Source organism: Mustela lutreola, chromosome 4 (genome assembly GCF_030435805.1).
Source record: "Mustela lutreola isolate mMusLut2 chromosome 4, mMusLut2.pri, whole genome shotgun sequence".
NCBI classification, from domain to species: domain Eukaryota; kingdom Metazoa; phylum Chordata; class Mammalia; order Carnivora; family Mustelidae; genus Mustela; species Mustela lutreola.
In genome coordinates, this window is record NC_081293.1 from 59,986,852 (window position 1) to 60,058,940 (window position 72,089).

Here is a 72,089-nt window from a genome sequence, read left to right on the forward strand (position 1 = left end):
GTATATATGTATCACATCTTTATCAACATCTGTTGAAGTGTATCTTGGTTCCTCCCACAGTTTGGCTATTGTAGACACTATTGCTATGAACCTTGGGGTGCATATGGCCCTTCTTTTCGCTCTGTCTGTATCTTTAGAGTAAATACCAAGTAGTGCAATTGCTGGGTCATAGGGTAGCACTATTTTAAACTTCTTGAGGAAATTCATACTGTTTTCCAGAGTGTCTGTACAAGCTTGCATTCCCACCAACAATGTAAGAGGGTTCCCATTTCTCCACATCCTCACCAACATTTATTGTTTCCTGCTTTGTTAATTTTTGCCATTCTAACAAGTATAAGGTGTTATTTTTAAGAATTACTTATTCACAGGGGCACCTGGGTGGCTCAGTGGGTTAAGCTTCTGCCTTCACCTCAAGTCATGATCTCAGGGTCCTGGGATAGAGCCCCGTATCAGGCTCTCTGCTCAGCGGGGAGCCTGCTTCCCCCCCCACCTCTTTGCCTACCTCTCTGACTACTTGTGATCTTTCTCTCTGTGTCAAATAAACAAATAAAATCTTTAAAAATAATAATTACTTATTCATAGATAAATGCTTTGTGTCCTTTATGAGCATTTGGTAACATTGAACTGAAATGAGCCCCAGAGGTAAACAAAAAGATAGCAAAAAGTCTTGCAGTGATATTATTACTATGACCATGGGTCAAAAAAATCTGCTACCATCTGTCATCTACTTGGTGTGTTCCACAGAATTTTTTTTTAAACTTATATTACTGTTGGAGGCCCCAGGACACTTGGGAATAGTAATATATTAACTTCATGATGTAACATTTTCCAAATTTACCCCATCTCTTTATTTTTCAATGACCAAGATTTATAGCAAGTAGGAAACATCAAAATGCCATCTTTATAAAGCTTTTTAAAATGCTTGCATTTGAGTAGTACACAATAGGTTGCAAATTATTTTCATATATATAGCTTAATTCATTAACCAAGGGATTAACCAGTGGGGGCAGCTAGGTGGCCCAGTTGGCTAAGCCACTGACTCTTGGTTTTGATTCAGATCATGGTCTGAGGGTCATGAGATCTAGTCCTGCCTCAGGCTTTGAGCTCAGTGGGGAGTCTACTTCTTTCCCTCTGCCTCTCTCTCTGCAGGCACACTCCCTCTCAAAAATAAATAAATAAATCTTTTAAAAAAGAAACTATCCAGTAATGTTACCCATAGTATAATTTAAGCTTTACAGTAAAAAGAAGTTAAATGGGACCCTTGCCCTTATGTTCTGCTGGAAAGTGAAATAATTCTTACCTAGCTTCTACAGAGTGATAAAAATTGTCTTTAAGGAACCCTGAAGCAACTGACATGAGTGAGTTAGTTATCAACTTACCAGAGAGCAAACAGTGTTTAAGATGATGTTGATGTATTTTATTTTCCCTTAAGTCTTTAAAAATGGGCACTCAATACATGATGAAAATCCAATATTTGAATAAGTATAAAAGTCTAACTCCCCTGTCCCCACCTCTCCCTCGCCAAATAAAACATTTAAGGGAGTGCTTATCACATTATTGAAAATATCCTTTGACAAAATCTTTAAGAACTGCTGTTAATGAACAATACTTGGATGAAGTATCCATGAAAATTGCACTAAGGAGGTTATTTAGTATATTTCTCAGCCTGGTAAATTTGTTTTAGGGGTATAAAATTTCATGACCAAAGAAATAGCTTTGATATCTTATTGGCAAAAGCCTAGTGAATAAATCACAAGTGCATGTGCTATCTCAATTTTGGTTTTAGTATTAAAACTTCAAGAAATATAATCACTGAATTGCTTTCCTAGACTTCCAACATTTAAACAGGTTATAAATACAGAGTAGCATGAAAGCACTATCAGTGAAGCTAGGGAGACTTGTTTTGAATATCCCCGTGTCATTTCACACTGCATAAAATAAGTATAGCGGAAATCTGTATCTTTTTAACAAATCATTGATTCTATGCCCCTAAAATTCTTTAAGAGCCAAAGTTTCAAAATACAGCAAACATCATTCCCTTATTTATTACCTAACAATTGAATAGTAATCAGACCTCACAATTTTGTTTTATTGGAAATTCTACCTCTCTATATACATATGTATTTAATTAAGTGAAACTCTTGTTTTAAGCCTAAAAATTTCAAGCATCACTTGAAATTATTCATATCTTAAAGTTCTATTTCTGATCCCTAATTAATGGTAAAGTGTGTGACATTGGCCAAGTTTATCTCCTTAGAAACCCACTTTAGGGGTTCCTGGGTGGTTCAGTTGGTTAAGCAGCTGCCTTTGGCTCAGGTCATTATTCCAGGGTCCTGGAATTGAGCCCCACATCGGGCTCCCTGCTCATCTGAGAGGCTGCTTCTCCCTTTCCCTCTGCCTGCAGCTCTGCTTACTTGTAATTCCTCTATCCCTTTGTCAAATAAATAAATAAAATATTTTTTTTAAAAAAGGAAACTCACTTTATGTATGAAGACATACTATCACCACATAAGTTTGTTCCATGAAAAGTAATATTATTCTTGAAAGTCTAAACTATTTTAAGTAGCATACTTCAGAACTAGTGTTCCATAGAACATGTCTGGAAAATGTCCCTTATGTTAGTGGTTATCAATCTTGGTTGCTTATTGCAATCACTTTGTAACTTTATTATTATTTTTTTTATTTCTTTTCAGCATAACAGTATTTATTGTTTTTGCACCACACCCAGTGCTCCATGCAATACGTGCCCTCCTTAATACCTACCACCTGCCACCCACAACCTCCCACCCCTGCCCCTTCAAAACCCTCAGGTTGTTTTTCAGAGTCCATAGTCTTTCATGGTTCACCTTCCCTTCCAATTTCCCTCAACTCCCTTCTCCTCTCCATCTCCCCATGTCCTCCATGTTATTTGTTATGCTCCACATAAATCACTGATTCCTGTTCCCACTCTCAGTAGTTGGGTAACAGTGTGACTTGAGTATCAGAGTTTTTAACATCTCCAGATCACTCTCATGTGCACAAAAGATTGAGAATCACAGCTCTATATCTGTCTTTTCATCATTTCCTTCAGTGTCTGGAGGGCTTCCTCCATCCCCTCTAAAGCTTACTGTGTCTCCTGAACCCATCCATTATCCCTTCTTGGTCTCTTCATTTGCACAATAAACTGCTATAATTTTCAGCACCAAAAAGCACCTGGGGAACCACAAAGACTTTTGATTGGGTAAGTCCACAAGAACAAACCAAGAAACTTCTTCTGAGTACTTGTTTCTTCCTTTCTCTAGGCAGTCTTACTCCCTTATTCTTTACTTGATTGATCCTTCTGTTTTTGCAGCCATGTGCAATTTAGTCCCATCATATACAAGTCTTCAGGTCACTTACTCTGTTGTTCTATCAAACGTTTTAATGAGGAATGTGGGCGCCTGGGTGGCTCAGTGGGTTGAGCCTCTGCCTTTGGCTAGGGTCATGATCTCAGGGTCCTGGGATTGAGTCCGGAGTCGGGCTTTTTGCTCAGCGGGGAGCCAGCTTCCCTCCCCACCTCTGCCTGCCTCTCTGTCTACTTGTGATCTCTGTCTGTCAAATAAATAAATAAAATCTTTTTTAAAAAATGAGGAATGTGCTTTCTGCCTTCACTCTTTAATCTCTGTCATTTGGTTTCCATACTCAATTTTGCTTCCAATTTTTTTTTCTTGTTTGCATGTAATTTCATAACTTTGCTTTCATCCTCTTTCTTTCTATTCCCTTTATATTACATCAATATATATATATATATATATTTTAAAGATTTTTTATTTATTTATTTGACAGATGGAGATCACAAGTAGGCAGAGAGGCCGGCAGAGAGAGAGAGAGGGAAGCAGGCCCCCTGCTGAGCAGAGAGCCCTATGCGGGACTCGATCCCAGGACCCTGAGACCATGACCTGAGCCGAAGGCAGCGGCTTAACCCACTGAGCCACCCAGGCGCCCACATTAATATATTTTGATTATATCCTTTTACTCTATATAGTTTTTGAAAATAATATTGAATTTTTTTTTTTTTTTTTACTTCTCTAAAGGACCATTAGAGACTATGGACTCTAAAAAACAATCTGAGGGGTTTGAAGTGCGGGGGTGGGTGGGAAGTTGGGGTACCAGGTGGTAGGTATTATAGAGGACATGGATTGCATGGAGCACTGGATGTGGTGAAAAGATAATGAATACTTTTATGCTTAAAATAAATAAAAAATAAATTTAAAAAAAAGATGTCTCTTAGTCCATTGGCCCTTTATCTAAAAATTAGAATGCACTAGGACACTTCTAAGTAATTCTTATATTTCCTTTGGAATGTGATTTTCTTTTTTTCTTCACAAGAACAGGTTATTGGAATAAACACTTTACCTCTCTTTCTGCCTTAACATACCCTTCTCACAGGGAGATTAGAGATATATTCTCATTATTGAGCATCTGACATTTAGTCTAAGAGTTGTGGGTTGTTCTATTAAGAACGCAGTGTGTCTCCATCTCTCCCTCTTCTGGCAGCAATTATGTCAAAATCTTCAGTGTTATCAGCTGTAAGACTCAGTGCTTTCCACCCATAGTCATCAAGTCCTAAATGTGAAGAGATAGTAACCGGTCCCCCACTTTGATCATTGATCCAAGCTGAATTCATCAATTCTCAAATGGCTTTGTTCTTTCAAAGAAGAGAGCTATTGGATGGTTGTCTGCCTAGTTAGTAAAAGTAACACATTGATCCCCAATTTATATCCATTCCAGGCTCAGTGCTTTGGTTTCATTCTTCATTGGTTGTCAACCAAAGCAAGGAAATAGTATTAGGCTGATGCTTATAACTCCCCCACCACTGCAAATATTGAGGGATTGGCAAGAAATCTTTATAAATAAGCACAGACCCTGTATATGGAATCAAGTTTTGCATACAACTGATATAACTGGTGTCAGCAGACTTAGGCCAAGCAAGAAATACAACTTTTTACACTGTGACCACAGATGTTACTCTAGGTCTGGATGTTCTAGATGCTAGATTTTCAGGAAATATTTTTGTTAATTCTCAGGTAAGACTTAACTCAAAAGAACATCACTATTAGGTACTTTAAGCCTAGCTGACTAGAGAGATTTGTTTTATTTGTTTTGTATTCTCTTCTTTTATTATGCATTCTCCAAAATGCCAATAATTATTCTCAATCATATGTACACAGTCTAAATTGTATTCTGTTTTTCATAATGTCTGATTATAGTTGCATAATTCAGAGACCTGGACTATAGGCTAATTATACTAAAATAGTAAGCCTCACTAATAAGTGGATAGAGATGAATGAGGATTCTTATTATATGGAAATATATCATTTTATTAGACTGATATAGAGTAAAAATACAAAGTAGTTTTAGAAAAATAAAATCTGGGAGATAAACAGAGGGTTTCAGAAGGGAGAGGGTGGTGGAATGAGGTTCTCAGGTGATGGGTATTAAGGAGCATACATGTTATAATGAGCACTGGGTGTTACATGGAAATAATAAATCATTGATCACTACATCAAACACTAATGATGTACTGCATGGTGACTAATATTTAAAAAAGGAGGTATTGGTTGTTGAGTAATTGTAGGCTAATTCTGTAGACTGTAACTTGAGTTAACTTTTTTTAATTTTTTTTATTAATTTATTTATTTTCAACATAACAGTATTCATTATTTTTTCACCACACCCAGTGCTCCATGCAATACGTGCTCTCTATAATACCCACCACCTGGTACCCCAACCTCCCACCCCCCCTGCCACTTCAAATCCCTCAGATTGTTTTTCAGAGTCCATAGTCTCTCATGATTCACCTCCCCTTCCAATTTACCCCAACTCCCTTCTCCTAACACCCTTTGTCCTCCATGATATTTGTTATGCTCCACAAATAAGTGAAACCATAGATAATTGACTCTCTCTGCTTGACTTATTTCACTCAGCATAATCTCTTCCAGTCCCGTCCATGGTGCTACAAAAGTTGGGTGCTCATCCTTTCTGATGGAGGCATAATACTCCATAGTGTATATGGACCACATCTTCCTTATCCATTCGTCCATTGAAGGGCATCTTGGTTCTTTCCATAGTTTGGCAACTGTGGCCATTGCTGCTATAAACATTGGGGTACAGATGGCCCTTTTTTTCACAACATCTTTATCTTAAATTAACATATAATGTATTATCTGTTTCAGGGGTACAGGTCTGTGAATCTTCAGTCTTACAAAATTCACAGCACTAAACATAGCACTTGTCATATGAAATTCTCTTCAGCCTGGTGTTTGTCAGTACCTATAGCTTACCAGGAAAAAAAAAACAAACAAAAACAAAAACAAAAACAAAAAAAAAAAAAAACGGTGTTTTGTGTTAATTAAATTAAATGTTCTAACCTGGAAAAGAAAAATAAAATAAAATTTAAGAAAGAAAGAAAGAAAGAAAGAAAGAAAGAAAGAAAGAAAGAACTTAAGCCTGGATTATCTAGGTGCCAAGTTTTGCCTAGTTTATTCAATGAAGACTACGTTTATAAGTTGTAGTCCAAAATGATCTTGCATTCCAAATAGGAATATGTAAAGAAGAGAAGTGAAGGCATATGGTTTGCCTGATAGAATAAAGTAATTTTATCTTGAGAAGGATTGGAATCTTAAATACCAGTCTATCTGTTTTGCCTATCAATCATTCAGTCTATCTATCGTCTATCTATAGAAAAGGAAAGGAAGGTCTATTCTGTAGATTAAACTAAAGAAGAATAGGAGATAATTGAGTCATAATCTAGGATGGTCACTAGAACTAACAAACAAACAAAACTAATGAAACAGGGACAGAGTGGTTGGGTTATGGTCATTGGGGAGGGTATGTGCTATAGTAAGTGCTGTGAAATGTGTAAGCCTGATGATTCACAGACCTGTACCCCTGGGGCAAATAATACATTATATGTTAATAAAAAATAATTTTTAAAAAATACTAAGGAAACATAAGAAACAATCTCAAATGCCAAATTGCTTCATGCTTTCAGAGGAGCTGAGACCACTAAATAGATATAAAGAAGTCCTCTTTAAGCTATTAATCAGGAATCAGTTATAAAAGCAATTGATAAACAACTTTTTAAAGATTAAATTAGCTATAAGAAGGTTCAGCATTTGACAAATTTGAATGACGACCTGGAAAACCAATGTGTAACACTTTTATCATTATTAAAATTGTTTTAAAGTCATAGATTGATTATAAGGGGATGGCCTGATAAATGTAAATGATTCCAAATAAAAGAATAAGGACATGGCAAAATAAATACAAATCAAATATTCACAAGAAAGGCAAACAGAATTTACTTGAATGCTGTATGCTTTTGAAAGATTCAAAACTTATTGTTTTTGTCTTTGACTATAAGAGACTCTGCAAGACAGAATCTGGAGGACAAAATAGAAGGTGTAGGGTGAACCTGAAATCAAGAGGAAGGAGGATCTCTGGGTCCAGCGCAGAGTGTGAAAAAGGTGGGGAAGGAAAGGACCAAAATAACAAATAGTTTAAAAATCATAAACATATGGTTGGACTTATTTATGATAACTAGAGGAGAAAAGGTAAATAAAGTATTAGAATTATAGCTACTTATTTGAGAAAAAGATGTGTAAGAAAGCATGCTTTGGTAAAAAAAAAAAATTCAGTAACAGAAGGACAGAAAAATCTGTGGGATGTTGACCTGTTCCAGATACCTTGTCTTATAATGGCATACTTTAAGGCAGCATGGCCAGGTGTTTTGATTTGGCAATCTTTTGCAGAGGTACTGCAATTGAGACAAAAATAAACCTGATGATTCACAGACCTGTACCCCTGGGGATAAAAATATATGTTTATAAAAAATAAAAAATTATACTTAAAAAAAATAACCCATGCATTAAAAACAAAGCAAAATAAAACAACTACAAAAAAGAAAAGAAAAATCCTGAAATACAGAAGCAAGTAATTAAAAATGCATTAAGATTACTTCATACTGGGCATGCAGAAGGGCAGAGTAGGTCTTTACAAATTGTATGACAATAAACTTTGTTTCGAGCATTATAAATGTCATAAATAATATGCTACTTGGAGGGAGGAATGAAGACAAAGGCTGAATATAGAGATGTCAGATATTTAAGACTCAAAGGCAAACGTTAGTTAAATGGCTTTAAATATGTGGGATGTGAAATAAAGGGATAGGGAGGCTCAAAAGATGGGAACCTGCAAGAGTTGGGTGTTACCATAGTATAGGTCTAAATTTTGCAAGATGAAAAAGATTTCAAATGTTGCCCTCTGAGAAAAGAAGATACATACTAACAGAGAATTCCCTCCTCCAGCATTATAGGGGAAGCTTAGTACCCCAATTAACTTCTTGATGTGAAATGGCTGAAAATGAAAATAAAATCTCTTTACTTTAGCAGTTTTTCCTTTCTAGCTTATTTTCAAATCCGTGATTTGCAGATATTGGAGATTAGTGTTATGCTCTATATTGGATTTAAGGAAAATTGTTTTGCACCGAATGACTTTGGTGTGCCTGCAAAATTTTATAGATATGTGTCTAGATATGTGATGATCATATTGATATATTATTGATCCTTAGAGTTTTAAGGGAATTTGGAATAAGTAAAAAGATTATTGGGTGTCTCCAATGGAAGAATATGCATTGTTGGAACATAGTTTTCTGGGTTATCCATTTTAGCCATTAAATGGCTTTGAGCTGTTTTCGATTCTGTAAATCACAGACAGCAGTGCAAGATAGGTTTTGCTTGTTTGCAAAAGAATTTCAACTGATGGAGAGACAACTTACTCCCTGCTCCAGAAAAGCCAGCATTGCATCCATTTGGGAGTTTATTTCAACTTTTCTGAACTATAAACATGTTTGTTCTTTGTATTCTCCTTTGAACTACTTGTCATAGCTTCCTGGTTCTCTTAGTAATATTGAAAAAGAAAAGGAACCAGGGAAGGGTTGACAACTCTGACTCCATCTTGCAACAATCACTGTTGGGGTACTAACCACTGTTGGTTACTGAGCAAAGAGGTCAACCAAATGCTAAGCAACCCACACGAACTGAATCCCACCGACCCCAACACACACACACTGGTTTTAAGCTTTAAAAATTCTACCTCCCTTCTGTGCTTTAAGGATGGGCAGACCAATGGAGTTGGGTTGCCCTGCCTGGTTTGCAAACCTAATTAAGATTCATCTCCTTTGTGAGATTAAGAGTCACTTATGGTTTATCTCCCTCCCAATCCCATCTTGTTTCATTGATTCTTCTCTTACCCACTTAAGCCCCCATGTTGCATCACTGAGGGTTGCTGGGGGGAGGGGATTTAGGAGAAGGGGGTGGGATTATGGACATTGGGGAGGGTATGTGCTTTGGTGAGTGCTGTGAAGTGTGTAAACCTGGTGATTCACAGACCTGTACCCCTGGGGATAAAAATATATGTTTATAAAAAATAAAAAATTTAAAAAAAAGATTCATCTCCTTTTTCTTCTTCATATGTTTGTCCCTTAAGTTTCTCTTTAATAATAGGAATGAAATAAAATCTTTAACATCTTATATCTACATAATAATCCTTATTTTATTCTCTTTCAGTGTTAAATCCTTTAACAGACTTTATGGAAAAGGAAGACATGCCATGATTAAATTGGAATTGGAATTATTCAAATTTGGAGCATTCAGAGAACCCATATTCATTCTACTGGAAAAAATCAAGGAAAACAAAATAAGGAACTCAGCCTCCTTCTGTTGAAATATCTTTGGCTAAGATTGAAGAAACAAACAAACATAAATGAATAGGGAAAATATTTGGCTTTTACTCTCTTTGAACTTTAAGAGAGTATTCTTTTATAACTTTAATTTTACAACTTTCATAAAATGTTATAATTTAGAAAAACATATTTTCCTTTTCATAACTTTCACATTTCTGTGGAAAGTAAATACTATAAGCAAGATAGTGTTCAAGTTTGAGTTTTTGTTCATTGCATAATTGAGCTCATTGCATAATCTCTGGGGGGTTACACTGAACACCATGGGTGGTATAAAATGATGCACCTAATAGAGAAGGCAGTGAATAACTGACCTGTGATGCAATATGACTTGACAGAAGTTGCATCTTCCTCATGGCATCACCTAAATTACCTACCAATGACCGCAGAGAAATCCCAAGGAGCATTGTTAGAAACTACAGAAATGGGCTCATTGAAACCCAGCATTCAAATTAACACCATGGTTGGCTGATAAGATACAAACAAAAAATCATGGAGAATGTGGCATCTGGAGAAGGGGTATTCTCACTTTACCCTCATGTTTCTACAGAGCAGTGGTACTCAACGTGTGATTGTCAAAACTACTGTAACAACATCACCCTGGAACTTCATAGAAAGGCAAATTCTTGGGCCCCCACTTCAAACCCACAGAAACAAAAGTTGGAGGCTTGAGGCCAACAATCTGTACTTTAATAAGCCTTCAGGGTGATTCTAATGTTTTCAGTTTTGAGAAGTTCTGCTATAGATTAATTTTTAGCTCCTTTCACCACATTTTTGTTTTCTCATCTGCAATATCCATTCTAATCATTTTTAACATATAGGCTTATTGTGAGAAATAAGAGGGAGATGATGTATATTAAATGCTAAGTATAATGAAGTACACAGCAAGTGCTCAATAAGGTTTCTCAGAAAAGGAGAGTATTGAATGCAATATACATTCTTTTCACTTCTCTTCTGAGGAGGAAGGGTGGCTGATCTGATTTGTGAAAGTCTGAGGGCCAGGAGCCCTTGCTTCTCTGGTTGATGGGGTTAAGAAATAAAAGCTTACACATAGTTCATGTTTTTGCTTCATGTCCCTTGAATTACCCTGCATCTAAGCTCAATAAACACTTGCACTTCCCTCTCCTAACGGTCAGTAGACAGAGTTAGTTTGATGTATCTACCATCTCTTCTTTCTCCACATTTACTAGTGGTGATAAATAAGACAGGTGTTTAGGCTATTGACCCAATCATTTTTCATTCCAAGGGGATGTAGGATGTTTAGACACTGGTTTTAGGTCCAAGAAGGATCACTAACTCAACTTTAATGGAGAGTCATGAATATTAGGGGCTTCTGGATGCTTGCCTGATCCCCATTTATCTACCAAATACTTCCCAACCTATCCCAGAAAGTTTCAGTGTAATAGTACTTGAAAGTGCCTATCAATGAAGCACTTACCTTTGTGTCTGGTACTATTGTAAGAAATTCGGAAGAGTTAAATCAGTTAATTAAAGCTTTGGAAATATGGTTATAATTTAAAAGAACTGGGAAATTCTGTATCCCTGAATATCTTTTAAATAAACTATTAGAGGATGAGCTTGATCCAACCTTTAACAAAAGGACTGATAGTAAAATTTTAACATATATGTGTAGACCCAAAGCTAAAACAAATGTGGAATTTAGAGTAGATGGCTAATAGATAAATGTTATATGTTGTAACATACTGAGACAAAACCTTTTTCTTATGTGTCCACAGAACACTTATGAAAATTGATCATGCATTAGGTCACAAAGAAAACATCAGCAAGTTCCATGATATAGAATATTATAGGGAATCTGAACACAAACCAATAACTTAAAAATTACATTCAGAATCATAAATTAGAAAGATTCTCCCAGGGAAAAAATTAAAACCACCTCAACAAAACAAGATCTTCTATTTAAAAACACTGTAGTAGACATATGAAAAGATGTTCACTGCCACTTATCATCAGGTAAAGACAAATCAAAACCACCATGAGATATCAATCTCACATCAGAATGGCTAAAATCAACAACACAAGAAACAAGGTGCTGACAAGGATGTGGGGGAAGGGGAACCCTCTTACACTGTTGCTGGAAACACAAACTGGTGCAGCTATTCTGAAAATAGTATGGAAGTTCCTCCAAAAGTTAAAAATAGCACTACCCTATTTTTGCATTACTACCTATTTACCCAAAGAATACAAAACTGCACTACTACGTATCACACCATTAAGTTTTTATCCAAATAATTTAAAAATATATGAATTCAAAAGGATATATGCACCCAGTGCTTATAGCAGCATTACTTACAATAATTCTCAATCAGTATATTTTTAAAAATTTTCTTCTGTTCTGATTTCTCTCTTTTCCTAAATTCCATATACAAAAAACCTAATTGTACTACAAATGCATGACATAATCACACTGAAGAAGGCTGGAAAGAAAATAACTTAACTTTTAAAAAAAATTATTTATTTATTTGACAGAGAGAGAGATCACAAATATCAGAGAGGCAGGCAGAGAGATGGGGGAAGCAGGCTCCCTGCTGAGCAGAAAGCCCGATGCAGGGCTTGATCCCAGAACCCTGAGATCATGACCTGGGCCAAAGGCAGAAGCTTAACCCACTGAGCCACCCAGGTGCCCCAAAATAACTTACCTTTGAAACTAACTTTGAAAATAACATTTTAACCATATACTGGAAAGCTAAACACAAACAGAGTTATACAAAAATACTGTACTCCATTTGATGAACATGTTTTTCACAGGCTATGTAGATTAATAATTTCAGAAGTTTTCATATAAAGTATATTTTATGATTGAGTAAATAAGAAACATCTTGAAGGTCGTGAAAGTCAGGTTTCTTATTTTCAGTAGGGAGTTATAAATAGGAAAAGAAAGGTAAGAATGAACCACGTGGAGTTGGATTATGTCATAAGTATCAGCCTGAAGAGATAGAAAGGCATAGACAGTATTTATGAAAACACACAGCTAATATCATCCTCAATGGGAAAAACAGAGCTTTCCATTTACAGTCAGGTAGAACACAGGGATGTGCACTCCAGCCATCATTATTCCACATACTACTGGAAGTCCTAGACTTAGCAATCAGACAACAAAAAGAAGTAAAAGGCCTCCAAATCGTTAAAGAAGAAGTCATGATACTCCATGCTGAAAACTATAAAGACTCTACCAAAATATTGCTAGAACTGATACAGGGATTCGGAAAAGTTGCAGGATATAAAATCAATGTACAGAATCTGTTGCATTTCTATACACTAATAGTGAAGCAGCAGAAATAGAAATAAGGGAATAGATCCCATTTACCAAAAGCCATAAGATACCTAAGAACAAACCCAACCAAAGAGATAAAAGATTTGTACTCTAAAAACTATAGAACACTTATGAAAGAAATTGAAGAAGACACAAAGAAATGGAAAAATATTCTATACTAATGGATTGAAAGAATAAATATTGTTAAAATGTGTACTACCCAAAGCAATCTATACATTTAATGCAATCCCTCTCAAAATGCCACCAGCATTTTTTCACAGAGCTAGAACGAACAATCATAAAATTTGTATGGAACCATATAAAACCCCAAATATCCAGAAAGTATGCATGAAAGTACACACACACACACACACACACACACACACAGGAATATTATTTATTCATCAGAAAGAATGAAATCTGTCCTCAAAGGCAAAGGAAACAAAAGTGAAAATGAACTTTTGGGACTTCATCAAGATCAAAAGCTTCTGCACGGCCAAGGAAACAGTCAAGAAAACAAAGAGGCAACCCACAGAATGGGAGAAGATATTTGCAAATGACAGTACAGGCAAAAGGTTGATATCCAGGATCTATAATGAACACCTCGAACTCAAAACACACAAAACAGACAATCATATAAAAAAATGGGCAGAAGATATAGACAGACACTTCTCCAATGAAGACATACAAATGGCTATCAGACACATGAAAAAATGTTCATCATCACTAGCCATCAGGGAGATTCAAAATGGGGAGGGTATGTGCTTTGGTGAGTGCTGTGAAGTGTGTAAACCTGGCGATTTACAGACCTGTACCCCTGGGGATAAAAATATATGTTTATAAAAAATAAAAAAATTAAAAAAAAAAACACATTGAGATACCACCTTACACCAGTTAGAATGGCCAAAATTAGCAAGACAGGAAACAACATGTGTTGGAGAGAATATGGAGAAAGGGGAACCCTCTTACACTGTTGGTGGGAATGCAAGTTGGTAAAGCCACTTTGGAAAACAGTGTGGAGATTCCTCAAGAAACTAAAAATAGGGACACCTGGGTGGCTCAGTTGGTTAAGCAGCTGCCTTCAACTCAGGTCATCATCCCAGCATCATGGGATCGAGTCCCACATCGGGCTCCTTGCTCCGCAGGGAGCCTGCTTCTCCCTCTGACTCTGCCTGCCACTCTGTCTGCCTGTGCTTGCTCTCACTCGCTCTCTCTCTGACAAATAAATAAATAAAATCTTTAAAAGAAATTAAAAATAGAGCTTCCCTATGACCCTGCCATTGCACTCCTGAGTATTACCCCAAAGATACAGATGGAATGAAAAGAAGGGCCATCTGTACCCCAATGTTTATAGCAGCAATGGCCTCGGTCATCAGACTGTGGAAAGAACCAAGATGCCCTTCAACGGATGAATGGATAAGGAAGATGTGGTCCACATACATTATGGAGTATTATGCTTCCATCAGAAAGGATGAATACCCAATTTTTGTAGCAACATGGACGGGACTGGAAGAGATTATGCTAAGTGAAATAAGTCAAGCAGAGAGAGTCAATTATCATATGATTTCACTTATTTGTGGGGCATAACAAATAGCATGGAGGACAAGGGGAGATGGAGAGGAGACGGGAGTTGAGGGAAATTGGAAGGGAAGGTGAACCATGAGAGACTATGGACTCTGAAAAACAACCTGAGGGTTTTGAAGGGGCGGGGGGTGGGAGGTTGAGGGAACCAGGTGGTGGGTATTAGAGAGGGCATGGATTACATGGAGCACTGGGTGTGGTGCAAAAACAATGAATATCATTACGCTGAAAATAAATAAAAAATTAAAAAAAAATGAAATCTGGCCTTTGGCCATGATGTGGATAGAGCTAGAGTATATTATGCTAAGCAGAGTACGTCAGTGAAAGACAAATTACCTATGATTTCACCCTTATGTGGAATTTAAGAAACAAAACAGATGAATTTAGGGGAATAGGAAAAAAAAGCAGAGAGGGATGCAAACTATTGGAGACTCTAACTATAGAGAACAAACTGAGAGTTGATGGAGGGGAGGTGGGTGGAGGATGAGCTAAATGGGTGATGGGTATTAAGGAAGTCACTTGTGATGAGCATTATATGCTCTGGGTGTTATATGTAAGTGATGAATCACTAAAGTCTACTCCTGAAACCAACATTATACTATATGTTAACTAACTAGAATTTAAATAAAATATTTGAAGAAAAAACTATAGGCAGATAGAAAAATAAATAGATTTAGACATATGTTTATGTGCTCAGAGGTCCTGGAAGCAAAACATACGCCAGTGGTGATGAGGATATCTAGTGCCCAGATCTTCCTAAACACTATTAACTACTATAATATTACTGACAACTGGAACAGGGAAAATGGCTTGTGGTAACAGAAAGTGAAACATGCTCAAAAAATGATGGTGGTATGTAAACAGGCAATAACCTGAAGGGACTTCCCATGGCCAAATCTGAGTTTAACAATAAAACATAAATAGAACAAAGTAAATGCCCACAGAACTCTTAGAACATAAACAATTGAATTAAAAGAAGATTATTTTTATAGTAAAATTTCTGTTTAATAAATAAAGAAGGAATGTGAAAAAAAGAAAAGCATCTTTGGAAAATAGTACACTAATAATTGTTTCAAACAAGAATCATCAGTGTAATCTAAAATTAGTGAGCAAAATGTGATGAGAAACAATATATTTGCAAAATCTCAAAATATCTTCCCATAATGTATTTATTACTAACAGAAGAAAAAATAGTAACTATACAGTGGAGAAACCTGGCACACACCACTTTAACAAAATTATTAAAGTTAGCATCACCAATAATAATCCATATTGATGTCAAATGCCTCCTGATGTGAAGAAAGTAACAAATCAGACCTTCACTCTGTGACATTCTTCCTACAACACATTACCTGAATATAGTTATGATGAAAAATCAAACACAAAGTGTGAGATATTCTATAAAGTAATTGAACAGTATTCTTCAAAGTGTCCATGTCATGAAAGGTGAACAAAGACCAAGCAACTTCCACAGACTGGGGGAGACTGAAAGGACATAACAACTGAATACCATGTGGGATCTGCAATTAGATCCTGGACCAGCAAAGAATATTTGTGAAGCACTTTGTAAAATCTGAAAAACCTCTGTAGTTTACTTAATAAAATTTATCAATTTTATGTTCTTGTTTAGATACTTGTACACTCATTATATAAGAAGTTAACATATAGGGAATCTAAGTGACAGGAAAATGGGGATAATTAGCATAATTTTTACAATGTTTTTGAAGCCTGAAAATATTTAAAATTAATGTTAAGATGTAAAAGTTAAATGAATAGATATCTCTGATTCATTCGTTGAATTTAGAAAACATTTTAAGAAACTAAAAATAAAGGATGACAGAAGTTTGACATCAGAGAGCAGAGATTTGCCAACAGAGTGACTGAAATTATTAGCATGTTTATATTCATTTTTACTTCAAAGTATCTTTCTATACTTTACTTAAGCTTACTTTTTTTTTTTTCCCCCAGTGTAATTTCATTCTAAAACTCATTCACCATCAGAGGTCCTGAACCTGTGAGGCTAAGTTGAAGTTAAGCCCAGTTGAAGTGTGATAAGCCCAGTTGAAGTGTTGTAAATTATGTTTAATGAAAACTTGCTTGTAGAAAATAAAAGGAATCATTTTTATGCACTATTTTAACTTCTTCACCTATTTCTTCTCAAGACTTTAGATGTTTTATATAAGGTTAGGAGGATTTATGATTTATTTTTTCTGGCAGAATTAGCCATAAAACACTTTGTTATTACAGAAATAGCATCAACTTTTCCACTCCGAATGTTAAAAGAAGACATCAATGAAAAGAAATTGTAAACTTAAATTCTAAACTTAATAAATGTTTTCTTCAACTGCTTTACACCAACGAGGCGTATTTGATGTAAGCTTTTAAAAGTTACTTTTCTATTTTATTTTTTTTAATTCTGCCTGGGGATTTCTGGAGCTTGCCTCAGGCCTTCATGAGGACTTGGTTAATGTTTTCAGGCCTTTTTAATAAATTTTCTTGTAATCTGATGGCTGGTAGCAAAAAAATCACTAATATTTATGAAAAAGTTAAGAACTATTTGTTCCATGACAATTGCTTGCTTTCATATATAACTCCTTAAGGTTGAGCTTAATTCATATGCTAACTCTTCTGCCAATGTTTCATGGCCAAATGCAATTATATTTACTTAATTTCTATATTGTTTATGGAGTTATGACAATTATATTTATGTTTCCATTAAAACAGAGGCATATTTACATTTATTCATCTAAATATATCACATATTTTTCACTCATATCTTCTGGTGTTTCTTGGAATGTGGCCAGGTTAAAATACAAAGCTTTATCATTTAGGATTGTTTTCTGATAGAAGTAATAGAAAACTGTACAGCAGTGACTTACATCACTATGGGGTTTATTTGAATAATACGAAAAGGAATTCAGGGAGCACCTGGGTGGCTCAGTGGGTTAAAGTCTCTGCCTTAGGCTCTGGTCATGATCTCAGGGTCCTGGGATCAAGCTCCGCATTGTGGTCTCTGCTCAGCAGGGAGCCTGCTTCCCCCTCTCTCTCTGCCTGCCTCTCTGCCTACTTGTGATCTCTGTCTGTCAAATAAATAAATAAAATCTAAAAGATAAACAAACAAACACACAAAACAAAAAGGAGTTCAGAAGTAGGCAATCTGTGGTTCCACTGTGACTAATAAAGGAAGAGAACTAGGCTTCTATCTTCCTGTTCCAACTTCTTCTGGATGTTAATTTTATCATCAAGTTGCAAAATGGCAACTGGGCTTATAAGCATGACGTGTGCACACCAGTGAGGAGAAATGATGTATAAGAAAAAGATAAAACCAGAAAGGTTCTTTCTTCGCTCTTGAGATTTTTGTCATTATATCCAGGAAGGACATCCTCCACAAAGACTTTCACTTCTAACTCCAAGACAGTCTAGAGTAGAAGAACGCAAAAGCATGGTGGAGAGACTTTGGGGTATCCTATGAATATTATTGAGTTAACCCTAGTAATATGAAAATAGTATTGGCCATTCATTACCTGTTTGAAAGTTTCTTAATATATAAAAATTGTGATTTTTCTAAGGAATTAATTTGAATCTTTTACACATGGTAAAATTCCTATGTGGGCCTTCATTTCTTCTTATGTTCACTTAAGTGTTTATTGAGGGTCTGATTCGGTTCATCACTGTAATAGACACTGGGGATGTAGAAGTAGGCAAGACAACAAATCTTCTGCATAATTATGAAATTGGTTTTTAACTGTAATTGTGGAAGGTGCCATGGAGGTGATTTATAGGGTTTCCTGACAAACTTTAACTTTGGCAACTTTATTTGATCTGGGATTTATCTGAAAAAATAGTATTACCTGGGTTCTGAATAATGATGGCAAAAATGAGCTAAAAAAGAAAACAACAGTCTGAGCGCTTCAAGGTGGAGAAAGAACATGGAGTATTAGAGAAATTAGAGAAGGCCAGTGGATGCAGAGTAGAAAGTGTTGGGAATAGGATGGGTCTGATCATGTTGCAGGTTAGGTAAAGCTTTAGCTCTATATTATAAAAAATGACTAGAAAGCTATTGGAGGGTTTTCAGCAGAAGAATTAGAATGTTCAGTTTGCACATACCTTTGGGGAGTGCTATAAAATAAAGACCAAAACAAAACAAAGCTTCTAAAAGAACTCACTGGTGTTCTTCTAAAAACTTCTAAAAGAACAAAGCTTCTAGAAATACTCACTGATGTTTCCATGGAAGTCACAATGAGTCTCAGGACTTTGGAGGAAGATGCCAGAGACATTCTCAAGTTCATGACAAAATGAAGCTGGTAAATTTAGTTTCACCAGTCTAGAGATAATGTGAAGCTCTGGGCATGCAAGAGGGGTCAAGGCCACCAGGGTCACACATTTTAATTGTCCACATCCTTGAAGGAGATGATACTTAACACCTCAATTTCTGCCTATGAGTTAATCTGTCTGAATTGTTGTCAGCAAACAATGACTTCTGTTCTCCTGTCCAGCTCTCACTTGAATGTTTTTTTAATTGGCATTGGGATAATTCCTAGAAGGGGATTATATAAAATTTGGCTCTAGTATTCTCTTGGATGCAGATGAGAGTTTACAACTGATAATCATCTAAATATTTGTTAATCTTGCTCTGTCTGATCCATTTGCTTCTGATGATATAATTTATCTAATTATTATTTGTTTTATGCCAGGTATAGTGATGTCACAACCCAGAGTTTGATAAACACTGGATTAATGAGTGGAATGACCTGATTATGCAAAAACGTAATTAATGTGGCTTTATTCTTCAAGAACTTTATATTTAGTCTTATAAAACATTATGAAAGAAAAAAGGCTTGTGTTATTTTTCAAAATATGGCCCAAAGAAAACAGTTGATTATACCAACTATGGGCATTTTTAAAAATAAATAAATAAGAATAAGAAGACCGAGGGTAGAAAAGTTTGTCCCCTGAAGATATGTCTGTGTTGCCAGTGAAGGCACTGCTCAATTCTTAGGCAGTTAAAAAATGGGATTTATAAAATAGTAGAAGTGAGAGTTTCAGAAAATACAAACAATTCTCATCACAGAAAGACAAAAATTTAATTTCCATTGAAAACCACAGAAACTTGTTTTATAGGGCTTTGCAAAGTTTCTCATGTTACTCACAATAAAAGTTTTAAATAAAAGAAAACCAAGGGTCTCAGATTTTTTTATGGCATATTTGGTAATAAATTGATGAGTGTAACTATGGAATGTTTAATAAAGTTTGCTCTATTGGTCAACATAAGAATTTTATGAACCATATTTTCTATTTTGAATTTGAATTTGCAGGTAAGAAGCTTTTTGCTTAGCAAATTTCCTGAGGTGCTTTTTCTCAACATCTGAAGAAGGCTTTGACTTGGACAAGTGTGAAAATACCTTTTGAAGTAAAAGAATGGCTTTTGGGTTTAAGTTAATCAAATTTAGATGGACTCTCACATGTTTATGGAAGCTTTATTGTTGTATCAGCTTTGTTCACTAAACCTGTGAGTAAAAACACTTTTAATGTAGGAATAAAAACATGTTGACCATATTTTAAAGTTCAATAAAAAGATAGTACTGAGTTAATTTTATAGATGAATTTTACCAGGGAGAGAGAAATTTATTTCCCCAAATATCACTTACTCTGTCACTCTGTTCTTTGATGCTCTAGATATTATGACCTCCAACCAGATTCATCTTCTCTTATGCCCACCAGTTTATTTCTCTCCAAAAAATACTTACACTCCTCTCTCTGAGTTATCACACATGAGGGATGGTAAAGAGTATATTCTTTAGTATTTTACTCTTTTTTTAATCTGTCATCTGAGGAAACTGCACTTGGTACCCAATAAATAAAATATCAAACCTCCACACCTGGTTTAAATAATCAGATTAAAAGAAGTTAAGAAATACTTTAATACTATTTGTATTTGACATATTTTTCCATGGAGAAAACAACATTTTCATCATAAAATCAAACTGTTTTGTCTACATATACTTCTAATAACAATGGAAACTTTCTTAATGCTTTTGATTAATAATAATAAACATTTAGTGAGCATTCACTATATTCTTGGAAATGTCATTAGTATGCTACTTAAATTACTTTATGTAATCATCACAAAAACCATACTAGGATTACTGTTCACAAATAATGTAACAGACACAGAGATATTAACTACTTGTTAAGGTTTGATGACTGTTATCTTCCAAAAAGACTACCAGAAAACTATTGATCAATCAAATTGAGCTCTGTTAGACTTACTGCCATAAAGAAGAATACTAATTTAACAGTCTGATTGCCTTAGAAGGTCCAGAAAATGATGCATAAGGGTTTTATATCTGGGCTTAAATGGTTTAAGGGACTTTAAAGGGGGAAAAACATCACAACTGGGCAACATTTGTAAAATAATAGTTAAGGATTGGTTGACACAGCAAACGGTGGACCTAAATGAGTCTGCATAAGTAAACTGTACTGTGAAAAGTAAGTTGTTTCCTGGATGAGCAAACTGTTTGTTCAGATGAATTGTTTTGCAGTCAAGTTATTTAGTCCTTTAAATGGCGTCCTTTCTTTTAAATATTTTATAAACATAAAATGTATTATTAGCCCCAGAGGTACAGGTCTGTGAATCTCCAGTTTTACACACTTCACAGCACTCACCATAACACATACCCTCCCCAATGTCCATAACCCCACTGTCCTCTCCCTACCGCCCGGCCCCCGGCAACCCTCAGTTTGTTTTGTGAGATTAAGAGTCACTTATGGTTTGTCTCCTTTCTGATCCCATCTTGTTTCATTTATTCTTTTCCTACCCCCCAAACCCCTACATTGCATCTCCACTTCCTCATATCAGGGAGATCACATGATAGTTGTCTTTCTCCGATTGACTTATACCATCTAGTTCCATCCATGTCATTATAAATGGCAAGATTTCATTTCTTTCTTTTTTTTTCTTTCTTTTTTATCATTATTTTTTATTTTTTTATAAACATATAATGTATTATTAGCCCCAGGGGTACAGGTCTGTGAATTGCCAGGTTTATACACTTCACAGCACTCACCATAGCACATACCCTCCCCAATGTCCATAACCCCACCACCCTCTCCCTACCCTCTTTCCCCCAGCCACCCTCAGTTTATTTTGTGTCATTAAGATTTTCTTATGGTTTGTCTCCCTCCTGATCCCATCTTGTTTCATTTATTCTTTTTCTACTCCCCAAATCCCCTATGTTGCTCCTCCACTTCCTCATATCAGAGAGATCATATGCTAGTTGTCTTTCTCCGATTGACTTATTTCGCTAAACATAATACCCTCTAGTTCCATCTACGTCATCACAAATGGCAAGATTTCATTTCTTTTGATGGCTGCATAGTATTCCATTGTGTATATATACCATATCTTCTTTATCCATTCATCTGTTGATGCACATCTAGGTTCTTTCCATAGTTTGGCTATTGTGGACATTGCTGCTATAAACATTTGGGTGCACGTTAAATGGCTTCTTCTTGATCAAGGAATCCTTGGGGAAAAAAAGTGTTGGTTTTTACTCTTGGTCCTGTTAAGTAAGCTCTATGGACAGAGCTTAACATCATATGCTTCTTGGAAATAGAAATACTAATGAAAACAGTAATAATAAGAAATACTTTCACTACTTCTCTTTAAAATATTTGAGAAATGTTGGGACTTTGGATAACACCAACCTAAAAGGACAAAGAAAATAACTGCTAAATTACCGTTCTAAAAATAATGCAAAATATAAAAGCAGTTGGGCTCTATGAAAGGTAAATTACAGACCAGGGCTTAAATTATACTAGGAATTTTCATAGATCATCAGCCTAACACTAGACTGTAACCAGTGTGTTCTTGGTCTACTAAGAGGACAAGAATTTGACAATAAACGTGCTTCTGCTAAATTTTCACAATATAAGTTTTATAATCTACAAAATCTAAATAAACATTTTCAGCCACTTAACGACATTTTTCTTGGAAGAATTTAATTATGGAATGCATTGAATTCAAAATTGTTAAATGTTCCTTTCAAGCAAAACAAATCTAGAAAATATAAATTATACTTTGTAAAATATATAACTAGCACAACCATTCTTTTCTGTAAAATAGGTTATTGCTGCCTCCCATCAGTTTAATGTGTATCCTTTGTCATGGATCAATCAGACTTCAAGGGTGTTCAACCAGTCAAAACTCAGCAATTTTTTGGTTTCTTGCCCATAATAGAAATCTATATTTAAACCAACCTAGTAACATCAGATACTTTTCTTTATATTGTGATCTACCTCTGAGCTCTGTCTTTGTTTATAAAAGGATATATTAGCAGTTATCAACTATTGGTAAAATCAAGTTAACTTTAAACTTTCACCTATTCCCCAGGCCCATGTCATACCAAGTGGTAGCCAGACTCTCAGTCCCTAAATTATAGTTTTCCCACCAAATCTTATTAGTCTTCCTCTGAGCATGTGAATTCCCCCCACCCACCTCCCTGTGCCATGTCTAACAAGACATAAAAGCTTAACCTTTTCACTTTCATGAGCCTCTGAAAATAAGTCAATCACACAATGGTTGCATGGGATTTATAATACATATTACACAGAAAAGAAACATTAAAACTGTTTATTAGAAATTCCTACTTTCTGAAATATTCCTTATCTGCATTGTACGCAGTTGTGGCTCTCTTCATCTTTCCACAGCAAGCCCATGTCATATTCCATCATAGACCCACTGTCATCTGTCTTTTTCTGTCATCTTTTCTAATCTCCTCAACACTACGCCTCCCCCACAAGAAGAAAACAAAGCAATCATTAAGCCAAAGCACATCACGGTACTTCTGTATCAACCACGTTCTCTGATGCTTCACCGGTAGCTCTCTTGTCAGTCAGGCAGTCACAGTATCTTTGTCTTAATCACCTGTTGAAGAATTTCTGTAAACAAACAGAGTTCCCTCTCTAGGAGAAATTCTGCAATGCAATTACTGAATAACAGTACAGGGCTCAGAACACAGATTAATGGAAAAGGTGAATCTCAAATATTGACCAGTATCATTGAAATTTTAACCTGTTCAGAATGGAAGTTTTAGTTGCAAATTAGAATGTTGCAACACAAAAAGGTCAAAAGTGCTTTCTTTAGAAAAGGAGATCTTATCCTGAGGTCGGGGTTGGTGAGGTTTTGTTTTTAAAGATTTTATTTATTTATTTGACAGAGAGAGATCACAAGTAGGTAGAGAGGCAGACAGAGAGAAGGGGAGGCAGGCTCCCCGCTGAGCAGAGAACCCAATGTGGGGCTCGATCCCAGGACCCTGAGATCATGACCTGAGCTGAAGGCAGAGACTTAACCCACTGAGCCACCCAGGCAGGGTGGGTGAGTTTTTAAAACTAGGTCTAGCTATAACTACTATATAGTTAGTTCCTTTTCTAGTAATGTCTTTAGAGGCCCGACTGTTTTGTGGTCTCAGCCTATTGATAGCTAATATTGTGGATTGACGGGCCCTTGTGGTTCTTATGATTACAAGGCACTCTCAGCAATAAGGAACAGGAAAATTTGAAAGAGACTAGGCTTGTTATTTACAGGTCCTAGAAATTATATGGCACACTGGGCCACAGAGTAAAGCTGTTGGGAGAAAGAGAACACAGTCTGGCTCTTTATCTAGTCTTGTTTATTCAATTGTCATCTTCAAAGCTGATGCCTCTTGAAGTGGGTACCTCACCACTCAAAATTTAATCAGGCACTTGCACTACAAAAAAGAAAAACTAACTTTTTTAGGGCTTAGTCTATAGCCCAGTCATGCACTTAAAATGGTCAATAAATTATATAAAACCAGGGGCACCGGGTGGCTCAGTGGGTTAAGCCTCTGCCTTCAGCTTGGGTCATCGTCCTGGGGTCCTGGGATGGAGCCCTGCATCAGGCTCCCTGCTTGGTGGGGAGCCTGCTTACCCTTCTCTCTCTGCCTGCCTCTCTGCCTGCTTGTGATCTCTGTCTGTCAAATAAATAAATAAAATCTTTAAAAAATTATATAAAAACAATTTTTAAGGTGTACAATCTGATGATTTGATACATACATACACTGTGAAATGATTATTACAATCAAGTTAATGAATTCCTCCATCACCTCACATTGTTGATATTTTTGTTGTTTTGTTGTTCTTTTGTTGTTGTTGCGATGAGAACACATAAGATTTACTCAGCAAATCTCAAGTGTACCGTGCAGTACTATTAACTATAGTCATCACGCTAATGATATACTTTTGAGCTCATCCCTCTCTATCTGTTTTGTTACTTTATGCTTTCAACGACAGCCCATTTTACTGTATAATTTGGGCTTTTTTCCCTCATTTTGCTTTTGGAGTTTAATTTTAAACTAGAATTAATCTAGGTTTTTTTGTTTGTTTGGTTTGGTTTTTTGATAAGCAACTCATTTGTACCTGGAATGGCCTCTTGATTAATTCCATGAAATTGATGGTCTGTTTTTGGAAAATTTCAGAGTAACATTCAGGGACCCTGATTGATGCCACACTGAATATTTATTTCTATTTGCATAGCTTTGGGTAAATCACCACTGACCATATGTTCTCTTTCAGAGGCTTCTTTCAGAGTTCTCATTCTTGGTCTATTCTGTTCATTCTCTGTACATTCATTGGACAATTTCAGTCTCTTTTTATGATTTGAGTTACAATTGTGTGCTAATGACTCCCAGATATGTATCTGCAACCCTTTTAACTTTAGCCTATATACCCAACTGTCTGTTGCAAATATCCAGCTAGATTGTTATAGGCATTCATCCTTTCATCAAGATTCAAATCAGGCATTAGCTTTTAGAAGTTGCCTTTATTCAACGCTGAAGCTTTGTTAACTATCCTACTCTGTACTCTTACTATGTCCTCCAAACACCTCTATCAATCAAACATTTAGCATACTGAGTCATGATTATTTGTTTTACCTGTTAAATTTCTTAGTGAACTGTAAATTCTCTGGAGGCAGAAACTTTTTCTAAAACAACTTTGTAATTCTAGCATCAGGGAGAGTTTCTGCAACATTTTAAGTGATACTGTAAGTAGTTTGTTTGTTTTTAAAGGTCAGGCCATTCAACAACGGAAAATATTTTCTTCTTCTTTCTTTCTTTTTTTTTTAAGATTTTATTTATTTATTTGAGAGAGAGAGCGTGAGAAGGGGGAGGGTCAGAGGGAGAAACAGACTCCCCTCCAAGCAGGGACCCCAATGTGGGACTCGAACCCAGGACTCCAGGTTCAAGATCCGAGCTGAAGGCAGTCACCCAACCAACTGAGCTACCTAGGCGACTTTTTCTTGAAAGATAATGTATATTATAGTAACTTTTAGGCAACTACTTTCTAGGGAAAATGTAGTCCTACCTGACTGATTTATGCATCGGATTGGCAGCTGGTTTTTATAACTAACCTCTAAGATCTATTCCATGCCTTAAATTTTATAAATGTATGACACTGCAATTCTTTGAAAGGAAATTACAAAAGAAGGAAAAGTTAACTTTTTTGGCCCATTGCCCAAAGCTTCTAATTAATCATTTTGCCACTACTAAATTCCCTGCTTAATTGCTCAGAAATCAAATTACATTAACACTACCAAAAGCTATTGAAAATTGGCGCAAATACCATTAACAGATGAAGTATCATTTAAATTAAATGCTTCATTTATTTCATTATTTTAAAGTCATCACATGAGTTTAGAGTAAATGAGCACACAACTTATGGCAATTTACTTCTGGCAAGTATTTGGGCCTTCTAGGGACAGGATCTGCGTGCACTCACTCTGACACAATGAAGAGTGATCTCCAATTTGGCTGTATTCTTAATGTGTGTTCATGTTGACAAAGCTGGATATTTGATGTACTTGTTGTAACATAAGAAAAGTGAATTGGACATATTCTTTTAAGCTATGGAAAAATGCAAGCTCAAATTTGATGGCTAGAATTAAAAAAATCATGACTAAATTTCCTTATAATTGTGTAAATCAGTCATCTTTAGGGAAAACACATTACAAGGGAAAAGGGTATGAAAAATCTGGAGGTGTCTTTGGATCAAATTTGTACAAGTTTATAGTTTATAGTTCATTTGTATTTTAGAGAAGAAAAAAATAAACCCAGAAATTAAGTGACTCATGACTCTCTTAAGGTCATGACAAGGAAATGACAGGAATTCATATTATTCTTCTTACATCTTTATTATTTTATGACTGTTTATCTTCTGCTGAATGCTTATTTCTGAAAAGGATTTTGTATAGCTCAAAGGAGACCAAGCTTTTTTGGGTTTCTGCATGTGTGGTGTGTGTAGGGGTGTGTATGTGTATGGTATATGTGTGTGTGAAAAAGGGTGAGAGAAAGTGAGCATTACGAGGTGGAGATATTAAACAGAGATAGTACAAATAATAAACTGGAGGGTTAGATGAGATGGTCAGAGTCTGACTTCTGTTTGTTCTTACAGTTTCACTTTTTGTGTTTTTCTATCCCTTTTCAGCAACATAAAATATTGGCTCTCAATCACAACACTAGAATGTAACAGAGAGAGAAAGCTCTATGCTAAATGTAGAGAGTAAAGAACTAGGTTCTAAGAAACATTTCTAGACCCTCAGATTGTCTCTGAGCTTTATCGCTCCATGGGCACAAAGCTACTTCAACTCTAGAACCATTTTATGAATTAATATGTACTTCAAGAGCAATCAGGTAATTGGGACTTGTGACTTGTAAATTGTGACATATGTAATTTTCTGATGTTTCTGAGGTTTGAACCTTGTCCAGTTGTGGTTCTGGAACTGACAGACAAGTCTAAAACCAGCAAAAGTCCACTTAATGAGGGTAAGAGCACCCAAAATTTCTTGTAAAGTCTCTCTCCTTTTCTCAGTCTTCATCTTCCTTTGGATTCTATCTGCTCCTTCTTAAATGTAGAGTTGAACTAATATGAAATATTAAGTACTTGAGTCCCAGGGAGAATAACATTTATCAGAGATTCCAGTAGATGAGTGGTAGAAACTATTATTTTACAGTATACAATTCTTCTCAAAGTCTCATTCCTTTATACATGTACATGTTATACTTTTTATTACATTTTCACTATTGAAATATTTTCCATGTCCAGTTGACTATATAAAAATATTCCTGAAAATGTCCTTTGTCACTGGAATACTCAATGGTTTATCCCTTTCCACCCACAAACATACCAGAAATTTAGGCAACCCGAAGAATATGTTTTCTCTTTTTAACTGCAAGAAAGGCATATTTTCCCTATTTAATTAATCAAGCTCAGTTCCATTTCAAGGGACTGAATTGTATCATCATAAGGCTTTAATAAATTATAAATCTTTCAATGGTTAAAGGCAGCATTTCCCAGGCTTAACATAATGGAATTGGGCTAATTCATTCAGGGCTCCATTTGCTGGGACTGAGATATGCTTGCCTCCAGGCAAGTGGCATGAATTACTCAAGACATTTCTTACAGAGAAAGTACATGGTAGAATTAGAAATATCTGTTCAAGATCCAACATAATGTTTTTGCCCATTCTAACCCTTTCATAATCACTAACACAAATTGTCATAGAGAGAATAATACTGCAGTTGACTTCTCAGCTGCTGATATTTACACTGAAGAAATATCTTTACAGATTGAAGGAAGAGTCAATGTCATAAAATGAAGTCGCTTGGCTTTTAAGAGACTAAAAAACTGGTTAATATATTTTCTTAAAATGCTATTGTATTTTTCATCGAAAGAAGATAAATTGACACTTAAAATTGGATTGTGGGACATCCCCTCAAATTATAGAGTGATGCCATAATAGTTCACATAATTTAAGGGTTTATTTATTTTTTTAAATCTTTTATTTATTTATTTATTTATTTAATTTATTTTTTATTTTCAGCATGACAGTATTCATTATTTTTGCACCACACCCAGTGCTCCATGCAATCTGTGCCCCCTCCAATACCCACCACCTGGTACCCCAACCTCCTACCCCCCGCCCCTTCAAAACCCTCAGGTTGTTTTTCAGAATCCAAAGTCTCTCATGGTTCACCTCCCCTTCCAATTTCCCCCAACTCCCTTCTCCTCTCTATCTCCCCATGTCCTCCATGCTATTTGCTATGCTCCACAAATAAGTGAAACCATAGAATAATTGACTCTCTCTGCTTGACTTATTTCACTCAGCATAATCTCTTGCAGTCCCATCCATGTTGCTACAAAAGTTGGGTATTCATCCTTTCTGATGGAGGCATAATACTCCATAGTGTATATGGACCACATCTTCCTTATCCATTCATCCGTTGAAGGGCATCTTGGTTCTTTCCACAGTTTGGCGACCATGGCCACTGCTGCTATGAACATTGGGGTACAGATGGCCCTTCTTTTCACTCCATCTGTATCTTTGGGATAAATACCCAGGAGTGCAATGGCAGGATCATAGGGAAGCTCTATTTTTAATTTCTTGAGGAATCTCCACACTCTCCTCCAAAGAGGCTGCACCAACTTGCATTCCCACCAACAGTGGAAGAGGGTTCCCCTTTCTCCACATCCCCTCCAACACATGTTGTTTCCTGTCTTGCTAATTTTGGCCATTCTAACTGGTGTAAGGTGATATCTTGATGTAGTTTTAATTTTAATCTCCCTGATGGTTAGTGATGATGAACATTTTTTCATGAGTCTGATAGCCATTTGTATGTCTTCATTGGAGAAGTGTCTGTCTATATTTCTGCCCATTTTTTGATATGATTGTCTGTTTTGTGTGTGTTGAGTTTGAGGAGTTCATTAAAGATCCTGGATATCAACCTTTTGTCTGTACTGTCATTTGCAAATATCTTCTCCCATTCTGTGGGTTATCTCTTTGTTTTCTTGACTGTTTCCTTGGCTGTGCAGAAGCTTTTGATCTTGATGAAGTCCCAAAAGTTCATCTTTGCTTTTGTTTCCTTTGCCTTTGGAGACATATCTTGAAATAAGTTGCTGTGGCTGATATCGAAGAGATTACTGCCCATGTTCTCCTCTAGGATTCTGATGGATTCCTGTCTCACATTGAGGTCTTTTATCCATTTTGAGTTTATCTTTGTGTACGGTGTAAGAGAATGGTCGAGTTTCATTCTTCTACATATAGCTGTCCAGTTTTCCCAGCACCATTTATTGAAGAGACTGTCTTTTTTTTCCACTGTATATTTTTTCCTGTTTTGTCGAAGATTATTTGACCATAGAGTTGAGGGTCCATATCTGGGCTCTCTACTCTGTTCCACTGGCCTATGTGTCTGTTTCTATGTCAGTACCATGCTGTCTTGGTGATCAGAGCTTTGTAGTAAAGCTTGAAATCAGGTAACGTGATGCCCCTCGTTTTATATTTGTTTTTCAACATTTCCTTAGTGATTCGGGGTCTCTTCTGATTCCATACAAATTTTAGGATTTTTGCTCCAGCTTTTTGAAGAATACCAGTGGAATTTTGATCAGAATGGCATTAAAAGTATAGATTACTCTAGGCAGTATAGACATTTTAATAATGTTTATTCTTCCGATCCAAGAGCATGGAATGGTCTTCCATCTTTTTGTGCCTTCTTCAATTTCTTTCATGAGTGTTCTGTAGTTCCTCAAGTACATATCCTTTACCTCTTTGGTTAGGTTTATTCCCAGGTATCTTATGGTTCTTGGTGCTATAGTAAATGGAATCGATTCTCTAATTTCCCTTTCTGTATTTTCATTATTAGTGTATAAGAAAGCCACTGATTTCTGTACATTGGCTTTGTATCCTGCCACATTGCTGAATTGTTATATGAGTTTTAGTAGTTTGGGGATGGAGTCTTTTCGGTTTTCCATATAAAGAATCATGTCATCTGCAAAGAGAGAGAGTTTGACTTCTTCATTACCAATTTGGATACCATTTATTTCTCTTTGTTGTCTTATTGCTGCTGCTAGGACTTCTAATACTATGTTGAACAAGAGTGGTGAGAGTGGGCATCCTTGTCGTGTTCCTGATCTCAACGGGAAGGACACAAGCTTTTTCCCATTGAGGATGATATTTGCTGTGGGTCTTTCATAGATAGATTTTATGAAGTTCAGGAATGTTCCCTCTATCCCTATACTTTGAAGTGTTTTAATCAGGAACGGATGCTGGATTTTGTCAAATGCTTTTTCTGCATCAATTGAGAGGACCATGTGGTTCTTCTCTCTTCTCTTATTAATCTGTTCTATCACATTGATTGATTTGCGAATGTTGAACCATCCCTGTAGCCCAGGGATGAATCCCACCTGGTCATGGTGGATAATCTTTTTAATGTGCTGTTGGATCCTGTTGGCTAGGATCTTGTTGAGAATCTTAGCATCCATATTCATCAATGATATTGGTCTGAAATTCTCCTTTTTGGTAGGGTCTTTGTCTGGTTTGGGGATCAGGGTAATGCTGGCTTCATAGAAAGAGTCAGGAAGTTTTCCTTCTGCTTCAATTTTTTGAAACAGCTTCAGGAGAATAGGTGTTATTTTTTCTTTGAAAGTTTGGTAGAATTCCCCAGGGAATCCATCAGGTCCTGGGCTCTTGTTTTTTGGGAGGTTTTTGATCACCACTTCAATCTCGTTACTAGATATTGGTTTATTCAGGTTGTCAATTTCTTCCTGGTTCAATTTTGGGAGTTTATAGTTTTCCAGGAATGCATCTATTTCATCTAGGTTGCTTAGCTTATTGGCATATAACTGTTGATAATAACTTCTGATGATTGTTTCTACTTCCTTGGTGTTCGTCGTGATCTCTCCATTTTCATTCATAATTTTATGTATTTGAGCTTTCTCTCTTTTCTTTTGGGCTGGTGTTGCCAATGGTTTATAGATCTTATTTATTCTTTCAACAAACCAGCTTCTAGTTTCATGGATACGTTCTACTGTATCTCTGGTTTCTACCTCATCGATCTCAGCTCTAATCTTAATTATTTCCCTTCTTAAGTGTGGAGTTGGTTTGATTTGTTGTTGATTCTCCAGTTCTTTAAGGTGTAGAGACAGCTGCTGTGTTCTGGATTTTTCAGTTTTTTTGAGGGAGGCTTGGATGGCTATGTATTTCCCCCTGAGGACTGCCTTTGCTGTATCCCATAGGTTTTGGATCGATGTGTCTTCATTCTCATTGGTTTCCATGAATTGTTTCAGTTCTTCTTTGATCTCCTGGTTGATCCAAACATTCTTAAGCAAGGTGGTTTTTAGCTTCCACGTGTTTGAGTTCCTTTGGAAGTTTTCCTTGTGATTGAGCTCAAGTTTCAAAGCATTGTGAACTGAGAATGTGCAGGGAATAATCTCGGTCTTTTGGTATCAGTTGAATCCTGATTTGTGACCCAGTATGTTGCCTATCCTGGAGAAAGTTCCATGTGCACTTGAGAAGAATGAGTATTCTGTTGTTTTAGGGTGGAATGTTCTGTATATACCTATGAGGTCCATCTGGTCCAATGTGTCATTCAATGCTCTTGTTTCTTTATTGATTTTCTGTTTTGATGATCTGTCTATTTCTGAGAGAGGCATATTAAGATCTCCAATGATTAGTGTATTCATATCAATATGACTCTTTATCTTGATTAACAGTTTTCTTATGTAATTGGCTGCTCCCATATTGGGGGCATAGATATTTATAATTGTTAGATCATCTTGGTGGATAGTCCCTTTAAGAATGATGTAGTGTCCTTCTGTATCTCTGACTACAGTCTTTAGTTTAAAATCTAATTTGTCTGATATGAGAATTGCTACCCCAGCCTTCTTTTGAGGCCCTTTGGCATGAAAGATGCTTCTCCATCCCTTCACTTTCAGTCTGGGTGTATCTTTAGGTTCAAAATGGGTCTCTTGTAGACAACATATGGATGGGTCCTGTCGTTTTATCCAGTCTGCAACCCTGTGCCAATTTATGGACACATTTAGGCCATTCACATTGAGGGTGACTATTGATAGATATGTTTTTATTGACATCGTGTTACATTTGAAGTCTTTCTTTCTGTAGATTGTCTCTATATTTCTGTTCAATGCTATTCTTGGGCTTTTTCCTCCTTTAAAGAAGCCCCCTTAATATTTCCTGCAGTATCGGCTTGGTGGTTGCATAGTCTTTTAAGCCTTGCCAGTCTTGGAAACTCTATCTCTTCATCCATTTTGAATGTCAGTCTTGCTGGATAAAGTATTCTTGGCTGCATGTTCTTCTCATTCAGTGCCCTGAATATATCTTGCCAGCCCTTTCTGGCTTGCCAGGTCTCTGTGGACAGGTCTGATGTTATTCTGATGGGCTTTCCTCTGTATGTAAGGATCTTCTTTGTCCTAGCTGCTTTCAAGAGGTTATGCCTACAATTATAATTCTTCATTCTTACTATTAGGTGTCTCGAGGACTTTCGAGAATCTGTAATCTTGGGGGGAAACCTTCCGGCCTCTAGTACATGAACGCTGGTTCCATTAACGAGATTCAGAAAATTTTCATGAAGAACTTGTTCCACTATATCTTCTAGACTTCTTTCTTTCTCCTCCCCTTCAGGGATTCCAATAATTCTGATGTTGGAATGTTTCATGGCATCATTTATTTCCTTGATTCTGTTTTCATGGCTTCTAAGCTGTGTGTTCCAGGCTTCCTCTTGATCCTTTCTTTCTATCTGTTTGTCCTCCAGATCACTAATTCTATCTTCTGTCTCAGTTACTCTAGCGTTGAGAGAATTTAGATTAGATTGGAACTCATTGAGAGCATTGTGAAGCTCATCCCTGTTAGCTTTCAGCTCTTCCCTAATATTAAAAACATGATCTCTGGTTGTTTTCAGTTCGGCCCTAATCAATTCCGTTTGGTCACCCATGGCTTTCTCCAACCTAGTTATTGCTTGGATAATTGTTAGCCTGAATTCTCTTTCCAACATATTGTCTATGTTGATGGCTGTTAGCTCTGTTGCAGAAGGTCCATCCTCTGTATTTTTCTTCTGTTGGGCATTCCTCCTCCTAGTCATTTTGGTGAGAGATGGCTGAACAGGTGTAGCTGGATGTATCAACTGTGGTGCAGTAAAGGTGCACCCTGGAACGCTTCTGAGCAATCAGGGTTCCCCTCCCAAATGAGAGGAAAAAAAAAAAGGAAAAGAAAAAAGAGAGAGGGAGGGAGACAGGAATGAAAGGTGAGATAAAATAGAAGGTTCAACCCAAATGGGCCCCAAGGTAAGATTTATGAAGTATACAAACAGACACAGACAAACAAAAAGACTGATAAAAGTATATTAGAAGAGAAAAAATATATATATATTTGCATATACATATATGCAAATAAAGGAAGAACCTCGTCAAAAAGAACCCCGAGTGTAAGATTTATATACTATCAGGACAAACACAAAAACACAGAAATACTGGTGGAATAAAAAGATGGGAGAGGGGTTGTAAATTCTCAGTGTGAGTGAGGAAGGTTTTTTTTTTTTTTAAAGATTTTATTTATTTATTTGACAGAGAGAGATCACAAGTAGGCAGAGAGGCAGGCAGAGAGAGAGAGGAGGAAGCAGGCTCCCTGCCGAGCAGAGAGCCTGACACGGGACTCGATCCCAGGACCCTGAGATCATGACCTGAGCCGAAGGCAGCAGTTTAACCCACTGAGCCACCCAGGTGCCCAGGAAGGTTGTTTTGATTCTTCCTGGATGTATCTTGATATCTTTGTTAAAGGACTCAACTTTCCTAAGATAAAGGGGGATTAGGAATTGGTTTACCTATAGGGGTAGCATTGATTGGGGAAAGGGGATTACCTTGAAGTTTAACTGTATATGAATATTAGAAAATAAAATTTTAAAAACGGAATAAACTAAACTAAACTAAAATTAAAAAAAAAAAATTTAGGGCGCCTGGATGGCTCAGTGGGTTAAGCCGGTGCCTTCGGCTCAGGTCATGATCTCAGGGTCCTGGGATCGAGTCCCTAAATAAATAAAATCTTTTAAAAAAAAAGAAATTAAAAAAAAAAAGAAATGCAAAAGGAAAACACAGGTGTATGTATCAAAAAGTTCAGGTTAGAAGGTTATTATGGAATTTGATGTACTGGACATATCTCACTGTGATGGTAAATAGGTTAAAAATTATCTGTATAATAATAAAAAGTTATCTATATAAAAAAATGAGCCAGAATAGTGGGATCAAATTAATAACAAAAATTGTCCTATGAAGTAGTGGTGGTTGTTCTCTTGTCGTCTTTTTTTTTTTTTTTCCTTTCCTGGTTGGTTTTCTGGGGGAGGGGCCTGCCACGTGGGTTTTCAGTCAATGATGTTCTCTGAGTTAAGTCCTCCCGCCCCCCTCAAGGGGGTGGGCTCTGAGGAAACTGTTTTTTTCAGGCTTTTATTCTCTGGAGGTTTTTATATTTGTTCACTTTTGTTTTTCTCTCTTGCCTTGACCGCTTTTGATGGTTTTTGTAGGTTTAGAGGAAAGCAAACTGCACCCTGACCTCCCTCTCAGAGAGAAGCCTCAGTCTGGCTGCAGAGTCCAAATAAATCCCCCCTTGGCCGCTGACAGAGCAGGTTCCCAGTTGCGGTCCCTGGGGACTCAGGATTTTTTGCTTGTACCCAAAACCACAGCAGTGGTGGCTGTCTGGGCAGCTGCAGACCGCCAGAGAAGTTCCAAGCAGCGATAGCACACTGAGATTTTTCCCACTGGCCCATGCTGGGAGTGCCTGGTCTTTCCAGTCGGAGAGCACCCGGCTGGCGTTTGTGTGCACCTCTCTCAGGGGAGGGCGTGGGACATGACTCAGACTCTGATGGCAGGGCAGGGCACTCGCATGGGAACTGCAAAAAAGGGAGCTGGGCGCCACGCACTCTCAGGTGCATTGGTGGGTCAGGGACCAAGACCTGGTTTCTCAGCCGCACTCTCTGGCTCTGCGCCAGGGGTGGCTGTCCTGGGTCTTGCGATTCCCGCAATTTCCCCCCCAGTGATCCTTTGCTCTTTTTGAGTGCTTTCTACCAGACTCCCGAGTTAATGCTGGTCCCCAGGCACAGGGCACTCTCATATTGGGATATTACTTTCCAATGGGTCGCCTCTGGTGGCTCCCTACCCCTTTTGTTTATCTTCCGATATCAGTCTAACTTTCCCACTCCGCTTTACCTGCATTGGCGTCTTCTGCTCCTGTAGAGATCCAGACATGTATAATTCTGATCTCAGGCTGATTTCGTGGGTGATCGGAGTTCTTTGGAAGGTAATCTGCTTACTTTAGGGTACAGGTTGAAAGGGCGCCTCCTCCTACTTCCCCGCCATCTTGTCTCCCCCAATATTAATCAGTTGACACTAATAATCACCAATAATATGAATTCAATCAGCAAAACTCACTTGTCTTCTGCTCAAACTTCCCAGATCTTCCCCCTTCCTTATTCTCTGCAATGATCTTGATTTTACTGGAAGATGCATATGAGAAGAGACCATTGAGAGAACCTGACACTGGTTGGCTGGCGAGCAGGACCCAGGCTTTGAGGCTCCTCACTTCTCCCACGCTTGGAATTTACAGTCTGTCTCCACACTAGGAGCCACTAAACCGACGCAGCTCTGAGCACACAGTAGGTCGCTGTAACCATTTCCGTATACAATTGAAACCGGTTAAGGCCTCTCTGTAAATTCGTAAGATTCTGGCAGGCAAGGATGGAATTCTCTGTCCTGAGGGCACTCAAGCCAAGCCTCCTTTATCAGTTCCCTTGCTGTTAAACCCGCCGCCTCCCGTGTCTTTCTCCAGTCTCTCCTTTTCCTCTGCGTACAGGGGCCAGGTTCAAATTCCACCTGAGTTAATTCCTGAGCCTGCTAAACCAATATACAGTCATAGAGCTCAGCCCCCACTCATCTGCAGTTTCACTCTCCCAGTTTCGTTAACCACGTGAACAACCATTCAGAAGGTGATGATCTCTTGGCCTAATTTGAGGGTTTAAATCTTCCTCATAACTTCTGGGGCGCCTGGGTGGCTCAGTGGGTTAATAAGCCTCTGCCTTCGGCTCAGGTCATGATCCCAGGGTCCTGGGATCGAGCCCCGCATCAGGCTCTCTGCTCAGCAGGGAGCCTGCTTCCTCCTCTCTCTCTCTGCCTGCCTCTCTGCCTACTTGTGATCTCTCTCTGTCAAATAAATAAATAAATAAATCTTTAAAAAAAAAAAAAAAGCAAATCTTCCTCATAACTTCTGAAACAACCAGGACTATTTGAATCGTAATCAACTTCAGTATAATCTAACTGGAATATTTAGCTTCCCATAACTTTCTAAAATGTTAACTGCTACAAAGGCTATTTGTTTTGTTTGTTTATTTATTTATGTTTTCTTTATTTATTTGACAGAGATCACAAGTAGGCAGAGAGGCAGGCAGGGAGAGAAAGGGGGAAGCAGTCTCTCTGTGGAGCAGAGATCCCAATGCGGGGCTCAATCCCAGGACCCTGGGATCATGACCTGAACCAAAGGCAGAGGCTTTAACCCACTGAACCACCCAGGTGCCCCTACAAAGGCTATTTGGATTAGATAATTAAACGTTTGTATTTCTGACTATGCAAATGAAAACTGGAAATGCTTAACTGGAGGTAACTTTTGTCATTTTATTTAGGTGCAGATATGAATCATGTGTATGGAGAAAACGATGAGAGCTTACTTAGTCACTGACTAGTGTGTTCATATTAATGTGGCTTTATATCCTGCATTATTGTTCACCAGGAACTAAAGGAGCATCTTTACATTTCTGTTTAAAAGTTTAAATTGATTTTTCTTATTGTTTAATGAGAGAAATTATACCTGGTAATTTGAGAATTATTGGAAGATATGCATGTCAAATTCAAGGCCCTAATATGTAGTGGTTTACAAAATCAATATGAAAATATTATGAACAGAATATTAACTAGGTATAAGAGAACCATGATTCAACTCAGCTCCATTGCCTTAAAATGTATTCCATGGAACAGATGTCAGTTCTTCAAGAGGACAGGAACCTACATGCCATTTCTTGACATGCCCTTCTCCTTTATCTCCCACATCTTTTTTTTTTTTTTTAGTTCTCAAAATTCTTTCTTGTCAGCTTTATTGATACAACTGACATGTAACAATATGTAAGTTTAAGGTGTTCAATGTATTGTTTGATGCACTTACATATTGTAAAATGATTGCCACTATAGCAAGAATCAGCTGATGTCTCCACCATGCCACATAATTACCATTTCTTTTTTGTGATGAGAACATATAAGATTTATTCTCTTATCAACACTCAAGTATATAATACAGAATTATTAACTATAATCACCATAGATCCCCAGAACTTATTTAACTAATACTTTTTTTTAAAGATTTTATTTATTTATTTGACAGAGAGAGATTTATTTATTTGACAGATAGAGATCACAAGTAGGCAAGAGGCAGGCAGAGAGAGAGGAAGGGAAGCAGACTCCCTGCTGAGCAGAGAGCCCGATGCGGGACTCCATCCCAGGACCCCGAGACCATGACCCAAGCTGAAGGCAGCGGCTCAATCCACTGAGCCACCCAGGTGCCCCTTATCTAATACTTTTGTTTGTACTTTCAGATCTGCCATTCTGCTCCTTCAGTTCCCAGTGCCTGGTAACCACCATTCTAGTCTCTATGAGTTTGGCTTTATTAGATTCCACATATAGGTGATACTACACAATATTTGTCTTCAGTCTGGCTTATTTCACTTAACATAATGCCCTCAAGTTTCATCCATGTTGTCACAAATGGCAGTATTTCTTTCTTTCCTTGAATAATATTCTATTTCAGAAAATATGTAAATATATTATTTATCTATTTACCTTTGACAGATATTTAGGTTGTTTCTATATCCTAGTTATTGTGAAAAATGTTGCAATGAATATGGGAGTGCAGATATCTCTTTGGGATACTGTTTTCATTTTCTTTGGATAGATGCCCAGAAATGGGATCACTGAATCTTATGGTAGTTCCACTTTTAATTGTTTGAGGATATTTTCCAACATGCCTGCACAAATGTATACTCACCAATAGTGCACAAGAATTTCCTTTTCTCTACTTCTTTGCCAACACTTGTTATCACCTGTGTTTTTGATGATAGCCATTCTAGTAGGTGTAAGGTAATACTTCATCATGGTTTTGATTTGCATTTCCTGGATGATTAATGATGTAAAACACCTTCTCATGTATCTGTTGGCCATTTAGGTGTATTCTTTGGAAAATGTCTATTTAGTTCCTCTGTCCATTGGTATGAACTTTTTTTTATGAGTTTTTTGTATATTTTGTATATTAACTCCTTATCAGATATATCACTTGCACGTAATTACTCCCATTCCATATGTTGCCTTCATTGTGCTGTGTAGACACTTTCCAGTTTGATGTATTCACATTGGTTTATTTTTGCTCTTGTTTTTTTTTCTTTTGGTGTCAATTCCAAAAATCATTGCCAAGACCAATGTGCAAGAATTTATCCCCTATGTTTTCTTTTAGGAGTTTTACAGTTTTTGGTCCTACATTCAACTCTTCCCAATTTCTTTTGAGTTCATTTTTGTGTGTGCTGTAAGGTAGAGGTCCAGTTTCTTTCTTCTGTAGGTAGTTACCAGTTATTTTCAAAAGACTATCTTTTCCGGCGCCTGGGTGGCTCAGTGGGTTAAGCCGCTGCCTTCAGCTCAGGTCATAATCTCAGGGTCCTGGGATCGAGTCCCGCATCGGGCTATCTGCTCAGCAGGGGGCCTGCTTCCTCCTCTCTCTCTCTGCCTGCCTCTCTGCCTACTTGTGATCTCTCTCTGTCAGATAAATAAATAAAATCTTAAAAAAAAAAAAAAAAAAAGACTATCTTTTCCCCACCGAGAATTCTTGTCTCCCTTGTCAAATAGAATTTGACTAAATATGCAAAGGTTTATTTTTGGATCCTCAATTATACTTGATATGTCAAAATTTATGCCAGCATCATACTGGTGTGGCTTTGGAATATACTTTGAAATTGGGAATTGTAATGCCTCCACTTTTGTTCTTTTTTCATAAGATTGAATTGGCTATTTGAGGTCCTTTGTGATTGTATACAAATTTTAGGATCGCTTTTTCTATTTCTGTGAAAAATGCCATTGGAATTTTGAAAGGGAGTGAATTGAATCTGTAGTTTGCTTTGGCTAGGATGCATCTGTTGCTTCCAGTTTTCCATAATTATGAATAAAGCTTCCATTAACATTCACAGATAAATATTACAGTTTCTAATTTTCTTTTCTTGTAATATCTTTATCTGGTTTTGGTATAGGGCTATGTTGGCTTCATTCATTTTATATTTTATATTTCATTATTAATTTAGCTTAATTCATTTTATAATGAATTAGAAAGTGTTGCCTCTGCTTCTATTTTCTGGAAGAAATTGTTGAGAATCGGTATCATGTCTTCCTTCATTGTTTGGAAGAATTCATCAGTAATGAATGCTATAAGGCCTTGATAATTTCTTTTTGGAGGTTATAAACTATTTTGAGAGTTTGTGTGTTCCAATTAGCTCATTTCATGTACATTATCAAATCTGTAGGCATTACAATGTTCATAGTATTTCTTATTCTCATACAGTCCATTGTAAAAGAACATTAAAATATCCATTCTTTCATTTATGATATTAGTAATTTTTTTCTACCCTCTTTTTTCTTGGTCAGCCTACCTAAAAGTTGATCGATTTTGTTGATCTTTTCAAATAACCAGGTTTCACTGATTCTGTTGTTTTCCTCTTTTTCTTTTTCTTTCTTTTTCTTTTTTTTTAAAAGATTCTATTTATTTATTTGACAGAGAGAGACACAGCCAGAAAGAGACACAGCCAGAGACACAATCAGGGAGGAGTGGGAGAGGGAGAAGCAGGCTTCAGGCTGAGCAAAGACCCTGATGCCCGGCTCCATGCAGGGCTTAATCCCAGGACCCTGGGATCATGACCTGAGCCGAAGACAGAAACTTAAGGAATGAACTACTCAGGCCCCTCTGTTTTCCTCTTGTAGATTTCACTGATTTCTGTTCTAGTTTTTAATATGTTTCCTTTTTTTTTTTTTTCATTTAAGTTCATTTACTCTTTTTCTCTAACTTTCTAATATAGAAATTTGGTTATTTATTTTAGATTTTTTTTATTTTTGATATGTGCATTTAATACTATAAATTTCTTTTTGCTTTCTCCTCTTAATTTATATCACCAATTTCAATTATTCATATTGTAATTTTAGTTGGTTAACTCTCTGGAGACTTCTTTTATCCATAGGTTTGGTTTACTCAAGTGTTGTTTATTTTCAAAATATTTGGGGATTTTCCAGCTATATTTCTGTTATTGATACCACTGTATTCTGAGAATCTACTTTGTATTATGTCTATTCTTTTCAATTTGTAAATGTGTTTTTTTATGGCCCAGAATATGATCTATCTTGGTGAATGTTTCATGGAAGCTATAGAAGAATGTATGTTTTGTTTTTGTTGGTTTGAGAATTCTATACACAACAATTACATAAATTTTTTTAAAGATTTTATTCATTTATTTGACAGAGAAAGATCACAAGAAGGCAGAGAGGCAGGCAGAAAGGGAGGAGGAAGCAGGCTCCCTGCCAAGCAGGCCCAGGACCCTGAGATCATGACCCAAGCTGAAGGCAGAGGCCTTAACCCACTGAGTCACCCAGGCACCCCAACAATTATATAAATTTTATTGTCATTCCTGGTAAGGTCAAGTTTATACTTATTGAATTGCTGCCTATTTGATCTAATAATTAACAATAGTAGATTTGTTTGCTTCTCCTTGGAGATCTATCAGTTTTTGCCTCATGTATTTTTACTGTTTTTAGATGCATATATGTTATGGATTTTTGTATTTCTTTGAGGATTGAGCCCTTTAAGTGGTATCCCTCTTTATCTATTATAATTTTACCGATTCTGAATTAACTGTCTAAACTTAATATAGATATTCCACTAGCTTTTGATTACAGTTAGCATGATGTATCTTTTGCCAATCCTTTACTTTTATGTTATCAGAGACTTTATATTTAAATTAAGTTTCTTGTAGACAACACATATTTGGGCCTTTTTAAAAAATGTATTGTGAGAAAATTTGTCTTTTAATTGACGTATTTGAGCTATTCACATTTAGATTATTATTATTATATTTGAATTAATATTAACTATGTCTGTAACTGTTTTCTAGTTGCTGCCAGAAGCTTCTTTTCCTGCTTTCTCTGGTTTAATTGAGTATTATATGTGATTCCATTTTATCTTCTCTCTTAGCATATCAATTATATTCTCTTCAAAAACAAAGTGGCTGCTCTAGAGTTTACCACATGCATTTTATTTATTTATTTATTTAAAAAGATTTTATTTATTTATTTATTTGATGGGAGTGGGGGGAGAGAGAGAGAGAGATCACAAGTAGGCAGAGAGGCAGGCAGAGGAGGAAGGGACAGCAGTCTCCCTGTTGAGCAGAGACCCAGATGATGCAGAGCTCCATCCCAGGACCCTGAGATCATGACCTGAGCCAAAGGCAGAGGCTTAACCCATGGAGCCATCCAGATGCCCCTACTATATGCATTTTTAAACAATAAAACTCCATCATCAGAGAATGCTATTTCACTTCATGTATCATAGAGTACCTTATAACAGAATATTTCCACTTCCTCCCCCATCCTTTGTGATATTGCTGTTATGCTTTTATTTTTCCACATGGTATAATTGCCTGATACATTGTGTCCAAATTCCACTTTGTTTTCAGTGAAGACAAATTATATGGTGAATAAAAGGCACTAACTAAGGTATAAGCAGTTCAAAATCTGCTTATGACAATTTGTATGTGACCCAGATCTTTTATATCTCTTCCAGTTTTCTGAGTTTTTCTTACAGGCTAAATGAGTCCAGGGCTGTATGTGTAAGAGCCCTACTTACTCTTCAAGGCATGAAACTAAAGAACAGTGCTGGAATGACAAAATACTGTATTATGGTTTTTGAGACTATGGAGTCAAAATTCCATATAGCTCTAAATTCCATATCTCTCTAAATGAGAGATTTTTATCAAGAAGGCCTTGTCCTGAAGCAAAATCTAACTATCAGCTATTTGTTGTTCAAGGAAAGAAAGTTGTCTGAGATTCTCTGGGGAGGAATAGAAAAACCTGTTGCTGCTATAAAGCATGCTCTCTCATGAAAAGAGAGTTCATGTGATATGTTTTGGCATCCTTTAACAAACGAGCAAACAAACACAAGATTTGCATAGAGAAATGTAGCAGTATTGCTTAAAATGCTGTTTCTAAGTATCAAAGTTAAATGAAATATACAGGGAATTGAAGGTTGTTTTCCCAGACATGGAAACATAGAGCTACCTGTTTCTTAAAAGGTTTCAATGAATTCTTACCACATCATGCTTTAATAGGTATTATCATCTCCATTTTACAGATTCAAACTAAATTTTAGGATTATTATGTGTAGGAAAGTTAACTTCTCTGTCAAGGAACTGGGATTAAAATTCAGTTTTGTCAATTTCAGAAGCCTTCTTTGGAACTACAGTTAGGGGAAATTCTGAGGTTTATAGTTAAATAAATACATATTTCACTTTAAATATCATTGAGACTTTATAAATCAATTTTGACTTTCAGGTCAAACAGAGTTTATACTAAATAAATTGCATGTGGTGAAGGACATGTATAGCATAATAGCCATTTTTGGTTCTCAAATGGTAAGACATTGTATAGGTGGTGGGAAGTGAAGGCAGAGAATATAACCGAGGAAGTAATAAGACAATTTAAAAATCTTTAGGAAGTAGGTGCAAACCTTATGCCAGGAAGGAGGGAGACACATTGGCATGCTAGGATATGAAATGTCAGGGCGGGACGCCTGGGTGGCTCAGTTAGTTAAGCAGCTGCCTTTGGCTCAGGTCATGATCCCAGCACCCTGGGATCGAGTCCCACATGGGGCTCCCTGCCAAGCAAGGAGCCTGCTTCTCCCTCTGCCTCTGTTTGCCTGTGCTTGCTCTTGCTTCTCTCTCTATGACAAATAAATAAATAAAATCTTTAAAAAAAAAAAAAAAGAAATGTCAGGGCAATGATGAACAGTGTATTTCTTAGATAATGCGAATCTCTGACTATTAACCAAATGATTAGGCATGTTCAAGAATAAAATACCAGATGCCTGGGTGGCTGAGTCAGTTAAAGGGGCAGGCTCTTGATTTTGGCGCAGGTCATTCTCTGACGGTCCTGGGATGGAGTCTGCTGCTCTCTTTTCTTCTCCCCCTGCCCCTCTCCTCCTCCCTCTCTCTCTTTCTCCCTCTCAAATAAATAAATGAATCTTTACAATAAAGAATAAGATCCATATGTGATATGGGTTAGTATCTCAGACCTATGTTGATGTGAACTAAAGTCACAAAGTTATTTAAGCACTAGGTGAGGGCACTCCAATGACAACTTTTTTTTTTTTTTAAGACCCAAATAGATATTTCCCTTTTCCTTTTTTTTTTTTTTTAGATGTTACTTACTTATTTGTCAGAGACAGAGACAGAGAGAGAGAGAGAGGGAGAGAAGCAAGCTCCTTGCTCAGCAAGGAGCCAGACGTGGGACTCGATCCCAGGACTCTGGGATCATGGCCTGAGCTGAAGGCAGTGGTTTAACCAACTGAGCAACCCAAGTGTCCTTCCAATGACAAATTCTTTTTTTCTTTTTTAATTTTTTAAAAAGATTTTTATTTATTTGACAGTCAGATCACAAGTAGGCAGAGAGGCAGGCAGAGAGAGAGAAGAGGAGGCAGGTTCCCTGCTGAGCAGAGAGACCGATGCGAGGCTCGATCCCAGGACCCTGGGATCATGACCTGAGCTGAAGGTAAAGGCTTTAACCACTGAGCCTCCCAGGCGGCCCCCAATGACAAATTCTAATGTCAATCTGGAATTTGATTGCTTCGTAGGTGTATCCAAACGCAACTTTCATTTCATGTATGCTTTTTATATCATAGCTTGTATTTTACATAACTAATGTAAATTACATAATCATCTTAACAGTATAACAGCCAGATACTATACAAATATTTAAAAATAATTGTACTTAAATTTAGCTTAAATTAAAAGCCATATGCCTTTGATTAAACCACTCTTAAGCCAGACTGCTAAATGATAATATATAAAAATGTGCTTGATACTCACTCTAGAGTTATAAATGATCACCTAGTTTTATTTTGTTTGCTGGTATTTCAGTCCTTGTGTACATACACAAACATTTTTAAGAACTACAAATGAGAAACCACAAATTAGTAATATGCAGCTAGGACATAAATTATTTTTATTATAAGCTACAACTGGAACAAAAAATAAATTTTATGATACATTTATGTCATTATTATGAATGCTGAAGAGTTGAAAATGTATGTGTTAGGAAACACCCTCAACTAGATCGTGAAACAATGGATTCTAACAGCTTTGAAGGAGCTATTAGAGTGTATTGTGTCAAAAATATGCATTCCAAAAAGTCTCTAAACATGTATTTATATAATTGGAGCTATTATAGTTTATTATATCAATTATCCATGTGCTAAAGAAGAAAGAATCAAAGCTTAAACACTCTCATTAGAGACACTGGCAGTTATAAGCAAGCAGCCCAATCTTGAGCTTTGGAGGAGGTTAAGAAAAAAATAATTAAGATGTTCTTATGAAGATCTCCATAATAGATAGAAATAGAATAGAAATAGAAACACAGCTTCTACTTGGGAATAAAAATACAGTGTATATTTGTGACGATGAACACATAAGAATTATAGGATTGCCACAGAAATCAAATCATATTCCATAAATTGTGTCAAGCCGTTTTATAATAAAAGGAAATTAAATGGGGGGCAATCTGAGCTTTTAAAGACACCAACAATAAATGGTTCTCTGATTTCATATAACTGACATATATACATGAAGATACAGAGGAGGCATTATTCTATATGATGTAGGGAAGATTTAAAGAATAGTGGATAGCCTTTACCAGTAAATGATGCTGTTGCTATTGTGGCTCTTGTTCTTTTTTAGTGTATTTATTCTACTCTGGGGTTGGGGGGTAGATGTTCAATACAGTTCAATATGTTACTTAACTAGATAGAGCAAATTCAAATTTGCATAAAATGTCTAGTATGTATCTTTCAGGTAGAGAGGGTTTTTATATGTTGCCCCAATGATAGGTCAAAATTTTAAGTGAATTAAGAGCTGACATAAGATCTACTGTTTGAAACAAAACAGCATAACTGAAAGATGGCTGTGAGAGAGCCACAGATAATTCCACTGAAAACTTTGAATTCTAGAATAGCTAAGAGATGTGCTTGTGAGAGAAGAGCTGTCCCTTCCAAGATGGAAAGGGGCTCGGCACAGTGATTATTTGGATGCACACTATTGGTGAAAGCTTAGGAAAAGAGTGAACATTCAGAGAAGCTAACATTTGTTAAGTACGTATTCTGTACAAGTGTTTGATATTTCCCTTAGAGAGTTGTAAGTTTGATTTAAAAAGAAACTATTATTATTCCAATTCGGTGAGTAAAATAACTGAGAAGGGCTCCAAGTGGAATAGGAGGGGCAGCAGGCAGGGGGAAGGGAGAGCCCCACCGCAGGAGGGAAGTGGAAGCCTATGGAAAACTAGGTTTTGGTACATCTTTTTACTGCATATTCGAATTTCAAAAAAGATGGATTTCTTGGTGTCTAATTTAAGAAGTAAAGACAAATACCGTCTTATTTGTCATTTCAAGGAATTCTGCAACGTTTGAAGAGATTGTAAACCAGGTGGAAAAAAAAAAAAAAAAACTTCTGTAGAATATAAAAATCAAATATTCCATTTTAACTAATTGCTTTCTAAAATCTTTATGTCTCCTCTGCATCTGCCTTTGTCATACAGACACATTTTTCAACTGTAAGCGAAACTCTGGAACATTTGCTAATGTTCTTAGGCTCAAAGGAGATGGGACATCTGGCTCTTGTTTTGGCCCAGATGGGTTTCATTTATCGTAGCCATTTAAATTTCACGTCCTTCTTGACCTGGGTGTAATCAGTCTTTTATAGTTGCTCCACTTTGAAAATGTATGCTATTTGATTCTAGGATATTTTCTTTTCTATATATTTTAATTGTTTTAATGGTATAATTCATATGTTTTTTTTTGTTTATTTGTTTGGTTGGTTGGTTTTTTGTGTATGTCTGTTTTAACACAGATATATCACTTAACATATTGGTGATGAATATCTTGTGTAATTACTGATTTAAAAATATAAATATCAAATTACTAGGTAGACTTATTCTGGAAGAGAAAAGATATTCTAGGACAGTTGATAAAAAAAAAAAATTAGGGGCGCCTGGGTGGCTCAGTGGGTTAAAGCCTCTGCCTTCAGCTCAGGTCATGATCCCAGGGTCCTGGGATCGAGCCCTGCATCGGGCTCTCTGCTCAGCAGGGAGCCTGCTTCCTCCTCTCTCTCTGCCTGCCTCTCTGCCTGCTGTGATCTCTCTCTGTCAAATAAATAAATAAAACCTTTATTTTTTTATTTATTTATTTTTTTTTAAAGATTTTATTTATTTAATTTGACATACAGAGATCACAAGTAGGCAGACAGGCAGGCAGAGAGAGAGAGAGAGGAGGAAGCAGGCTCCCTGCTGAGCAGAGAGCCTGATGCGGGTCTCGATCCCAGGACCCTGAGATCATGACCTGAGCCGAAGGCAGTGGCTTAACCCACTGAGCCACCCAGGCACCCAATAAATAAAACCTTTAAAAAAAAATTATACGTTTAAGAAATATTACATAAAACATATTTTCGGGGCCTCTGGGTGGCTCAGTGTGTTGGGACCTCTGCCTTCCACTCGGGTCATGGTCCCGGAGTCCTGGGAATGAGCCCTGCATCAGGCTCTCTGCTCGGCGGAGAGCCTGCTTCCCTTCTTCTGTCTGTCTTTCTCTCTGATTGCTTGTGATCTCTCTCTGTCAAATAAACAAAATCTTAAAAAAAAAAAAAAATTGTTAGTTCAAAAATAGACTTTGATAATGGGTAAAGAGTCCATACAGGCTATTATTCTCCTTATATTGTGATTTCTATTATTAGTTAGTATAAAATTGGTTAAACACAATCAATCAAACTCTCCCTCAGTCCAGACCCATATCCATATGCATGAGCCAACTACCTCTGAAGCTTTTTCTTTTTTTATTCTTCTGGCAATGGTACCAGATCTCTAATGAATATGACTCTCTTTTTATGTATAAGATATTTATATGTTTAACATGTTTATATGTTTAAGCAATATATACAAATTATCTCCAATAAAAGCAGCATTCCTTACACACTTGACCACAAAAACATATATATATATATATATATATATATATATATATATACATACACAGACACACAGATATATATATATGGTTGAATCACATGAAATTACCATTTTCATTGAAAATTGTATTCAGTCAAATATATAAGATAATTTATGTATATTATTTAATTTAATACTTTAAAAACCCCATCAGTGTAGATACTTAACAAATTTCTCCTTTAAGGAAATGATAATACAGAGCATATAAGTTGGCCAAATTGCAATAATGAAATAGTAATATCTAATTTCTGTCTTTCTGACTTAAGATTGTATGCTTTTAAACACTGTGTGTATACATTCCACGTGCTGACCATATTAATATATTTAAATTAAAAACTCAGAATCTCTTTATCTAGTTCCAAATATTTTAAAGAATCTTTCTTGATTTTCTGTGTAAAAAAAAGAAGTCTCATTACTTTTCTCTATGTCCCTCCTACTTTCCAAACTCAAGATTTATCAAATAAATAATTATTTTTACTTTGTCAAGATGTATCATATACATTAATTAATTGTCTACTATACTTTATGTATAATGATTTAAACTGAAAACAATACGTATTTATAAGAAAATTGTTGTACAAATACATTAGGCTCAGATAGAACAATTGGGTCTATAAAAATAATTTAATCCCATGTTGCTAAACCAGTGCTGCTTCAAGGGTAATTGTCCATGAAACAAAATTTTCTTGGGAATGACTTTTACTTCTGACCGAAATGGAGTGATGGTGTTCAGATTTACCTTCCTACCTAAAACTGCAAAAACTGGATAAAGTATATGAAATTATTTTCAAGATGCTGGGTATCAGACAATGAAGAATAGTGAATCCTGGGAAACAAATGTGGTACGATTTACAAGAATCTTTAGGAATCATTGCAGTGAAGGAGAATCCAGGTGGGACATGACAATTTTCCTGAGCTGAAAAGAGAAAACTGAGAGTCTCTGAATATCAACCCAGCTAGAAATCACAAGACAGAGTAGCAGAGAGGGGAGATCTGCGAAGAAAAAAGAATGCTAGCAAAGTGTAGAGGATCTCCCTTGAGAATTCAGCTTAGTCCTGATCAGTGCATTTGTGTGAGGAAACTACTTGAGACTAAGGAAAGAACCACTCAAAAGTATCTGCATTCATGCAGGGCTGGGAAATGTGATTGCTCTTACTGGCTGGACTGGAAAACCTCATGAATTATGGCACTGATAGAGCACACAGAACGGTCTTGCCTCTGTAGTGGGGAATAAGGAACCTGAGATTTAACAATGCTATGGCCTTGCCTAGGTTAGAAATCTGAAAGGAATCCCAAAGGATCAAATTTTTTTCCAAACATCCTAGAGTCAACCAAAATAATTCATCACTTTAACAAAAGAGAAAAAATATATCATCATCTAAATAGATACATGAAATACTCCTTTTTTTTTTTTTTTTTTTTGAGATTTCATTCATTCATTACAGAGAGAGAGAGAGAGTAAGCATAAGCAAAGGGAGTGGCAGGCAGAGGGAGAAGCAGCCTCCGGGCTGAGCAAGCAGCCCGATGGCAGGGCTCAATCCCAGGACCCTGGTATCATGACCTGAGCCAAAGACAAATGCTCAACCAACTGAGCCACCCAGGTGCCCCTAAAATACTCCTTTCAAAATAAAAGCTTTCTGCACAGTAAACGTATTTTTGGCATGGAGTGGAATACCATTCCATTATCCCATGGAATAATGGCATAAAATAAAAGACAAATTCAGCTCTACACAGAAACATGAAAGCATGGGGAGCTTGGGTGGCTCAGTGGGTTAAAGCCTCTGCCTTCAGCTCAGGTCATGATCCCAGCGTCTTGGGTTCGAGTCCCGAATCAGGCTCTCTGCTTAGCAGGGAGCCTGCTTCCTCCTCTCTCTCTCTCTCTCTCTGCCTGCCTCTCTGCCTACTTGTGATCTCTGTCTGCCAAATAAATAAAAAATAAATAAAATCTTAAAAAAAATGAAAGCAGAATGTTGAGTAAAATCACATACAAATATCATATATTTGATATCATTTATAAAAATTCAAAGACCAAGCAAAATGTATCTATAATAAGAATTAGAAGAACAGTTGCCTCTTGAAGAGTGGATTGGCTTAAAGGAGACATGGGGCAACTGCCGGGGTAATGGAAATATTTGTTATGTTGAACTGGAAGATGGTTATACCTATAAAATTACCAAAATTACACCTTAGATATGGGGATTTTGCCTTATGAAAATTATATATTAATAACATACTAAAATTAAAATTAAAAAAATGCTGTTCTTACAGACCAGTACTTCTACTTCGTCCATGTCATTTTCCTACTTTAATTATCTCCAGTTTTTTTATTTGCTTTTCTTTCTAGATTGTTTTCTGATGTGCTATCAGGAAATCTTAAATGTATCTGGCCATTTATTTTCATGCTCTTGTAACACCCATAATATCAACCTTTTAGCACTATACACTGGATTATCTGTTGTAACTTTGATAATATCATTAATCCTTTCTAAATTCCCTAGTACACTGTAAAGGAGGCAAAGACTATAATACCCACAATCCTCTTCAATGGTTCCAAGTTAAAGCTGGTCTGTGAGAGGAACTCACTTGATATTTAGAAACTGAAATAGAAAGGAAGCCCATGATTCTTGAGAGCATTTGCAGAACAGATGTGAGATTTCTGTATTTTAGGTGTGCTTCGTGAGAAGTATGTGCATTGGTACTACAACTTGACATAGTGGGAGCCATCCAAAGACATCCCTTGAGAATTACCTACTTGAGTCTTTGAGATGATTTTCATGTGAAGCCTGGGTGAGAATCATAAATATGGAACGTGGAAGCTGAAGTTTTCTGACAGACTAAATTGTTTTTCACATTATGAGCTCAAACTATTAATGGCAAGTGACTTGACCCTCATGTCTTCCTTTCAATGGTTGTGAAACCTCTATTAAAACACTTTATGCTTGGAATTCATAGAGGGCCCTATTGTCCTGAATGGCCTTTCATTCCCACACTTATCACACGTTTCTTGAAAATTATCTCTTTATACGTTCAACTCCCCTACTAAACTTTGTTGCTGTAACCACACAGTTGTGATTCTACAAACACTTGACCATTACAATGGTTGAAATCTAATTGAATTCTAGTTGAATCTACATTCTCAGAGAAATGAAACAAATTGGCTAGAGCTATTAATTTGGATATCCAGTAGTGTGGGACTTGGTTAGAATAATCAGGAAGTGAAGTTTTGGTTACACTTGAGAGCTTACAGCCTTTCCTGAAACATAATACTGTAGAAGAATACCAGCTTCCACTCTCTGTGCATTCTCCCTCCCCCAACAACACATCCCATAGCAAATGGAGGCTAATGTGCTACATAGAATCTGGAATAACTTTTTGTGCTTCTTGGCTATCTGCCTATTTTAGGAGGAGCAAGCAAAAAATGGATATCTAAATGATCTCCCAACCTACTCTTTCCTATACTCTATTAAAAAATTTCCATTTTCATATCCTGGAGCTGTCATTCTCTACCCTTGATACACATTAGACTCATCTGATGATTTTGAGAAAAAATCCAAGCCCCATACTCTATTACTATGATTTATTTGATCTCGGGTGAAACTTGTGTAAAGCTAGTTCTAAAGTTTCCCAGGACATCTAATATGCAGACATGATTGAGAACTATTATCTTAAAGAAAGAGGGGAATATAAAAGTGCTCCTGTTTTTAAAACCATTTATTAAGAAAATTTCAAACTTCTCTAAAATTGAAGGAAAAGAAAATAAACTCCTATATAATAGCAACAAGATTTAGAAATTATAATTTCGCCATGTAAAAACACGAGTATATATTACATATAATATTTATTTTTCAGATTTTTGACATGATATTTATTAGTTTCAGTGCACAACATAATGATTTGGTATTTGTATATATTGTGAAATCATTACCACAATAAATCTAGTTAACATCCATCACATACATAGTTACAATTTTTTTTTTCTTGTGATGAGAACTTCTAAAATTTTCTCTCTTAACAACTTTCATCTATTCAGCACAGTGTTCTTAACTATAGTCACAATGCTGCACATTACATTCCTTGGACTTGGCTATTTTATAACTGGAAGTCAATCTTTTGACCCCTTATTCCACTCTCCCCCAACCTCTGGGCACCACCAATCTGTTCTCTGTATCTTTGAGTGTGTTTGTTTGTTTTCTGTTTGCTTAGATTCCCTCTATTAAGTGAAATTGTATGGCATTTATCTTTCTCTGTCTGACTTGTTCTGCTTAGCATAATGCCATCCATGTCCATCATGTTGATATAAATTTCATCATTTTTGCTTTATGTTTTTTATGAAGAATTCTAAAGTATATATGTAATTTCATTGTTACTTTGTTATGTCCTACAAATATATCAGCACTTTTCCCCCCATAACTGCTATGTCATCATATCCCTAAAATACAACAGTCCCTTAATATCTAAATTCAGTTCATAAGCTGTCCCTGAAATGTCCTTCCACAGTAAGTTGTTGAAATACTATCTTTTAAATCTCTTTTAAACGAAGACACCAGTCTCATCCCTTTATGTTTTATGTCATGAGTTTGTTCAGAGAAAACAGTCCATTTCCTTTTTGGATGTATCTAATGAGTCCTGTTAGTATCTTTTACATATACCTCTATCTTTCATACTTCTTTTATTTTTATTTTTTATTATTATGTTCAGTTAGCTTACATAGATAGTAATCATTAGTTTTTGATCTAGTGATCAATGACTCACTAGTTGTGTATAATATCCAATGCTCATCACAACCCAATGCCCTTCTTATTACCCATCACTCAGTTATCCCATCCCCACACGCTCCTCCCTTCTCTAACCCTCAGTTTGTTTCCCAGAGTCCAGTCTCTCATGGTTTATTTCCCTCTCTGATTTCTCCCCATTCAGACTTCCCTCCCTTCCCCTGTGGTCTTCGGCGCTATTCCTTATGTTCTACATATGCGTGAAATCATGTGATAAGTGTCTTTCTCTGCTCCACTTACTTCACATAGCATAATCTCCTCCAGTTCCATCCATGACGATGCAAATGGTAGGTAGTCATCTTTTCTGAATGACTGAGCAATATTCTATGGGATATGTGAACTACATCTTTATCCATTCATCTGTTGAAGGACATCTCGGCTCATTTCACAGTTTGGCTATTGTGGACATTACTGTTATGAATATTAGGGTTCTTATGCCCCTTCTTTTCTTCGGAGTAAATACCTAGTAGTACAATTGCTGGGTCGTAAGGTGACTCTTTTTTTTTTTTTTTTTTTTATGTCTTAAGGAACCTCCGTACTGTTTTCCAGAGTGGCTGTCCTTTACAATGAAAAATTTAGATCTACGGACAAGACTAAATTAGATTTAAATGTTCGGCAAGAATACACTAACGATAAAGCTGTGCATTACAAATTATATCCCATTAGTATACACATATGTCTTATTTATCTTTCTATTAGTTGGAAAAAATTAATTTGGGTGTTCAAGTGGTTATAGTCTAATTCCTCCATTACAAAGCTTTATATTACCCCTGATGACAGTTTGGTCACTGTAAATATTCAATCCCTAATCAATTTTTAATATAATGTTGTTAGCTTGAATACATTATTTAGTAAGAACAGTAGTGGTGAATTTTAAAAAAGTCTTTCACTCTATATTTATCAGATGGCATTTATTTGTAAAGAAGAGCTTTTCTTTATCATTCGTGGTTATGTGGTTACCTTGAAATATATACTAGAAAGGACAGAGAAAATGGTCAACTACCACATTAAAGACTTGATGTAATTTCTGCCTCCAAAGAGAATTCAGAGGATTTTTCAAACTTATTTATTGATTTATTTCAAACAATCTTCAAAATTATAATGAATAATGGAAATTGAATCACTTTTAAGTACTAGCATCTGAATTTTTAACAAAAAAGAGTAAGTGGAGGTTCCTATACATCCCTTAGGCCAGACTTCCAGCAAAGATGGTAACTATTTTCCATTTCCCAGAAGCTTAGAGGAATTTCTACTAAATGTAATAATAAATGACTTAATTTAAAAAGACAAGGGCAATGCAGAAATGCCATTCTGATAAGAAAAAGCATATCCTGGGAGAAACTAGAGAGGAGCCATTTTAGGAAACTAGAATCAGTGGGGGGTGAGGGGATGTCATTAAAATTGAAATATAAACAAAAATAATAAAATTGGGATAAAATAATTATTGCATTTATTGCAGCACATACATTGTGTGAGACTATGAAATTTACTAAAATATTTATGGAAAAGTCGGGGTCCCTGGGTGGCTCAGTCATTGGGCATCTGCCTTTAGCTCAGGTCATAATCCCAGGGTCCTGAGATCTAGCCCCACATGGGGCTCCCTGCTCAGTGGGAAGCCTTCTTCTCCCTCTCCCACACCCCCTGCTTGTGTTCCCTCTCTTGCTGTCTCTCTCTTTCTGTCAAATAAATATGTAAATAAAATCTTTTAAAAATATATTTATGAAAAAATATATATATATTTATGGAAGAAATAATATCATGCTTGGGATTTTCTTCAAAATAATTCAGTAGTAAGATGGTTTATAATATTTGAGGTGATTGTAGTTGGTGAAGTGAACAGTACAAGAGGTTTTGTTAGACTATTCTCTTTACTTTTCTGTATTTAATCTTTTTCATTAAACATCTGTGAATTCATAATGATTTTCAAAATACATAAGGTCAAATAAAGTATATATGTCATTCAGAGATATTTATTGTTGATCCGATTTTTGACCTAATTTTTTAAATAAAAGGTTTCTAAGAGTACAAAACAATGGTTCATTTCTATAGAAAATTATTAAAATTTCTGGCAAGATATTAAAATCTCTATCACTGTTTTTTCTCCTCTTTGCAGATTAAATGGCATCTTTTTTTTAGTAATTTAATGGAGTCAATGATTCAATCTGAAAGCAGACCTGGAAGCAGTATTCTGGATACTGGAGGCAGTATTCTACTTAGGATAATTGACAGGAATATCTCATACTTTTTAATGTTTTTAAAGTTGACTTACATGAAACAAAGTGCCAAAGTTACTAGCCTCATGTCAATGATCCTCTTCATAAGAGAATTTTGAAATATAAGTTCAAAGGATAGATATAAATGTGCTACCAAGTAGAATATATGAAGACACACTGTTGGTGAGGTGAGATTTATGTTCTAGTTGCATGAGCTATCTCACTGAATTGCCTTGTGTTTTCAGAATGTAAAATTGAATCTTGGGTATAGAACATCTTCATTTCTACAGTGATGGTTGGATAAAGATGGTTGGATATTCATTAAACCAAATAATCTGAAAATCCTATATTCAGTTTTATTTTTTAAAACAGCTGAACTATATTTTTAAACATAGAATGGTAATTAATAAAGGTAAAATTTCAGAGAAATAATATTAAAGCATAGCAAAGATGACCTATTACTTGACTCTTTTTAATCAACAACCTGTGCTTTTTATTCTCAGTAATTAATTCAGTGTTGCTAATAGTTTATTCCGTGAAATCAGAGCTCCATTAGAGCTGTTGGATAAATGCAGGGATAGGATCCTTTGTTTACATAAGTTTGGAAAACACATGCATTCATGAAAACTTACAAAAACTTACAAAAAATGTTTACATTTCTGGGAAAATGTTGAGGAAGAGTTTGCCAACCTTAATTTATTTCAACATTTCCCAAATATATCTAACTGCAAAACTCTGCAGTTATATTTTCCCTATTGTGAAACTCTTGTGAAACTAGAGCTGTTTTGTCTTTTAAACAACACATTTATTATGCAAGTACTATCTGACATGCACTGTACTAAGACCCGGAATTACAAAGGTTAGTTTATGCAAAACTGCTACCATTATCATGTTTTTAGTCTTGGGGGTAAATAAAGCTTGTATCTCCTCAATCCTTGGCTCCTACATAATACCCTTATGCTATTGTTTCTCAACCTGTGGGATGAAAAAATAAGGATATTTGCCAAGATACAAACATTTATTCCTCCCACCTCCAATGTTCTTTTTCTCAATATTCAAATATATTTTCAAGAAGGAAAATGTGTGCATTTGAATAATATCTCTTTTGGATTATGAAACAGATCCTCTCATTTTTTTTTTGTTTTTTTTAAATTTATTTCTTATTTTCAGCATGCAGGACATGGGGAGATAGAGAGGAGAAGGGAGTTGGGGGAAATTGGAAGGGAGTTGAACCATGAGAGCCTACAGATCCTCTCATTTTATAGCTACTGTCCTAGTTGCCGGAAACCCTTAAACTCAACAATGGTGCCAGTATTCTAGATGCTAAACCAGTAGTCATCTCTTTTCTCCCTACTGCCTTGTTTTTTGTTGTTGTTGTTGTTGTTTGTTTGTTTGTTTGTTTTTCCTACCATCAGCATGTATAGACTTTGTTTTAATTCCTCTTTGATAGTAATAATTGGTGACCAGGAGTTTTCATCAGATAGGAGAATTCCTCCTAATAGTTAGCTAATACCTATATATAATAATAATAATAACTATAATAATAATTTCACTGTCAGTAAGCCTATTATAAAACACTCTACTAAGAAGTGTGGATGGCTACTCTGTCAGGTACAAATGGAATCAGAGAATGGAGAAAGAGTCATCCAACAGGAGTTCTCTGGGACAGCGATGGTCCACTTCCTTGCAATGAGTAGGACTTCTACAATGACAGAACAGAGGAAATAAAGCCACAGAGGATAAATAGACATCTACAATAAGGCTATAGTTACAATATATTTGGCTATATCAGAATGTTGTAGCAGAAAAATCTGGCAAGGTAATTTGGGATTAGATTTTAGAAAGAAAGGTCAACAATGTCAAAAGCAGAATTAAGGTTACGGCCCAAAAAGAGAAACACCATGAATTTTCCCATTTTTCTCTTTTCACTAGTATTTCATTTATCACTGCCAAATCATTGGCCTAAACTTGTAAAATCCCTCATGATCTCTACCTGGAAAAACAAAGAGCATTTGAAGCCCCAGAACACACATAAAAAGTACTTCTTACTCTTTTTTTTTTTTTTTTAAGGTTTTATTTATTTATTTGACACACAGAGAGAGATCACAAGTAGGCAGAGAGGCAGACAGAGAGAGAGAGGGAAGCAGGCTCCCCGATGAGCAGAGAGCCCAATGTGGGCCTCGATCCCAGGACCCTGAGACCATGACCTGAGCCAAAGGCAGAGGCTTAACCCAGAGCCATCCAGGTGCCCCATAAAAAGCAGTTTTTATTCTGAGAAATAAATTGTATGGCGTATTTATAGTATCATAACTATAAAATGATAATTTTTCTGTGCTATTGTGGTGAGTATATATTTATCAAAGTTACTTTTTTACTTTGGAAATATTCCTTTTAGTAATGATGGCTAGAAACTCTAGACAGCTGTCATCTACTCATGAGTGAACTGATTGCTTGGGTTGCCACCTTTTGATAGGTTGTGGATAAGTAGATAAAGGCAGCAATCCTTCAGCTCAGCTTTCTACCATTATTCCAGCAAAACCTCCAATTCATCTCCATGTTACAATAGCAGCAGCAGCATTTTTTGGAATATATTTGCATATGACTCAGCTGATGGGCTTTGAGAAATACATGAGCATGCCTATAGCTGGGTGTGAGGGGTTTACAAGAGGTCTCTCTTTAGCCTTAAAAAGGGAATGTCCAAAAAAGGTTCAATGTCAGAAAAAATCTAGAAGCATCTGTTTTGTACCCATCTTGTAGCTGGAGAAGTTCAGATGACAAGACTGTCAACTTGTCAGTTTTATGTGTACAAAAGAAATTTCAACTAAAAGTCAAGCTGAAAATGTCATCTTTTGTAAAAGCGCCCCTTAGCCTTCATTTTCAGAAAGGATGTATTTCTGTACTCTTGCCAAAATGCAATTACATGCACAGTTGCACAGGCAAATACATGGGAATATTTTCATAAGAGTAATTTACAGTAAACAAGCGCAATTAAAAACTGAGAAGGTTTTTCCTCCATGCAGTTATGTGACTAATAGAACAGTAAATGGTATTACAGAGAATTTAGAGAGGACACAAAAGTGTTTGTCAGCACAGTCATTGCCAATTGCTGTCTCAGGGACATCAACATACTTGATTCTACCCATTTATTAACCTAACTGGGGTCCCCAATAGTTTTAAAACTGGTGCACAGCACACCTTCAAAACACAAAGGAAATAAAAAAGCAGAGAAGATACTTTTGACAAAATATGAGCCAGTTTAATGTTTACAAATAGCATCTTCAGCTTCTAACTTCCAAGATTTTTCTGTAGGCAAAATCCATGTCCAGCAGGAATTTTAATGTTTCTCTTAGAGACACTTCCCTACCTCAGAATAAAATTTTCCCAAAGCCACTTCTGATAAATGGTTCACTCCTTTACTACATTTTTTCTAGGAAAAGAATCTGGGAGGGAAACCCTGAAAAACAAAAACAAAACAAAACAAAACAACAACAACAACAAAACTCAAAACCATGAGCAGCTGACATTCATTTCTTCTCATTTATCTTTTCTGGAAAGATGGGAATGAGTATCCTTTTTCAGCTAACAATCTTTTCCAATGGGGGAAAAAATTCAAATTTCATATAATGGTAGTTATATTTGCTATGATTCTCACATGTAATGTAGTGACAAATTGACAAAAGAAAATGCTCTAACAAAACTAGCTGAAAAGTTTGTGGATTCCAGCAGATATAATGATGAGACAATGCAAATAAAGAGCCAATATTAATGCAAACACAAAGACATACACCCATGTCTTTGAATATTGATGACACATACCTGGAGGAATCGCTCTAGTTTAGTATGTACATATAAATATTCACAAATCTCATTATAAAAGGTGGACTTTATCTCTCTTCATGACAGTGATCATTATGTGTGCTTCGATATGTAAGCACTATAGTGTCCCACTTCCTCATTCCTCACTTTTCCAGTGTCAATGTTAAGCATATTAAGTCTGGAGACATTTGTTAAAAATGTGGCGGGGAAGGGGGTATTGCCTGGGTGGCTCAGTGGGTTAAGCCTCTGCCTTCGACTCAGGTCATGATCTCAGGGTCCTGGGATTGAGCCCCACATCAGGCTTTCTATCTGCCTGCCTCTCTGCCTACTTCTGATCTCTCTCTATCAAATAAATAAATAAAATCTTAAAAAAAAATGTGGCTTGGGAATGGATCTTGTTTGTAAGGGAAGCAGAAAATCAGTCTTGTGTCAGATGAGTAATTAGTGCAATTTCTCCATAGCCAACACAAAATAAAAATAATTAAGATGAGCCCTCTGTAAGGGATACCACCTCTAACTCAGAGTTCTGCTTCCCTACAGATTCCATGTTACTTCTGAACATAACATGTAGAAAATTTATGTTTGCATTTGGAAAGAAATGCATCAATCACAAGAAATAATATTTGGTTTAGAAAAAGCAGTTAGCAATATGAGTGCAACCCAAGAGCACAAGTTTCTTTAATATCAACCTGAAAAACAAACCAAAACAAAACAAAACGGGGCAAATTCCATGAGTCTTCAGTGATTGGTGGTAGATGAAGGGGACTGCAAAACACAGATAATTCAGAATTCATAAAACCTGATTAAATTGAAACTGAAAGGGGTATACAAAGATAAGCAATGATCCAAGCTAACCTAGAAATGTAAAGTATGTGGTTTTAAAGAGAATCCTTTATGGGAGTTTAAAGAAGAGAGAAGGCAGTGTATGTTGGAGGAATGCTTTGCATTTTCATAGGAAATCAGAAAAGATGACAAGAGAAAGATTTCCCAGCACTGACAACAGTGAGTGCAAATAAGCTCCAGATTCTCATTCTCTCTCTCTCTTTTTTTTTTTTTTTTTTTTAGATTTATTTATCTATTTTAGAGAGACAGAAATAGAGAGAGAGAGCATGAGAAAGAGCATGAGAGTAGGGGGAAGGGCAGAGGGAGAGAGAATCCCCAGCAGGCTCCCTGCTGAGCAGGGAGGCAGATACTAGGCTGGATCCCAGGACCTTGAGATCCTGACCTGAGGGAAATCACGAGTACCAGCCTTCACTGACTGAGCCACTCAGGCACCCTGCTCCAGATTCCTTTTTTTTTTTTTTTTTTAAAGATTTTATTTATTTGACAGAGAAAGATCACAAGTAGGCAGAGAGGCAAGGAGAGAGAGAGAGGAGGAAGCAGGCTTCCTGCTGAGCAGAGAGCCTGATTCGGGACTCGATCTCAGGATCCTGAGATCATGACCTGAGCCGAAGGCAGAGGCTTTAATCCACTGAGCCACCCAGGTGCCCCACCTTGCTCCAGATTCTTGATCATAAAATTTTTATATTTGTTTTAGAATAATGATAGTATAAAAACATATATTGTGTGGAGCAGGATACAAGTGTGCATGATAGAGGACAGAGAGAGAGGAAACCCAGACTAAACCTTTTGCCATAAAGTAAATACATCTGTTCGTTCTTTCATTCAAATTTTAGGATAAAAAAAGCGTATTAATTTCAATAATTAAAATGCAATCGATAAATTAATAAAGGAATGTCCTTTCTTAGCTGGTTTTTGTTTCTCTAGTGCAGTTTCCTAGGATTGAATTTCTCAGTGTAGGTATAATGAGGAGTAATGGTTTGGTGGATGGGGCCTGGGTTAAATAGTTGATGAAGATTAAGGCCTGCACTTGTGATGAGCACAGGGATGGAAGTGTTCAATCACTCTACTATAGACCTGAAACTAATGTTTTACTGTATACTAACTAAAATTTGAATAAAAAATAAAAAAAAAATACCTAACCATTTCCCCCCAAAGAGTAATGGTTTGACATTCACACATCAGAATCACCTGACAGATTTGTTACCTCACAGGTGGCTGGGTCCCAGAGTTTCTGATTCAAAAGCTCTTGGGGGGGGGCTCAAAATTATATATATATATATATATATATATATATATATAATCTCTTTCTCTGTCAATAAATAAATTATTTGACAGAGAGAGAGAGAGATCACAAGTAGGCAGAGAGGCAGGCAGAGAGAGAGAGGGAAGCCTGCTCCCCGCTGAGTAGAGAACCCCACAATGCAGGGCTCAATCCCAGGACCCTGGGATCATGACCTGAGTCAAAGGCAGAGGCTTTAATTCATTGAGCCACCCAGGCGCCACTGAAAATCATATTTCTAAGATGTTCCTAGGAGTTGCTGGTGTTACTGATATTTGGATCACACTTTGAGAATTTCTGCTTTAGTGGAATGTACATTGACATATAATGAAAGATTTCATTGTGACACAAACTGGGAACATCAAACGAAAGAACTTCAACTAGGTTTCCTTCTGCAGTATCTCTCAAAACATTTCATATGTAATGTACTTTTAAATATTACTCCCTGAATATTGTCCCCTGATGGTGTGAAACAGACAAGGGGACTTTATTTAAGACTTGGAACTGGAGAAAGAGACTGAACTCAACTTGAAATAAAAGGTCAGAGTTTTGAGCACCACAGCGAGCAGTGGAAAATGATCAGATGACTTTATGGTGGGAAACTGGGCTATGTGATTGGGCCATCTGTGTTTGCTAATAGTACTTATCCAAGTTAGACCCTCATCCGCCACAGGAACTTGGAAGTAAGGACTCTACATTTCTTGGTGATTTTATTTCTTAGGGATGACTCCCAGATGATTAAGAAATACATTACTGGGCATTGCTGCTATAAACATTCTGGTGCACATGCGAATAAATGAAACAAGATGGGATTGGGAGGGAGACAAACCATAAGTGACTCTTAATCTCACAAAACAAACTAAGGGTTGCTGGGGGGAGGGGGTTTGGGAGAAGGGAGTGGGATTATGGACATTGGGGAGGGTATGTGTTTATAAAAAATAAAAAAAATTTAAAAAAAAGGAATACATTACTGTTGTAAAACTAGAAAGAGACAGAAATTTAAATCTCAAAGGAGAAAAGAAAGACTGACAATTGCATATTTTCTATAGTAAACACTCTGAGAAAAGGGAGGTGAAAGGCCTATACTCAGGAAGAAACCTGCCTAAAATTTAGTCAAATTGAAGGGCACATTAAGGCCCTTGTGGTCAGTATTCAAGATGAAAGTGTCACGTGTGTTGTTCCCCCAAATTATTTTTCATAAGACTACTCTTTTTTTAAAGAGCACTTGTGGGGACGCCTGGGTGGCTCAGTGGGTTAAGCCTTGGCCTTAAGCTCAGGTCATGATCTCAGGATCCTGGGATTGAGCCCTGCATCGTGGGGTTCTCTGCTCAGTGGGGAGCTTGCCTCCCTCTCTCTCTCTCTCTGCCTGCCTCTCTGCCTACTTGTGATCTCTCTCTCTCTCTGTCAAATAAATAAATCAAATCTTAAAAAAAAATAAAGAACACTTGTGGTATTATATTTTCTGAAGAATAAATTCTGAGGAACATTGTTCTATGAGAAGGTTTGTGCACAAAGCTGAGAAGTTCTGAGTGAATGCTGTTTAATCTATTTATGCGGTTAATTGCCAAAACAAATGGCATATTCCTCCAAGTAGGAATTGCTTAAAGGGATAAATGGCACAATCAGGCCTTGAAGCCTAGAAGTCGGGAATGCATAAGGTAGATGAATTTTGTAAAATCTGGTACTTATTTTTAGAATGCTAACACATCAATTAACTTTGATGTGAATATGTTACATATGCATATGGTGGTAGAAATACTTAGCATCTTTAGATGTATGCATGTATTTTTAGCTGCATATGTGCTGTCAAAAGTAAGTGCTAGTGGTATCACATTCATTTGCACAAATGCAACCTGGTCTTTATTCTTTCACATTCTTTATCTTTCTCCCCACTGTCTGATTTAAGACAAGTAGGGATTTTCCTTTGATATAATTTATTTTTAATTATTTATTTGGTCACAAGATCTAAATGTTATTTTTAGCTTATGATAAAATACTAGGCAACTTTAAAAAATTGTATTTATCTTGTTTCCCTTGACTTAAAAATATATTTTTATTGTTTAGATTCATTGTACTAGAAATAATATAAAGACACAAAAATCAGCAGTGCCCAGCTATTACTCTCCAACTTCCTATCCTGACTCACGGAGAAAAACACATTTCTAATTATTTGAGGAACTATTTGTCACTATGTTTAAAAATCACATAGTTATAATACAATGTATTGACTTTTTAATTGCACATGTTACCTACTGATTTCCTAACACATAAAATGATGATTTGGCACTCTCATCAACTCTATCCGCATTAGTCATCTGTTAAGGCCTTCTCCAAATGTATTTATATCAAAGTCTAGGGCTAAATTTGTGTTACATATTTTCATTATTATAAAATGCATAATAATTCATAGTATTGTTCACAATTAAGAGACATGTCATTCTATGAATACATTTCCTTCCTGTACATCTCCCACTTTTCAGCCCTCATTTTTGCCTCATTTAGATGCTTATCCATCATTCATTCTCCTTAAAAGAACCAAAAAAAAAAAAAAAGTACTCTAAAACACCTTGCTCTATCGTCTAACACTTCATGTGATTTATCAGGGGGTGGAGTTTTCTTGAAAACAACATTTCTGGACTGTATCTTCCTCCAGCTTTAATATGGACTGGTTCTTTGAGACACTGCTAAATATGTATTTCTTGAGATATCCCTCTACCACCATCCTAAAAATTATCTTCTTTTCAGTTTTGTAATAGATATATTCTTTCCTGGATTCCACGTCTTTGCGTATTCTCTCTTTGATGAGATCTTAATTCTGTAGTTTCTTTTTTTTTTTTTAACATATTTTTTATTTATTTGACAGAGGGGGGCAGCCACAAGTAGGCAGAGAGGCAGGCAGAGAGAGAAGAAGAAGCAGGCTCCTTGCTGAGCAGATAGCCAGATGTGGGGCTCAATCCTAGGACCCTGAGATCATGACCTGAGCCGAAGGCAGAGGCTTTAACCCACTGAGCCACCCAAGTGCCCCTATTCTGTAGTTTCTTGAGAAAGTAGCCATGGGAAATTTGTTTTAATTTTTGTTTTTTTTTTGTTTTGTTTTTTTAATTTAGTATAGTTAACACACAGCATTACTTTAGTTTCAGATGTACAATCTAATGATTTAACACTTTCATATATTACTCAATGCTCATAAAGATAAGTGTATGAGAAGTAAATTTTCTGAAATTAAGCAAGCCTAAAAATATCTGTCATTTATCCCTAGACTTAAGGGGTATTTTGTGATCATTTATTCTCTTTGGCTATTTAATTGGATAAAAGAAAAAGTTTTTTTTTTAAGAAAGAAGACAAAGTAGGAAGTGATGACATCGTGGGTTCCACCAGAGTCTTAATGACTCTTCCCAACTTATATCTTATGTACTTTATAATACAAACAATGGAATCCTGGAAATACATTTCCTAGGATCTTTGCTTGTAGGGATCTGAGCTAGATTCCCTTAATGGTAGACACCCCCAAGAGAAGTAGAGAGCAGAAAGGACACAGAGGCCATGTTTTGTTTCTTCAACAGAGAAGGCTGGAAAGTAAGCTTCCCTAAATAGAAAAGCCCTCATCAATCTCTGGTTCATTCTCTACAAATAACCTGCTTCTGTGCAGAAGAGAGCAGGGATTATAGAACATGGGCCTTTTTAGTCATTGTAAGATCCTAGTTCTTGGATATCTAAAAGCAAGAACTCAAAGCTAGTGATGACCTACTTAGCACTTTTTCCTTTAGCCCTCCTAATGGTTTTACAGATCATTAAGTCCCCATTACCAAATAAACAGATAACAAATTGATAAATAGATGATGATAAAAAGGCTTCACAACCCTGCACCCCCCCAAAAAAAAAAACTTCCTTTCTGAAATATCTAAAGTGCTTCCTGTCTTGAATATACAATCATTAGTATGACATTTACCCATACCAAAGGAAGTAATTCTTAAAGTGTGTGATCTTTATCTGAGTCATAGGGGTGATAAATTAGAAATTAGGTGTTTTTGTTTTTTTGTTTTTGTTTTTGTTTTTTCCCTTTGATTTTTGTGAGGTGGAAGAGGGATTGGCACAGTGATATGGGACAAGAGAATTTGGAGTAAGGAAATCTTTCAAGACTCAATTTCTGTGAAAAATTTTGGTGTGGGGAAAGCAGAAAAAATTTAATAAGAGAAAGCAGAGAAGTTAGTGTATTCAAGAAAGCTGAGAGATCCAAAGGAGTAGGATAGAAGGGAATGGATGCAGGAGAAATGCTACAAATATTGGGGTGAGAAAAAGGAAAATATTGGGGACTTGAAGAGTAAGATATTTTGCAGAACTGTGTAATTTAGGACAAAGAAAGAAAAGGAGTTGTAAAAATGTATGAGTAAATAATTAATTAGATTTACTTTATATTTTTGTAGAGATAAGAGTTTGGAATTCCTTTTAAAGATTACTTTTTCTATAATTAAGCTATTGTTGATAATGCTGCTATAAACATCAGGGTGCATTTATCTCTTTGAATCAGTATTTTTGTATCCTTTGGATAAATACCTAGTAGTGCATTTGTTGGATGGTAGGGTAATTCTATTTTTAACTTTTTGAGGAAACTTCATACTGTTTTCCAGAGTGTCTCCACCAACAGTGTTAAGAGGGTTCCCCTTTTTCTGCATCTTCACCAACACCTGTTGTTTCTTCTGTTAATTTTAGTCATTTTGATTGGTGTGAGATGATATCTCATTATTGTTTTGATTTGTATGTCCCTAAAATGATGAGTGATGTTGAGCACCTTGTCATATGTCTGTTAGCTATTTGATGTCTTCTTTGGAAAAATGTCTACTCATGATTTCTGTCCATTTTTTAACTGGACTATTTGGTTTATGGGTGTTCAGTTTTATGTAATTTGGATACTATCCCTTTGTCAGATAATCCATTTGTAAATACCTTCTCCCTTTCCAAAGTTGCCATTTAATTTTAATTGTTTGGTTTTTTTGTTGAGCAGAAGCTGAATTTAAGATGCAAAACAGACAGACATAGGTGGAAAAAAAAGAGAAAGAAAGAGAGAGAGAGGCAAACCAGAAAACAGACTCTTAACTGTAGAGCACAATCGGGGGAGGGGGCGTACTAGAGGGGAAGTGGGTGGCGGGATGGGTTAAATAGGTGATGGTGTTAAGGAGGGTACTTGTGATGAGCACTGGACATCGTATGAAAGTGATGAATCACTATACACCTGAAACTAATAGTGCACTGTATGCTAATTGAATAAAACTGGGAATTGAATAAAAAACTTTAAAAAGAAAAAAAATGATTACTTTTTAGCACTATCAATAGTGATTGTCTATATGCAATGCTGACCAAAACTGGGTTTTCAATTTATATGGGTTGTAATCACAATAAAAGGAAAAAACCTGATCAAATGGAGTTTCAGTTGACCAGTGCAGTTCCACTGCCTTTCACTTTCTTCTGGAGACTTCTGCATTTCTTTAGCCAAACATGGAAAAAAAAATCCTTAAAATACAGATTTCCTTCAAAACATCTCTAAAGAGAAATTTCCTGAGGGGACAGGTACTATTTTTGAAGTTCCATCCCAGAGGAAAAAAAATTCCCGACAATAAAAATAAAAATGCTCTCATATCACTTATCCTCTGTTCAACCTCACCTTTCTCCCCTGATAATATATACATCTGGTTTCCTAGAACTCACAACACACACACACAGCAACAACAAAAACACAACAGTCACATTGTCTTTTCCGAGATTTAAGGATGTCTTCGGAACAATCTTCTCTTTCATCCTGTTTTTATTCCTTTGATGTGATTTTACGTTTCTCAAACTTTTAATTATAAAGGAGAAACTTGTATAATCAAAATGAAAGTCTAATGAAACCAATATCAGAAATTGACTTCTAGGGGTTCCTGGGTGGCTCAGTGGGTTAAGCCTCTGCCTTTGGCTCCGGTCATGATCTCAGGGTCCTGGGATTGAGGCCTGCATCATGCTCTCTGCTCAGCACGGAACCTGCTTCTCCGCACCTCTCTCTGCCTGCCTCTCTGCCTACTTGTGATCTCTGTCTGTCAAATAAATAAATAAAATCTTAAAAAAAAAATTGACTTCTATTTCTAATCCCTTACTATATGTCAACTGTTATAGGTAGATGTTCTAAATTACATTTTCTCCCTCTTATCAATCCTTATCAATCCTGCAATATCAATCCCTCTTACCAATTCCTCATCAGTCCTGCAAAACACAATTAGACTAGAACTTAAAAAATATATTTTATATGAATACACACTTACTCCACACATACACAACAGGTGTGTGAAACTTCTGGAAGCTCCTATTCATGGGTCCTCATACCATATCCTTAGGAGCTAAACCTGCACTTTTAAGAATCTCTTTCTCTGTACTTCCCTACCACCATTTTTTACTCTGGTGCTAGGAGATTTAATGTGTATTGAAGCTTCAAATAAGGCCCCAAATTAAAATTGCTTTTATTATTGCATCTTTATTCTTTAGGGTATATTTTAGTTGCAATTATTCTATGCCTGTTCTGAAACTTATTTCATGGTTTGCACCCCAGACCTAATTCCCATGTTCTGCTGCTTCTTCAAGCTTGAGATATCCTTTCTTCTTATCACTCATGCCTCCTTCATATGATGAGTGCAAGAAATTTTCAAAAACAATAGGACTGATTAAGTGCTAAAAATATCACATTTTATATTATATAGTTTTCTTTGCATCTCTTGACCTTCCTTTCCACCTACTAAGAAGAAAACTATCTATGGTTTTCAGGATATATTATTTTTAGCATGAAAACTAGAATAAGTTATATTTAATCACTCTACTTTCTTATTTTCTATTAGTTATTATACATGGCAAAATACACATTTTTGTATTAAGCATGGTGTACTTTCAAAGCCCTTGATACTTCCGTGTAAACTACATAAGCTATGACTTATAGTGAGGGTCTATTTTCCTTATTGGAAAAAAAGACACATGGTTACAACTTAGACCTGGGAAATTTGCCACCTGTGGTCTGACTTCTTGCTGACTGGTAAGCTCTTTGACTCGAAATTCACATAAAAAAGTTCTGCTATGTTCCTGGGCTCTCCAAGAACATATGGAAAGAAATAGGAAGTGAAATGGAAGAATTGGAGAGGAGGGGGGTGAGAGAGAAATCATACACACTCAATTCTTCACCACAAGTGCTCTTAAAAGAAAGGGAGAGGGGCACCTGGGTGGCTCAATGGGATGAGTGTCTGACTCTTGGTTTTGGCTCATGTCATGATCTCAGAGTCCTGAGATCAGGCCCTGCGTCAGGCTCTGTGCTCAGCGGGGAGTCTGCTTGAGATTCTCTCTCCCTGCCCCTCCCACTACTTGCAACACGTGCTTTCTCTAAATGAATACATGAGTAAATAATTAAGTAAAATCTTAAAAAAAAATGAAAGAAAAGAAAAAGGAGAAAAGGATCACAGAGCTCATCCAACAGAAAAGGTTTAAATACTCCAATTTACAGTCCCTAAACTTTAGAGGTAAGCTTCTGGATTCACTCATGAGACACTTGTGGTCAACCTCCATACTTGGCTACGACGAGTACAGAAAATAGATTAGTCATTATGAGAAATATATTAAGGCTCACAGACTGGGTCCAACTGAGGCCCTTGGCATGTAACCTGACACATTATTCATTGAGTACTTTTTATGGGCTGAATTGTGTTCCACTCTCTAAATTCACAAGTTGAAGTCCTAACCTCTAGTACCTTATTTGGAAATGTAACCTTATTTGGAAATGGGATTACTGCAGATGTAACAGGTTAACATAAAGCTATACTGGAGCAGGTTAGGCCCCTATTCCAGAGGACTGTCTTCCCTATAAAAAGGGTGAACATGCACAGACAGGGAGAACGCCATGTGAAGATAAAGGCAGGGACTAAGCATAATGCATCTACAAGACAAATATTGCCAACAAACTACCAGAAGCCAGGGGAGAGGCCTGGAACAAATTCTTCCTTGTAGCCCTCAGAAGGAACCAGTCTGGTGACACCTTGATCTCAGACCTCTGTCGACTCGAGACCTGTGAGCTGATAAGTTTCTGTAGTTTAAGCTACCCAGTTTGTGGTATCATGTTATAGCATCCTTAAAAAATTATGCATGGATCTATTTACTTAATGTTGTTATAAAAGCTTCCTATTTAGAGAATTGTGTTCCTAAATCTATCCTGTGGTCTCATGAGATCCATATTTGCTGAAGACTCCCCCTATTTGTAGCCCATATACAATCATCTCTATCTAAAATGAATTTTAGGGAGGAAGGTCAATACCAGAAGGAAATTTGACATCACATTGTGTCATTCCCATGTTATATGTGTGCACGTGTTTTAGTCTGGGTCCCACTGGAAACAGACGGCATACTCAAATTGGGAAGTTCAGTGTGAATTTAGTAAGATGATTTACAAGGTATAAGTAGCATTTGGGGAAACTAATGGGGAATAATGAAGTAGCTGAAACTGCTGCTACCCCATTTCTAAAGGGATAAAGAAAGGGAATAAATATTGGAGCCTATAGACCGAAGATGGATAGAAAAGATATCCTGGGAGGAGCTGTGGCTTGGCAAAAGGGATCAAAAGGAATAATTACCTTGAAATTTCTTCTTGTCTTCTGACCTCATGCTAGTGCCTCTCAATGTCCAAATCTAGATAAAAGCTTGAGTTCCAGGAAGTCCACTGATTATAAAATTCCATACATGTTAGCCTTTTCAGATAAAAAGTACTGTGAAGAATGGTACAAATTGGATCTGGAGCTAAGAAGATTTCTAACCCAACATTTATATATGTTAAAAAAAAAAGGAATAATAGAGATTTTATATCACTATTAAATTCTGCTACATCTGAAACCTTCCTCACGCTCCTTCTCTTTCTCCCCACCCACTTGAATGTTTCTGTTTCTCTTCTTGGTAAATTTTCTTCTCATTTCACACTTATCCTAGAATGAAAATAAAATGTAAGACTCATATGGATCTTCCTTCTGTCCTAATCCTTCACCTACTCCATCAATTCATGTCCTCTCTTATCCAGTTTAGGAAACATGATGGATGCTTCATTTCAATTAATGGTTGTCATTACCAATCCTTAAGCTGTTTTTCCTGCTACATTAGTCTTACTCAACTTCAACCCATATTTCTCCACTTATTACTCAGGCTGTTGAGTGCTTCTGGAGTAAATTATACAAACTTTCATACTGGTACCAATATCAGTGTGCAAGCTCCAAACTCAGTTGGGCATGTGGTAACTTCCTGAATATCTCCTTCATATATTCATATCAGTTACTATAATAGAACTTTTGAACCTCCGCATTTAATTTATCCTATTGTCGTGGACACCATACCAGCTAAATAGTGTCCTCCTCTCAGGAAAAAAAAAAAAAAAAAGGTAGGTGCTTTGAAAAAAAAATATGTCACAGATTCCTACTTTCATTTTTGTTTTTACTTGGACTCTATTATTTGAAGTGGCATATTATTTGAAGGTAAAATATGAAATGTAAAGATGCAGCAAGTCTGTGGGAAAAAAATAGAAAAGGAAAGGAAAAAAAATGAAGATGCATAATGTAAAAACTCATTAGTAACTAATAAATAGAAAGTATAGCTAGTATGATTTGCAGACAATGTGGTGCCCTGGAGGAGACTTTAAAGTTAAAATGCATATATTAAGGGGGAAAAAAAAGAGAAATCTTAAAGCATTGTTTTTAGCAAGAGAATAGGGAGGAGAAAAAAAAAAAAAAACCTGTGATTGAGGAGTCTGACTCCTCACCAAAATCTTCTGTGCGATCTTTGGGTCCAATTATAGGCAATTCCAAGGTTTTGCCTGACAGTCTCCATAGGGACAGCTGCTCTCCTTTCACAGTTACTGCACAAACATACTCTGAAATTTTCTGAAGGAAATTTTCTCTCCATCCCCACCTGCAAGCAGGCAGCTTTCTTCACAGGTATATCTGCATCCCAAACCCCAGATCTTATTTGTAGGGCTCTGTTTTATGGGCCTTGGCTGAGGTTCTTTTCTCCACCTTTCAAATTCTACCTCTGCCTTGTCTCCCAACCCTCAGCCTGAGGTCCTTAAGAAGGCAAGAAACTCTTATTCAGCTCTCTCCTTAGCAGTGAGACTGTTGCCCCTTTCTGTGCTGCATCCATCAGACCCTTGCCTAGGGCCATTCTATAGGGGAAAATGGAATATTAGAAAGAGAGAGCTTGGGGCACCCGCGTGGCTCAGTGGGCTAAGCCTCTGCCTTCGGCTCAGGTCATGATCTCAGGATCCTGGGATCGAGCCCTGCATCCTGGGATTGAGCCCCGCATCCGGCTCTCTGCTCAGCCTGCTTCCCCCTCTTTCTCTGCTTGCCTCTCTGCCTAGTTATGATCTCTGTCAAATAAATAAATAAAATCTTAAAAAAAAAATAAAGACAGAGCTTTTAACCTCTTGCTTTTACTGACACAGTAGATGAATAAAGATTTGACTAATACTTCGGTCTGTCTTATTGTCCTGATTGCCCACCTCAACATGATTAACTTAATTGTTATAACGATAAACACTTGAAAAAATTTCACACCATTCATGATAAAAACTCAGCAAAGTTGGAACAAAAGGAATTTCCTCAATAAAAATAATATAGCTAACATCATTCTTAATGAAAATTTTCCTGGTAAGATTTGTAAGTTGAAAGGGAGCCAATTATGCCCATTTATGTTCAACATTGCATTGGTCCTATCAGAGCAATATAAACACACAAACAGAAAATAACAGGTATACAGATTGGACAGGATGAATTAAAATTGTCCTGCACATGACAAAAATTCTACAAAATTTATTAGAACAGTTAGGAATAATAAGTTTCCAGGATGTAAAAATCAATATATAATAAGGAGTAAAACTTTACAGAAATTCATATGCTTAAATGCTTATGTTTTATTATATACAATTTATATATTAATAAAACTGATTTTAAAATTTAAAAAATAGATATCAACTCCACTAATAAAACCAGAAAGTTTCCCATGGTTTTAGAAACTTTCAAGTGTTCTTTGCATTAAACTAGTAGAATATAGAAATTGAAGACTTTTGAAAAAGAGGACGTCATACTTCTATATACTATAAAATGACCTTAACTATAAATTGCTCCATTGACTTTCTATTGAAATAAAAAATATACATATATTTTAATATTGCTTTCATCTTGGAAAGTTTGAAAGATGAAAAAAATGCAGTCTTAAAGGCAAAGTGTTTGATTAAACATTTAACTGTCATTGTGAATTTCTAAAGTTTCAAGCTTAAAAG